At 39.9% G+C, this 72,089-nt stretch overlaps 1 protein-coding gene and 1 non-coding gene across 2 annotated transcripts; both read right to left on the bottom strand.

The window, feature by feature from the left end:
• Positions 1-36,467: 36,467 nt before the first annotated feature.
• Positions 36,468-51,141, bottom strand: CCDC160 (coiled-coil domain containing 160). The gene is made up of 3 exons (XM_037046047.1): positions 50,983-51,141; positions 49,832-49,889; positions 36,468-39,107 (listed from the first exon to the last, which is right to left on the bottom strand). Exons 2-3 carry the CDS (start codon positions 49,865-49,867, stop codon positions 38,112-38,114), a joined length of 1,032 nt encoding a protein of 343 aa, XP_036901942.1. The 5' UTR covers positions 49,868-49,889; positions 50,983-51,141; the 3' UTR covers positions 36,468-38,111.
• Positions 51,142-69,026: 17,885 nt separating this feature from the next.
• LOC118987013 (small nucleolar RNA SNORA48) lies at positions 69,027-69,162 on the bottom strand. The gene has a single exon (XR_005066498.1). It is a non-coding gene; the product is annotated as a small nucleolar RNA SNORA48 (small nucleolar RNA).
• Positions 69,163-72,089: the final 2,927 nt, after the last annotated feature.

Raw genomic sequence — 72,089 nt, 5'->3', positions numbered from 1 at the left:
ATTTCTCTGATGAGTAGTGATATTTAACATCTTTTTAAAAGATTTTATTTATTAATTTTTAGAGGGGAAAGGAAGGAGAGAAGGAGAGAAGAAGAGAAATATCAATGTACGGTTGCTTCTCATGAGTCCCCTGCTGGGAACTGGCCTGCAACCCAGGAATGTGTCCTGACCGGGAATCGAACCGCGATCGTGTGGTTCAAAGGCCCACGCTCAATCCACTGAGCTACACCAGCCAGAGCTTAACATCTCTTCATATGTCTATCAACCATCTGCATGTCCTCTTTGGAAAAGTTTCTATTGAGGTTGTGTGCCCATTTTTTAATTGGATTGGGGGGTTGGTATTGAGTTTTATATGTTCTTTATAAATTTTGGATATTAACACCTTATCAGATGTATCATTGGTGAATATGTTGTCTCATTCAGTGGGTTGTCCTATTAGTTTGATATAGTCACATTTGTTTATTTTTTCTTTTGTTTTCCTTGCCTGAAGAGATATATCAGAAAAAAATATTGCTATGAGAAATTGAGAAATGTCCCAGATTTTACTGTTTCCTTCTAGGATTTTTCTGGTTTCTTATATGACATATAAGTCTTTAATTCATTTTGAGCTTATTCTTGTATGTGGTGTAAGAAAGTGGTATAGTTTCATTTTTTTGCACATATCTGTCTCATTTTCTCAATAACACTTACTGAATAGACTATCTGTAACCCATTGTATGTTTTACCTTCTTTATCGAGTATTTTTATAATATATTTTATTGATTATGCCATTACACATACTTCATTTCCCATTTCCCATCCTTTATTCCCCTCCACCCTGCACACCCCTCCCCCCACATTCTCCCCCTTTAGTTCATGTCCATGTGTCATAAGTTCTTTAGCTTCTACATTTCCCATACTATTCTTGCCTCCCCCTGTCTATTTTCTACTTACCATTTATGCTACTTATTCTCAGTACGTTTTTCCCCTCTCTCCTCCTCCCACTCCCCTGTTGCTAACCTTCCATGTGATTTCCATTTCTGTGATTCTGTTCCTTTTCTAGTTGTTTCCTTAGTTTTGGGTTTTGGTTTTGACTTTTAGGTTCACTTGTTGATAGTTGTGAGTTTCTTGTCATTTTTCTGTTCATATTTTTATTTTCTTTTTCTTAGATAAGTCCCTTTAACTTTTCATATAGTAAGGGCTTGGTGATGATGAACTCCTTGAACTTGGCCTTATCTGAGAAGCACTTTATCAGTCCTTCCATTCTAAATGAAAGCTTTGCTGGATAGAGCAATCTTGGATGTAGGTCCTTGCTTTTATGACTTGGAATACTTCTTTCCAGCCCCTTCTTGCCTGTAAGTTTTCTTTTGAGAAATCAGCTGACAGTCTGATGGGAACTCCTTTGAAGGTAACTGTCCAATTATCTTTTGCTGCTTCTAGAATTCTCTCCTTCATTTTAATCTTGGCTAATGTAATGATGATGTGCCTTGGTGTATTCCTCTTTGGGTCCACCTTCTTTGGGACTCTCTGAGCTTCCTGGACTTCCTGGAAGTCTATTTCTTTTGCCAGACTGAGGAAGTTCTCCTTTATTATTTGTTCTAATAAGTTTTCCACTTGTTGCTCTTCCTCTTCCCCTTCTGGTACCCCTATAATTTGGATGTTGGAAAATTTAAAGATGTCTTGGAGGTTCCTAAGCCTCTCCTCATTTTTTTGAATTCTTGTTTCTTCATTCTTTTCTGTTTGGTTGTTTCTTTCTTCCTTCTGGTCCACTCCATTGATTTGAGTCCCAGTTTTCTTTCCATCACTGTTGGTTCCCTGTGCATTTTTCTTCATTTCACTTCATGTAGCCTTCATTTTTTCATCTAATTTGTGACCAAAATCAACCAGTTCTGTGAGTATCCTGATCACCAGTATTTTGAACTGTGCATCTGATAGGTTAGTTATCTCTTTGTCGCTTAAAAGTATTGGCTCTGGGGCTTTGATGTGTTCTTCTGTTACAGCCATATTTTTTGTCAGGTCACACCTGTTATGCATGAGGGGCGGAGCCTTAGTTGTTCAGAGTGGGGCAGTCCTCATTGCTGGGTTGTGACGCTGTATGTGGGGGTGGGGTCATAGAGGGAATAATGGCACTTGTTCTACTCTGCCTCAGATTTCAGTCCCCTCTGCCACTTCCCAGGAGAAAATTGGGCCTTTCTGATACTGGTTCCTAGGTTGGTGGGCTTGTGTACATTCTACAACCCTGTCGGTCTCTCCAAAAAATTCTCCTGTGAGTCTGGGAGTCTCTCCTGACACCTCAACCCCCACAAGTTTTTCCAATCGGTGCTTTTAGGCTTTATTTCCTGTTGCTGGGGCCTTGGGTTTTGCTGTCTGTCTCACTGCCCATTTTTGCCTGTTTTATCTGTGCCCGAATGTGTGACTGCAGTCAGCCAGCCATCTTGCAAGCACTGTTCTGCTAGTTTCCTTTCTGCACCTGGGGTCTGCTAGCCCCACGCTGCCTGTGTGCCTGGGCCTGCCAGCCACCACCTTTTCATGATGTGACCCCTCTCCACAAGCCACCGACTCCACCCCTCTTACCTGTCTGGATGAATGGTTGTTGGATTTCCATACAGTTCAATTTTCTGTCTGTTCTGGTTGCACTTTTGTTTCTAAATCTTTGTTGTCATTAATTTTGGTTGAATGAGTAAGCACAGTATTTCCACCTATGCCTCTGTCTTGGCCTCTCTATTAAGTATTAATTGACTATAAAGGCGTGGATTTGTTTCTGGTCTCTCAATTCTGTTCCATTGATCTATATGTCTGTTTTTATGTCAGTATCTTGATGTTTTGATTATTGTGGCCTTGTTGTACAGTTTGATATTAGGTAATGAGATTCCTCTAACGTTCTTTTTCTTTCTCAACACTGCTGTGGCTCTTCAGGGTCTTTTGTGGTTCCATATAAATTTTGGAAAATTTGTTCTAGTTCTGTGAAATATACACTAGTATGTTGATAGGAATTTAATTGAATCTATAGATTGCTTTGGATAGTATTTTTACTGGACAGGGACCAGTTTAGGAGTGGGTCTGCCTCATGTCAGCCTGTAGCGTGTGAGTTCTTGACTTCATCCAGGAAAGCTTTCACAACACGAGTCCAGATGATTTTGAGAGTACATTTATTAATGTTGGGTACAATGAAACAAAGGAAGGATTTAGGATAGAAGATGTAACAGGAAAGAGCCTAGGCATGCTCTCTTTTGGCTCCCTAGAAAGTTATAGGAAAGGAGTGAGCCAAGGTGTGGCTGTTGTTAGCTCACTGGGAGGTGAAGGTCACAGAGACAGAAATGAGCCAAGGCAGGGCTGCTTTTAGCTCACTAGGAAGTCAGAGAAAAAGGCAGCCTTGGAGACAGGATTAGGAAGTGAGCCCAGGTCAAGCTGCTGCTGTCTGATGCTTCCCTGACTGCAGGTCTCATGCAGACCCTTAGAGTCTAGGAGGAAGCAAAAAGTTCATGCCTGAGAAAGGGCATAGGTGAGCTCTAGAGCAAGCAGCACTGAGTCTTTCTCCTGAGGGCTTCTAATCTTTTTGTTTGTTTGTTTTTGGTGGGTGAGAATCTGAGGGGAAATTTTCAGCAAACTATTCATCAGCTTTCCAGGTGCATTTTTAATATGTTGATGTGTCATATGAGTACTTGCGGTGTGGGGCAGGGGTTGGGAATATTCTTTGGTCTGCTATACTGTTTTACTTTTATCTTGGGTCTGTTTGACTTTTAATGGGTTGGGGTTTTTTTGTTGTTGTTATTTGTTCCCCTGACTTCATTTGTCCATGGGTTTAGCTGGCACAAATGGCATAAACTGGGTCTCTGTTCTCTATTTTCCCAGACGAGGGAGATTTATCCTATGTATTTTCTGGTTAGAAAAGAAAGGTATGAACCATTTGCTCTCAAGTGTCCTTGGTTAGGGTAGATAAGGTCTTGGAGTTCACCAGCTGGCTGTAAGTTGCTCAAACTGTTTGGCCTTGTTTAATTTTCTTGTCTCAGTTTCCCCATTCTGCTTGCCCAGGAATTTTACTAGTTTCTTACTATCCTGTCATGATATAGACATTTTAATGATGTTAATCTTGTCCATGTACACAATATATGTGTCCACTTACTTCTACCTCTTTTCATTTCTTTCTTCATAGTCTTAAACTTTGCTGAGTACATGTCTTTTACATCTTTGGTTGCATTTATTTAATGCAATTGTACATGAGATTGTTTTCTTAGTTTCTATTAGTTTATTATTGATATATAAAATATAATTGATTTCTGGATATTTATTTTGTATTCTGCTACTTTGCTGGATTCATTTATTAGTTCTAGTAGTTTTTGGGTGGAATCTTCAAGATTCTCTCTGTACTGTATCATGTCATCTGCAAATAGTTACAGTTTTACCTACTTGTTTCCAATTTATATGCCTTTTATTTTTTCTCTGATTGCTGTGGCTAGGACTTCCAGTAATATGTTGAATATGAGAGGTGAAAGTTGACATTCCTGTCTTGTTCTCAGTCATTTTTTTCTTCTTTCTGGTCCACTCCCTTGATTTGAGCCCCAGTTTCCTTTCCATCACTATTGGTTTCCTCTGCATTTCCCTTCATTTCAATTAGGTTAGCCTTCATTTTTTCATCTTACTTGTGACTAAAATCAACCAGTTCTGTGAGCATCCTGATCACCAGTGTTTTGAACTGTGCATCTGATAGGTTGGCTATTTCTTGGTCACTTAGAGTTATTGGCTCTGGGGCTTTGAGTTCTTCTCAAGCCATAATATTTTGGTCTGTTCATGCCTGTAACATGTGAGGGGCAGAGCCCTAGGTGTTCACCAGGGCGGGGCAACTCAGTTGCTGGGTTGTGATGCTGTATGTGGGGGCGGGGGTCAAAGAGGGGCAATGGCGGTCCCCTCTGCTGCTTCCCGCCACTGGGGCCTGCACTGTCCTTCTCACTGCTTGCTCCTTCACCTGGTTTATCTGCATGCGAGTGTGTGACGGTGGTCAGCCTGCCGCCTTGCGCCCTCACTGGGTCTGCCCATTGCAACCCCATGCCTGGGATCTGCCAACCACCGCCTGCGCGCCTGGGTCCGTGGGTCGGTCTGGCTAAGTTTCCCTGCACGACCTGGCTCCAACCCTGATCCACCAGCCACTGACTCCACCCCTCTTACCAGTCTGGCTGAATGGTACCTTGTTGTCGGACTTCTGTACAGTTCAATTTTCTGTGTTTTGGTTGCATTTTTGTTACTAAAACTTTGTTGTCTTTAAACATGGTTGTGCGAGGAGGCACAGTGTTTCCACTTACGCCTCCATCTTGGCCAGAAGTCTAAACCATATTTCTAATAGTCTTCTTGATAATCAGAAGAACTTTTGCCTGACTTTTTTGTTATAACTGAGTAGAGTGTCTCACTCTTCTCTTTGAAATAGAGAGATAAGAGAGCTTATACTGGGAGAACAAGAAATATCTGTTTTGCCATTTTCTTTGTTTATGTTTGTTTGCATTATTAGCATTCAATCCACAGATTCTCTGCAAAGATCTGAAACCATTTGTCCCTTATATTAAAGCTGGTTTATCTAAAATTAGAAAATATTATGTATAAATGCATTTAACTCTCCACTGGTAAGGTGTAAAACTAAAAATCCAAGGAATGTGGAAGAGCACCACTGGCAAGCCATTTGCTTTGTGAAACTCCCCCTCTTACCCAAGAATCCTCCTTTTATGTGACCATCTGATACACATATGGATTCAGGAAAGTGGTTGAAGTCAATTTGAATATTAAACATTAGTGAAGTGTACTTTTACATTTTTGTTTGGATTTTAAAAAAAACTATAGATACCCTGGGTGGTGTAGCTCAGTGGACTGAGTGCTGGCCTGCAAACCAAAGGGTTGCTGGTTCAATTCCCAGTCAGGGCACTTGCACCTGGGTTGTTGGCTGGGTCACCAGTGGGAGGTGCTTTAGAGGCAACCACACATTGATGTTTCTCTCCCTCTCTTTCTTTCTCCCTTTCTCTCTCTCTAAAAATAAATATATAAAATCTTTTTAAAAACTAGAAATTTTTAGTATTTATTACTGCATGTTTGGGGGATCATTACTATCCACTGTACTATAATGATGACCCATAAATATAGGAGAGTAACCTCGACATGGACAGTCAGACAAAGTATAAGTCTGCATTCTTCTTCTTCCTTCCAAAGAGGGAGCAAAAGACATATAAGTTGACAAGTCTTCCTTATCCTGAGAGAAGAGAGCTTTAAATAAAATCAAAGCCTGAAACTTAGATATCAGCATGAATGTATCTTAATTACTAAAATGAAACTGTGTTGCTCATTGAAGGGGACTGGAAACTTTTGAGATCGGACCAAGATGTCCCTGAGACTAGTGAAAAGTGGGAAAGGGAAGTGTAACACAGTAGAATGGTAACCACATTAGAAAACCAAAATCATAGGGAAATATATTTCAGAACTTGAGAGGCATCCAGTTGTGTGCAAGTACAAAAAGCAGAGAATGAAGAAACAAGAGAGAAAACTGGGCCAGGTTAATAGCGGGAAGCATGGCAGCAGTATCACTGTGGTGTGTAACAGAGACTTTCCAGATGAATGGTATGGACAGGTTTGCTAAGAACCATGACTGACCTTGCATCAGTGGTGGGGGTCACCTAACATCCCGAGCACAACTTCAAAGTCAGGGGTATATTGGTTTAGATCTGGGCTCTGTCATTTGTACTTTAAGGATGTTGCTTAACCTCCTTAAACCTGTTTCCCCAACTGTAAAATGGAAACAATCATAGTGCTGGTTTTGTACGTTTGCTATTAGGGGTAAATAAAGGTAAATAGGCACATTATAAGAGCTCCAATAAATGGTACAGTTACCATCATTATGACCATGATTCTCTTTATCATCAGATGTTTGCAGTTACTTATGCTTCTGTTAAAAGTGAAACATTTGGTAAACTCTTTACTTCCTCTGGGGAAACTGTTTCATCTTAAAAGAAGATATTAGCTGCCTTTCACTGAATTCCTATATCATAATGGGTATTGTACTAAAAGCATTTCTTTACATTGTATTTTATTGATTATGCTATTACAGTTGTCCTGATTTTTCCCCCTTTGCCTCCTCTACCCAGTGCCCCCTACTCCCTCAGGCAATCCCCCCACCAATGTTCATGTCCATGGAGCATGTGTGTAAGTTCTTTGGCTACTGCATTTCTTATACTGTACTTACATCCTTGTGGTTGTTCTATAACTACCTATTTGTACTTCTTAATCCCCTTATCTCTTCACCCATTCTCCCCTCCCGCCTCCCATCTGGCAACCTTCCAGTAACTAACTTCTTTTTGCTTGCTTTTAAAAGTATCTCTTTATCTTTAACTTTTGGCCTTTTAATTATGGTGTGTCTTGGAGTGGGCCTCTTTGCAGTCATCATAATTGGGACTCTCTGCATTTCTTGGACTTGCATGTCTATTTCCTTCACCAAATTAGGGAAATTTTTTTCACTTTTTTTTTCAAATAGATTTCCAATTTCTTGCTCTTTCTCTTCTCCTTCTGGCGCCCCTATGAGACAAATGTTGGACCTCTTGAAGTTGTCCCAGAGGCTGTTTATATTGTCCTCTTTGGGTTTTTTTTATTCTTTATTCTTTTTGTTGTTCAGATTGGTTGTTTTTTGCTTCCTTATGTTCCAAATCCTTGATCTATAATCCTTGTAAATTGTTCTTTATTTCATTTAGTGTAGCCTTTGTTTCTGACTGGATCTTTTTTATGTTGCTGAGGTCCTCACTAAATTCCTTGAGCATCCACATAACCAGTGTTTTGAACTTTGCATCTGATAGATGGCTTTTCTCCCTTTTGTTTAGCTCTTTTTCTGGAGTTGTGTTCTGTTCTTTCATTTTAGCCCTGTTTCTTTGTCTCCTCATTTTGGCAGCCTCCCTGTATTTGTTTCTATGTATTAGGTAGGGCTGCTGTGACTCTGTGCCTTGGTAAAGTGGGATAATGTAGTAGGTGTCCTATAGTGTCCAGTGGCATAGATTACCCTATCATCCAAGCTGGGTATTCAAGGTATGCTCTTCTTGTGTGGTGAGTATACCCTCCTCTTGTACTTGAATCTTGGTTGCTGTTGGCAGATCAATGGGAGGGACTTACCCAGGCCAGTCAGCTGCAAGGACCAGTTGTGACCACTTACTGACAACCCCTGCCCTCTGTGGAGGATCAGCTGTGCAGGGGCAGGGTGCTGGTGCTCTGACGTGGTCCACTGGGTACATTGGCTTTGGGCTTTCCCAGGTAGCCTGTGTTTTGCCCAGGGCCACCCTATGTGAGCTCTAAAGTGATCTGAGATGGTTGCTACTTCTGCTGGGCTTGGAGATTGCCAGGTAGAGTTGAGCTGAGACTCTAATCTGGCTGGTGCTAGGGCTCACCAAAACCAGCTGTTGCTTGGTTTGATAAGATTTAGGAGCCAAGACCAGCCATTCTTATAGAAAAGCAGCTTGGGTGGACCCGTAATTTGGGTGAGGTAGAGCGTGTGGATCTCCAAGGTGGGTCACACAGTGTTAGCCAGGTTGATGGAGTCTGAGATATGGCACCAGCCTGCTGGCTCTGTGAGAGGGAGGGCTGAGCAAAGAGACAATGGTCTCTGCTTGCCCCAATGCCAGACCCTTCAGTCTCTCCCTGTATACCACTTGTGCCCTTCAAGCTGCTACCCCAGTGCTGAAGCTCTGAGGGAGTGAGTCTGAATAGTTGAGTCCATGTGTGGTTCTTTAAGAGGAACTGTTCGGAGCTCCAGCAGTCTCCTCCACTGACTCAATCCCTGCTGGTTTTTGCATAAATCCCCAAAGCTGTGGGGATTTATCTTCCTGGCACTGGAATCCTGGTCTGGGGGGCCTGGTGTGGGTCTGGGACTCCTCACTCTCAAGATATCCCTCCTGAATTTTTATCCATGTGGGTGTGAGACCAGCCCATTCTGTGTCTGTGCCCTTCCTACCAGTCTGAATGGATGTGGTTTCTTCCATTCCATAGTTGTCAGATTTCTCTTCAACTTGATTTTGTAGTTTCAGACTTCCATTCAACTCGATTTCTGATGCTCTTGAGTGATGGTTGTTCTATATTTTAGTTGTAATTTTGATGTGGTTGTGAGAAGAAGTGAGCCATGTTTACCTATTTTGCCATGTTGGCTAGATCATACAGTAGTTCCATTAGTTTTTTGAGGAACCTCCATACTGTTTTGCACAGTGGCCATACCAATGCTGCAGAATCTTACCACAGGTGCCCTCATGGCTTTGAAGGCCAATGTTGGGAGGAGGGCCAGGGGCTTGCAGGTGCACAACTGGAGGGGTTAGCCTTGAGTTCAAGTATAGTGGAGGAGATCAGCTTCAGGAGTCTAAGTTGGAGTCCTGCACTCACATTTGGCAGAGACCAGAGGTGCCTGCTGGGATCTTAGGCTCTAGTAAGGGGTTACAGGGAGCAGAGGAGGACTCAGGTGGCTGGCATCTGCAAACATAAAAACCTGTGGGCAAAAAGCCATGAAAACATCAGGGGGTCCTCAGTGGCTGTGCTGGCCATTGGTTTTCAGTGGCGAAACCAACTGGGTTTCTCTGCAGATCAGGTCACAGGGAACCTCTGTTGTTCTTGCTGTGAGGCTGAAACTGGTAGCTCCTGCCCTTTTTTCTTATTCTCAGCTGTACCTACACATCTCAGTTTTGCTGGTCCATGGGTAGGGTGAAACCAAAGTGGGTCCTTCATGCAGTGCCCCAAAAAGCTGGTGCATCTGGTCACTTACCCTGATGTCCCTTTCTTGGTAATGAGAACTCTTTCCCTTTTGGCACTGAATAGAATGGGATAATGGAGGCACAGTGGAAGCTCTCTTCCTTACTTTTTTTGTGTAATTATTGTCAGTTTTCTTGTCTCATTCTGTTGCTGAACTTTCTTAAGTGCACTTCTGAGCTCTCCCAGATCTGTTTTGGTTTGTGGATGGCTGTCTAATTGTTGATCTTTGTGTATGAATGGAGCCTGGGTTTTCCTACTTCACCATATTGGTGACTTTATTCCCCCATGCTTTATTACAAAATACAATATGGTAGAATTCTCCATCTTATCATCTATTTTCTCCAACACATTAATCAACACTATTTTAAAGTCCTTGTCTGTTCATTCAAATTTGTGGATCTTCTGCGGATCTGTTTCTACAGTCTTTTTTTCCTCTCATAGCACACTCAGTAATTTTTGTTAAACATTGGACATTGTATATTAAAAATTGTAGAGATGCTGAGTTCTGCTTATTTTTTTCCCTTCAGAAAGTGTTTGTCCTTTTCTCTGCTAGGCAGATATAATGGGTAATCAATCATTTTAACTATCAGAGGCTGAGCTGAATAAGATTGCTGTGCACTTTGGTAATGCTTAGACTGCTTTGTTTCTCCCTCGTTGCTAGAGCGTAGCCCTCTAGGGCCTGCAACATTTACTTGGGCCCTCCCCCTGGAGAGTCTTTAGTACTAATCTTTGCCTCTGTAGAACCAGGAGACTCTTTGATTTTGACGAGTTCTTCTCTTAAGTTTCTAACTTCCCACATCACATAGTATCCTTTTTACTTCACTGGTCTTCACAGTTCAATTCTTTGTTCTCCCACCCAATTTATTCTCCACCCTGCTTCTAGATTGATTATAAAATAAATAAACATTTATGTCATCATGCAATTCCCCTTCTTTTTTTAAAGTTTTTTTTAAAGATTTTATTTATTTATCTTTAGAGGGGAAGGAAAGGAGAGAAGGAGAGAAATATCAATGTATGGTTGCCTCTCATGAGTCCCCTGCTGGGGACTGGCCTGCAACCCAGGCATGTGCCCTGACTGGGAATCGAACCACGATTGTGCGGTTCGCAGGCCTGTGCTCAATCCACTGAGCTACACCAGCCAGGGAGCATTTTCCCTTCTTGAAATCAATCAAATACTTCCTAAAACAAGCAAGCAAGCAAAATATAAGCAGAGACATTGAAATAAAGAACAAACTGACAGTAACCAGAAGGGAGGGGGGAGAGGGATAATGGGGGAAAAGGGTGAAGGGTCATCAATGAACATGTAGAAAGAATAAATGGACAAAGACAAATGGAAGGTAGGATAGATGGTGGGAGGTGGAGATGGGTGGGGGGATAGTGATGGGGAGAAAATGGAGACAACTGTACTTGAACAACAATAAAAATAATAAATTCACATATAATATTGAAAAAGATACTTCCTATAGAAGACCAATCACATTAACATGGTTTACATAGTCCTTCATGATTGTGATACAGATTATTTTTCCACCTCCAGAAAAGGTATTCCTCTGGTTTCATCCTATAGTCCAGCAATACCACATTATTTATACCTCCTGAAATAATCCAGCTCTCTTTTTCTTTTTTAAAGATTTTATTTATTTTTAGAGACGGGAATGAAGAGAGGAAGAGAAACATTGATCAGTTGTCTCTCTTATATGCCCTGACTGGGGACCAAACCCCCAACCCAGGTATGTGCCCCAATGGAGAACCGAACCCATGACCTTTCAGTTTTTGGAATGATGCCCAACCAACTGAGTCACACTGGTCAGGGCTCCGGTTCTCGTTTCTTCCTGGCTTTAGGACATGCTGGTCTCTCTGTAGTGAATGCCTTTCCCTGCCCTTTTCACCATGCCTATTACTCCACCTTTAGAGTTTAGTTGGTAAGTCATTTCCAAGAAGATTCCCATGGCCCTGCCTTCCCTCCCTCTGCTTGCCACACTGTACATCCTTAATTGGGTTAAGGTTATGTTTCTCTGAGCTTTCACAGAACTCAGTGGTTTTCCTTTATCACAGTAGCACTTTTTTTTACAGTAGCACTTTTCACACTGCAATATAAATATCTTCTCAACTATGTTTCTCATTAGACTATAAACTCCACGAGGACAAGAACTATGTCCATCATGTTTACCACAATCCTCTCAGTGCTTAACTCATATGGTACTCATTTAATGTTTACTGATTGAATAAATGAATGACTAAATGAAAACAGGAATGGAAGGACATATATGCAGGGAAAAACACATAAGAGGGTGTCACGGCTAATTATGAATAGTGACAAGGAACTCTAAATATTCTGAGATTTGCAATAAATGCTGAAAACAGAAAAAATACTCTTAGAAAATTTATATTTAGAAAAGAAGGTGGAGGAAGAATAAGAAACTTAGATACCTGGTGCTTATGACTGATGATTCAATTAGATGGATGACATAGCAAAAGAATAACTCTTCAGCTCATATTGTGCTTCTTTCTTCTCTGATTAAGAAATTGCTGAAGAAAAAAGATGTTCTCCAGGAGTGGAACTAGGCAAACGAGCTTGGAGGAATAAAGATGGACATTAGAACTAGAAAACGTTGTGCTGATTTCTGGCTGTGACATTTACTGTTGTGTGGCCTTGGTTAGGTCACATAAATAATTCTCAGAGCCTCAGTTCTTCCCATATGTAAAATAAAGGCATACCTAATCTTCAAGGTAAGTATTTGGTAATAAATGTTATATGTGTGGTGTTTAATATACTATATAGTTTTCCCCCAAAAGAGAAGAAGGAAGATCCTTTTGAAATAACTTGATATGTCATGGCTGGTATGGCTCAGTGGATTGAGTGCTGGCCTGTGAACAAAGGGGTTGCTGGTTTGATTCCCAGTCAGGGCACATGCCTGGGTTGTGGGCCAGGTCCTCAGTAGGGGGCACACAAGAGGCAACATTGATGTTTGTCTCCCTCTCTTTCATCCTCCCTTCCCCTCTCTCTAAAAATAAATAAATAAATAAAATCTTTAAAAAATAAATAAAATAATGATATTAATACAATGATTAATTCTAGCAAGGCTCATTAAAGGAAAATGTTTTTGAATATTTGGATAAAGAAGGACCCACTGGAATACATGCTTATCTATATATCTATGTAGATATATAGACATCAAACTAACTTTACTTCTTTCTTTGGTAAGGTAATCTAGGCAGTTTGGATTAGATTACCAAAGTGGTTCATTATAAAATGTAGACAGGGGGCCTTAGAACTTAAGCAAGTCTTTGGACAAGGGCTCCTTGACAAGTGGAGAATTAGGGATTGATTTTTTAAAAAAAATTATTATTGTGGCAAAATATACCATGATGTGATTAAAAATGATAAATAAATAAATAAATAAATACTTCTTATACTTAGATGCTAATGAATGTTATCAATAATTCTGGTGCCAGGAAAAACTATACATGCTGATAAGGCAAAACATATTTGTATTTTCAAGTAAATTGCTTTCCAGCTGGCCAACAGAAATCTTAGTAGATTTTGTTTGTGGGACGTTTTTTTCTCATAGTAATTATTTTCTTACCAAAAAATAATTCATTTTCAACAGGCTGCTCGGGGAAAGGTTACACAAAGGACACATACCATAACAGGTGGCAAAAGCACTCTACAGTTCAAGAACTAAATGGATACCTCTCATAATCTATTTTTGAATATCTACTGAGAATTCCATTGGCATTCAGTAAGTAACAAAATCATAGCTTATAAAACCAAGTCAAAGTACACTGAAACCATTTTCCTTTGTTGTCTTTGAGGTTTGTGCTACAAAATATGTAATACCATCTGATATCCTTGTGTAACACCTCAGTATTGACAAAAGTGTGTTCATGTCCTTTCTCAATTGATCCTCGTTACAGTCCTATGAATGGACAATATTATCCAGATCTTACAGATGAGGAAAGTGATATTGAAAGTATTTAAGTTATTTGCCCAAGGTACAACAATGAGAAAAGGCAGTTAGTTCCAGGACTCAAAAACAAGATGGCTCACTCTGGGCCATTTACTGCCCCAGAGCTGTCACCCTTTATCTCCTGAAGGAGATGGCTAACCTCAATAGATTTTTTTTCCTTCTAAGATTTTATTTATTTATTTATCTTTAGAGGGGAAGGAGGGAGGGAGAGAAACATCAATGTATGGTTGCCTTTCGTGCGTCCCCTTCTGGGAACTGGCCTGCAGGGAACCGGCCTGCAACCCAGGCATGTGCCCTGACTGGGAATCAAACCTCGATCCTCTGGTTCACAGGCTCGTGCTCAATCCACTGAGCTACACCAGCCAGGGCCTAACCCCAATAGATTAATAGTTAATCTATTGCTCTGTTAGTAACAAAACCATTCTGACTTAAAGTCCAAAATATAAAAAAAATGGTTATGTTGAATTCCTCGTCAGTGGAAAGAGTTATAGCAAGTATTATAATTTTAAAATTATTTTACATCTTAGTTATGACTTCTCAGAATGTGTATCAATATGTAACATGAAAACAGAAAAGTTATGTGATGTTCTGATCTGGATCCCTGAATTTAGGCATTAAGTCCTATTTATTTTCTTACATGTGGAAGAAGCAATACATCATAAATATATGATGGTGTCACTCAATAATAATAATTGCATTTAATAACAAGAACACCAATTTGATATTGAGCATCTGCAGTATGCTGGGCACACTACGTACATTTCCTCATTGAATCCTCTGTGACTTATATAAATATGTATCCCTCTGAGTGATATAACTATTATTCAAATTTTATAGATCGCATATCCCAGGTTCAAAGAGTTTAAATAATTACACTGAGAGCACACAGTTAATAAATGAAAATATGGAATTTAAACACAAACTATCTGACATCAAAACTCATTCTAGCCCTGGCTGGTTTGGCTCAATGGATTGAGCACTGGCCTGTAAACCAAAGGGTCACTGGTTTGATCCCCAGTTAAGACATGTGCCTGGGTTATGAGTCATGTCCCCAGTAGGCGGGTGTGTGAGAAGCAACCACACATTGATGTTTTTCCCTCTCTCTTTCTCCCTCCCTTCCCATCTCTCTACAAATATAGCAATAAAATCTTTGAAAAAGAATAATTCTAGTTAAATAGAATCTATGTATGTATGTATATAATATTTGTATAGACATATCTATATACATGTGTATTTAATACTTTTTAGTCCATGTACAAGTTTTTCCTTAATTTTGTAAAAATTTTCAGTACATACCGATACTCCAATTCTAAAACAACACTACAAGGTATTTTCTGCTTTCACCTATTTAATAATTTATCTCCTTACTTCCAGTGAGAAGCCTGGTTTCCAACAACATTAATTCATTTACATCAGTATACACAAAATAGTTTCAGAAATCCTGCACTCATACTACTATATAAAACAAACCTATTTAAAAAGGTTGAACATTTGTATGCAGCTTATTTTATCCCTAATTTGAGGATATGTAGATCAAGTACTGTGTTCAAAAGTGACTTAGATTTGTTATTTTCAACGCGGTTATGTTATTCACTTGAAATGCAGTTGGGTTCATCTGTTTCTATTTGCTTTCAGTTTTAGGTTTCTCCTCCAATCCTGTTGATTCAATTTTATCTTTGAAAATGTAGAACATTGGCAGGATTTCAGAAGTCAAAGCTACAAAAATGTATCTTCAGAGCAGTGTGACTTCCTCTGCCATCTTTTCTAACGTGCTGCCTCCTCTCTGAAAAAGATTCTTAGTACAATGATTGTGGCCTTCCAAAATTCAGCCCTATCTGATAAGAACTTATTCTTCATGGTGGGTAATTTCTTGATGGAGGGTAATTTATTCTTGATGGAGGGTAATTTCTAAAAAAATCTAAAAAGTCTCCTTAAGGGGACGCAATAATAAAAAAAAGGTTCAGAAACACTGCACTAATCTGTTTTCTATCTTTATAATTTTGTCATTTTGAAAATGTTAAATACATTGAATCATACAGTATAACCTTTTGAGATTGGCTTCTTTTCACTCAACATAATGTCCTTGTGATTCATCCAACTTGTGTATATGAAAAGCTCTTACCTTTATATTGCTGGGAATTATTCGATGGTATGAATATACCACTTTGCTTAACCACTCACCCCCTGAAGGTCTTCTGGGTTCTTTCCAGTTTTTAGAGATTATGTACATTCCTGTACAGGTTTTTGTGTGAAGAGAAATTTTCATTTCTCTGGGGTACATGCCAGGAATACAATTGCTGGGTTACAGGGTAAGTGTATATTTAATTTGATAAGAAACTGACAAATTAGCCCTGGCTGGTGTAGCTCAGTGGACTGAGCACAGGCTATGAACCAAAGGATCACCAGTTTGATTCCCAGTCAGGGCACATGCCTGGTTTGTGGGCCAGGTCCCCAGTAGGGGGCATGTGAGAGGCAGCCACGCATTAATGTTTCTCTCCCTGTCTTTCTCCCTCCCTTCCCCTCTCTCTAAAAATAAATAAATAAAATCTTTGAAAAAGAAACTGAGAAACTATTTCCCGGAATGTCTGTACCATTTTAGATTCACACCAGCAATGTGTGAGAGATCCAGTTTCTTCACATCCTCACCAGCATTTTCTTTTATCAGTATTTTTCATCTTAGGCATTCTGATAGATGTATAATAATATCTCATTGTTGTTTCAACTTGCATTTCTCTAATGGGTATTAATGTTGAACATCTTTTAATGTGCTTATTTGTAGTTTATAGACATAGATCTTGTACATGTTTTGTTAGAATTGTACCTAATTATTTCATTTTATTTAATGGTGGGAAAGGGTACTGTGTTTTTAATATTTTGTTTTCAATTGCTCATTGCTAGTACTATATATAAAGACACAATTAGTCCTAGCTGGTGTGGCTAAGTGAATTGAGTGCCGGACTGCAAAGCAAAGGGTTTATGGTTCAATTCCTAGTTAGGGCACATGCCTGGGTTGTGGGCCAAGTCCCCAGTAGGGGGTGCATGAGAGGTAACCACACATTGCTGTTTCTCTCCCTCTCTTTCTCCCTCCCTTTCCCTCTGTAAAAAAATAAATAAATAAAATCTTTAAAAGAAAGAAAAATAAAATCACAGTGTTGCAATATAACAAGTCTATCAGAAAATCCAAAATTTAAAAGCCTGATAATAGCAAGTGTTGTCAACTATGTGGAGTAACTCTTATTTATATTGTGTTTATTGTAAAAAAAATTGGTACAACTATTTTGGAAAACTATTTAGCAGTATCTCCCAGGATTAACACATGTGTATCCTTTGACCTTGCAATATCAGTCCTAAATACTCGTATATACCCAAGAGAAGTAAAAACATATCCACCGAAACTCACGTACAAGAATGTTCATAGCAGCACTATTCAGAAGAGCTCCAAACTGGAAATCACCCAAATGTCCATCAACTATAAAATATGTGAGTATATTGTAGTATATTTATACAAAATAATTATATATACTTATATATATATATATATGTATATATATTTATATTTTTAAGTTGTGATGCAAGAAACAATATTGGATTTATTTCACAGATATAATGTTGAAACAAAGGGCCCACATAAAGGAATATACTCTATGGTTTCATTTATATAAACAGGAAAATTAATAATAATAGAAGTCTGAGTCATAATTATTGAAAGTCTGTTTTTCACTGGAAGTGGACATAAGGCAGGCTTCTGGGATGTTGGTCATGTTCTTTATTTTGATTGCAGTGGTGATCGATGGGTATGTTCACTTCGTGGAAATTCACTGAACTGTGAATGTAATATTTGTATACTTTATACAGCATGTAGGTTTTACTTCAAAAGCAAATTTGCAAAAAAGTTGCTTTTGAAAATTCTACTAAAGATAGGTGGTATCAAAGACAGAATAGGGAGAGAAGGGAAACCATGTTTTATTATTTTTGTTATTTGGATTAGTATAAAAATACATTTTCCTAGAAATACTACACAGATATTATTTTAGGTGAGATATGTTTTCTGTCTGTCTTTATAGTTGGAGTTGAGAGTTGATCAGAGCCACAAGGAAGGATAGCAAAAGTAAATAAAATTTTATTCTAAGGGTCAAATTACATCATTTGCCCCCTATCCAATCTACCTCTTTCTGACCATAGCACAGAAAGCCCATGCTTTTCTAAAATGAATCAGGCAGTGTGCTGTGGTTAAAGGAACACAGGCCCTGGAGACAGAAGGAACTAGGTTTTTTCTTCTTTTTAACAACTTTATTATTGATTTTTAGAGAGAGAGGAAGGAAGGGAGAAGGAGAGGGAGAGAAACATTGATTAGCTGCCCCTCACGTGCCATGTCCAGACTGAACTCGAAACCCAGGCGTGTGCCCTGACTGGGAATTTAACCTGTGACCTTTTGCTTTGTGGGTTGATGCTCAACCAACCGAGTCACACCAGTCAGGGCTAGACAGAACTAGTTTTGAATCCCTACTCTGCCACAAACTTGCTGTGTGATCCTGCACAAGTATTGTATTCTCTTTTTTTAAGTTTGATCCAAGGACTTGCTTACTTATTTTAGGCAGAGGAGGAAGGGGGAAAGAGAGAGGGAGAGAGAAACATCAATCAAGTGGCCTCTCACATGCGCCCCGACTGGGGACCAAAACCACAACCTACGCATGTGCCAGGAATCGAACCCACAACCTTTCAGTTTACAGGACAGTGCTTCAACCAACTGAGCCACACCAGCCAAAGTAAGTACTGTATTCTTTTGAGATTCATATCTTTCAACATTAAAATCACACTAATACCTACCTCATAGGGCTGTACGTCAAGTGCCTAGCCCCTAGTACTCATTCACTAAATGGTAGTTATTATTATTTTTATCGTTACTATTAGGTGTAGTGGCTTTATTAGTTGTAAGTATGGAGATAACTGTTCTATAGAGACAGAGGGAGGAAAGGTGTTGAGAGTATTTGTATAATCCCCTAATCTCTTTCTTTCTTGAATAGTTCCTATGTTGATAGTTGTATGCCAGCCAGCAGGGAAATGATGTGACCCCAGTGCTCAGAACCCACTTTGGGTAGAAACAAGACATACACACAGAAAGGTTTGATAAGAAATGGGCTTAGAAGTGAATGGGCTTTGAATCCATGCACAGATTCAAATTCAGGTGAGAAATTTAGAAACCAGGATGACTCTGCAGTAAGAAAAGAATCTGAACTTGACATACAGTCTGTTTGGTTGGCCCAGTAATTCCCTGAGGAATTACCAGGAACAGGCATTGGTGTCCAAGTAGGGGTGGTGTTCAGGTTAGAGTTTACAGACTTTTCAATACATTCTCAAAGAAAGGAAAAGAAATAGGGCTGACATATTGTCTAGCAAACAGGGCAAGACAAAATAGTTGGGGCAAGGGCCCCGGTGGGCTGAGTACTATCATCAGCAAGCAAGCAATCAAAGCAACTTCAAAAGCTTGACACAGATCCTGACCTAATTTATTGACTGCTACAGTTGCTAAAACTCTTTGACCTCTGATTATTTCATCTCCCTATAACAAAACTGTTCTATCAGTTTATCAGGAGATGTATGCTGTATTTCCTTTGTCCATCCACAAGGGGCAATAGAGTGCAATAACTTTTAGCCTAGCCTCAACAAACTCTGTCTTGAGGGTTCCTTGAGACTATACTCTGGGCCAGTATAAGGACTTCATTCAGGAATTCAAGTTAAGGGAGGTCTATTGTTTGGAGGAGGAACTAAAGAGAATGAGTACAGGAAGATGCCTTCTCTTGGGGCCTAACCCTTATTCTTGCCTGTCTTTTTTCTGGACTCCTAGGAACCATGCTCTTGGTTGAGAAGAAAGATAATCCATGCTCATAAAAGGTCCCATCATGCAATTGTCTGTTTCCTGGCACCTGACTTCTCATTTAAATGATGGTGAACCTAATTTCTTAGTGGTTGAATCATAATATGAAGTATTTATTTATGATTTGTACCTCCCATGAAAAATAAACAAGAAAAGCACATCATTCATTCATTTATTCAGTACGTATTTGTTCAGAATCTACTATTGTAGAAATCTCTCGGGTGACAAGATGGCAATGTGGATTAATTGCTACCAAGTTGGCCAGAAGCCCAACAGCATTAAAAACAAACAAGTGGCGCTGGCTGGTGTAGCTCGGTGGATTGAGCGCGGACCTGCGAACCAGACGATCGCGGTTCGATTCCCAGTCGGGGCACATGCCTGGGTTGCAGGCCAGTTCCCTGCAGGCCAACTCCCAGCAGGGGATGCACGAAAGGCAACCATACATTAATGTTTCTCTCCCTCTCTCCTTCCCTTCCCCTCTAAAGATAAATAAATAAAATATTAAAAAAAAACAAGTGAAGGAAGAACTTTTCACGAGCAAACTGGTTGGCAAAATCATTACACACAAACTTACCTATTTATATTATCCCTTTTGGGTGCAAAAACAAATGCCATAATCACAAACCTATGGGATTTAAATTACAAATCAGAACATGTCACTTCATGACACAACATTAATCTTCTCTTTAAAAAAGTATTATTTTAAGAAAAGTATTTTAAGTATATATTATTGGTTATCCTATTACAGTTGTCCCATTTTTTCTGTCCCTTTATCACCCTGTGCACTGCACCCGCCCCTCTTCCCTTCAGCATTCCCCACTCTTAGTTCATGTCCATGGGTCATACATATAAGTTCTTTGGCTTCTCCATCTCCTACACTTTTCCTTTTTCTTATTTTTGTTTTGTCTACCTATAGTATTCTTAACATTAATCCTCTTTCATAGGCTAACAACATGTATGAGATTCTGCTTCTCATCAATGACATTATGAGCTCAGGAGCATGTCTATAGTACTGCTTCAGCAGAAAACTTTCTAGAACAACCTATACATATAACTTTTGGACAAAACATGGAACAGGAAACACCGTTCTGCTTTTAACAGAAATTGTTGGGGAGAGCAAGACATACTGCACACATTTCTGCAGAAGTTACTACAGTAACTATTAAAAGAGTGTTATTAAAATTTCTTCTGCAGGTTCCTGGAGTACAGCCATTTCTAATTAGATGTTGGCTTTAACAGGATCCTACTCTTTCCCTTCATAGAGAAAATAATTGGCATCTTAGGAGGATCTGCAACAATATCAGCAACTTCATCTGCTTGTTAGTGGTACTTTTCCCCCCTCCTCCTTTTCTTCCTGTTATTTTCCGAGATACAATCCACATGCCACATATTTTAAAGAGTAAAATTTGGTGCTTTTTAGTATATTTACAAGGTCAGGTGACCATGACCTCTAAATTACTTTCTGTCTCTATGGATTTGCCTATTCTGGGCATTCAAATGAATGAAATTATCAATATGTATGTGGCCTTAGTGTCTGGCTTCTTTGACTTAATACCATGTTTTTCAAGGTTTGTCTATGTTGTGGCATGTATCAGTACTTCATTCCTCTTTGGATGATTAACACTACATCGTATGGAAATACCACATTGTGTTCCTTACTCTATCGATAAACACTTTGATTGTTTTCACATTTTAGCTATTACATATAATGTTGCTGTAAACATTCACATACAAGGTTTTGTGAGAATGTATATTTCATTTCTCTTGGGTGTATACTTAGAAGTGGACTTTCTAGGTCATATGGTAACTATGTTTCAAGTTTTGAGGAACTATCAAAGTGTTTTCCAAACCAGCACCATTTTGCATTATGCCAGCATGTGTGAGGGTTCAATTTTCTTCATATCTTCACAAATATTTGTTACTATCCTTTTTTTATTATAGCCATCTTAGTGGGTATGAAGTGGCATCTCATTGTGGTGGTTTTTAAAATATATTTTATTGATTATGCTATTATAGTTGTCCAATTCCCCCCCTTTGCCCTCTTCCACATGGCACCCCCCATTCCCTCCAGCAATCACCCCCTTAGTTTTTGTCCATGGGTCATCCATATAAGTTCTTTGGCTTTTCCATATCCTACACTGTTTTTTTTTTATTGTTGTTCAAGTACAGTTGTCTTGAACGATAAGAAGTTGCCCTGCAACCCAGGCATGTGCCCTGACTGGGAATCCTACTGATGACCCTTTGGTTCAAGGCCAGTGCTCAATCCACTGAACTACACCAGCCAGGGACAAAATTAAATCTTTTAAAAAATGTCCATTTTACTGAAAGCAATCTACAGATTTAATGCAATCTCTATCAAAGTTCCAATGGCATTTTAAAAAAAATGGAAACAATTCTAAAATTTGTATGGAACTGCAAAAGACTCTGAATAGCCAAAGCCACACCAGCCAGGGAGAATTTGGCTTTTTAAGATTATATATAAGGGAGATCATACCGTATTTGTGTTTCTTTACCTGCATGGCTTCTTTAACGTAACATAATGTCCTCCAAATTCATCCATTTTGTCAAAAAGTACAGGATTTCCTTATATTTTTATAATTAAATAATATTCCATTACACATACATGCACACACACTTATTCATATTCTTTATCCACTTATCTACTGATGAATATTAAGGTTGTTTCCATATTTTGGCTATTGTGAATAGTTCTGCATTGAACATGAGAGTGTAGATATCTCTTTAAGATAACAATTTTATTTCTTTGGATATATATCCAGATGTCAGATTGCTGAATCTTAAGACAGTTCTACCTTTAACTTCTTGAGGGCCCTCTGTACTGTTTTCCATAGTGACTGCGCTAGTTTACATTCCCAGTGAGAGTGCACAAGAGTCCCTTTTTCTCAACACCTTCACCAATACTTGTTACCTCTTGTGTTTTTAGTAATAGTCATACTAACAATGGTGATGTGATAGCTCACTGTGGTTTTGATTTACATTTCTCTGATGATTAGTGGTGTTAGACATCTCTTTATATATCTGTTGGCCATATATATCTTGTATGTCTTCTTTGGAAAAAAAAGTCTATTCGGGTCCCCTGCCCACTTTTTGATTGGGTTATTTGTTTTTTGTAATTGAGTTGTATGAGTTCCTTATATTTTTGGATATTAATCCCTTTTCAGATACATGATTTGCAAATATTTTCTCCCATTCTGTAGGCTGCTTTTTCATTTTGTTGATTGTTTCCTTTGCTGTTAAAAAAGAAAAGCTTTTCAGTTTGAAGTAATCCCACTAGATCATTTTTGCTTCTGTTGCCTGTACTTTGGAAAAAGTCAGAAAATTATTGCTAAGACTAATAACAAGGAGATTTGTCCCCTGTGTTTTCTTCCAGGAGTTTTACAGTTTCATGTCTTACATTTAAATGTTTAATCTATTTTAGTTAATTTTTGTGTGTAGGGTAAGATAAGGGTCTAATTTCATTCTTTTGCATGTAAGTATCCAGTTTTTTCAACACCATTTTGTATTTTTTTATATTTCATTTATTTATCCCCAGAGAGAAAGGGGAGGAGAGAAGGAGAGAAACACCAATGCATGGTTGCCTCTCGTGAGTCCCCTGCCAGGAACTGGCCTGCAACCCAGGCATGTGCCCTGACTGGGAATCGAACCGCGATCCTGTGGTTCGCAGGCCCACACTCAATCCACTGAGCCACACCAGCCAGGGCCCATTTTGTATTTTTGACACTCTTGAAAAAAATTAGTTGACCTAGTCCGGCCAAGATAGAGGCATAGGTGGAAACACCGTGCCTCTTTGCACAACCAAGTTTAAAGACAACAAAGTTTTAGAAACAAAAATGCAACCAAAACACAAAAAATTGAACTGTATGGAAGTCTGACAACAACGAACCATTCAGCCTGACTGGTAAGAGGGGCAGAGTCAGTGGGTGGTGGAGCAGGGTTGGGCAGGAAAAAGAGGCAGGATCACCCAGGAGCTCAGGCAGTGGTTGGCAGGTCCCAGGCATGGGGTGGCAATGGGCGCACCCAGTGAGGGTGTAGGGTGGCTGGCTGACCATGGTCACACATTCACACTCAGTAAACCAGGCTAAAGAGAGAGCAGTGAGACAGACCACATAGGCTAGGGCCTCAGCGACGGAAATTAAAGCCTAAAAGCACCAACTGGAAAAACTTTTGGGGTTGAGGTGCCAGGAGAAGCTCCCAGGCTCACAGAGAGTTTGTTGGAGAGGCCCATAGGGACCTAAAAGGTACACAGGCCCACACACCTGGGAGCTGGTACCAGGGGGCCCAGTTTGCTTGTGGGAAGAGCAGAGGGGACCTAGGTATGAGAGAGAGTGGAACAAACACCATTGCCCCTCTCTGACCCTGCCCTCACATACAGCATCACAACCCAGCCACGGGGTTGCCAGCCCTGGTGAACACCTAAGGCTCCGTCCCTCATATGTAACAGGTGCCAACAGACCAAAACATTATGGCTCAAGAACAGCTCAAAGCCCCAGAGCCAATACTTCTAAGTGACCAAAAGACAGCCAGCCTTTCAGATGCACAGTTCAAAACACTGGTGATCAGGATGTTCGCAGAACTGGTTGATTTTAGTCACAAATTAGAGGAACAAATGAAGGCTAAACTAACGGAAATGCACAGGAAACCAATAGTGATGGAAAGGAAACAGGGACTCAAATCAACAAAGTGGACCAGAAGGAAGAAAGAAACAACCAAACAGAAAAGGAAGAAGAAACAGGAATTCAAAAAAATGAGGAGAGGCTTAGGAACCTCCAGGACATCTTTAAATGTTCCAACATCTGAATTATAGGGGTACCAGAATGGGAAGAGGAAGAGCAACAAGTGGAAAACTTATTTGAACAAATAATAAAGGAGAACTTCCCTAATCTGGCAAAGGAAATAGACTTCCAGAAAATTCAGGAAGCTCAGAGAGTGCCAAAGAAGTTGGACCCAAGAAGGAACACACCAAGGCACATCATAATTACATTAGCCAAGATTAAAATGAAGGAGAGAATCCTAGAAGCAGCAAGATATAAGGGGACAGTCACCTACAAAGGAGTTCCCATCAGACTGTTAGCTGATTTCTCAAAAGAGTCCTTCCAGGCAAGAAGGGGCTGGAAAGAAGTATTCCAAGTCATGAAATCCAAAGACCTACAGCCAAGATTGCTTCATCCAGCAAAGCTTTCATTTAGAATGGAAGGACAGATAAAGTGCTTCTCAGATAAGGTCAAGTTCAAGGAGTTCATCATCACCAAGCCCTTATTATATGAAATGTTAAAGGGACTTATCTAAGAAAAAGAAGATACAAAATATGAACATCGAAAGGACAGCAAACTCAGTTATTAACAACCACACCTAAAACAAGGCAAACTAAGAGGACAGCCAGATCAGGAGCGGAACTATAGAAATGGAGATCACATGGAGGGTTAGCAACAGGGGAATGGGAGGAGAAGAGGGGAGAAGGTACAGAGAATAAGTAGCATAGACGGTGGGTAGAAAATAGACAGGGGGAGGGCAAGAATAGTATGGGAAATACAGAATCTAAAGAACTTGTGATACATGGACATAAACTAAAGGGGGGGAATGGTGGAGGAGGGATTGTGCAGGATAGAGGGGAATGAAGCGGGGGGTGGGGAATGGGACAACTGTAGTGATATAATCAATATAACATATTTTAAAAAAATAGTTGACCTATATGTGTGGACTTATTTCTGGGTGCTCTATTCTGTTCTATTGATATCTGTGTCTGTTTTCATACCAGTATCATACTGTTTTGATTGCTTTATAACATAGTTTGACATCAGAAAGTGTGGTGCCTCCAGCATTTCTCTTCTTTCTCAAGATTGCTTTGGCTATTCAGTCTTCTGTGGTTCCATACAAATTTTACAATGGTTTCTTTCTATTTTTAAAAAAATGCCATTTGAAATTTGATAGAGATTGCATTAAATCTGTAGATTGCTTTCAGTAATATGGACATTTTTTAAAGATTTTATTTATTTTGACCCTGGCTGGTGTGGCTCAGTGGATTGAACACCGGCCTGTGAACCAAAGGGTTGCTGGTTTGATTCCCAGTCAGGGCACATGCCTGGGTTTAAGCCAGGTCCCCAGTAGGGGGCATGAGGGGCAACCACACATTGATGTTTCTCTTCATCCCTTTTTCAGTCCCTCCCCTTCTCTCTAAATAACATCTTTTGAAAAGAGCCAAATTCTTAGAAACAGAGTGTAGAATGGTGGTTGCCAGTGGCTAGGGAGTGGGGGAACTAGGGACAGTGGAGAGAGGTTGGTTAAAGGGTACAACATTTTCAGTAATAGATGAACAAGTTCTGGGCATCTAATATACCAGCATGGTGACTATAATTAATAATACTGTGTCTTATATGTGAAATTTGCTAAGAAGATAGATCTTAAGTATCTCACCACAGACTCACACACACACACACACACACACACACACACACACACACGGTAACTACATGAGGTCATTGATGTGTTAATTGATTGTGGTAATTATTTCACAGCACATACACATATTCAATCATTACATTGTATACCCTGAAATTAATAAATTCAAAATAAAATAATATCCATATTCTATTCAAATAATAAAAAAGAAACATAGGACAGAATATTAACTAAATGGCTAACAAGATCAAATAACTATAGGTTTAATGAACTCATAGGTAGACAGGAAATTGAGAGCCAGGTAATGAAAGCCAAGAAGTCCTCTTTCGTTAAATCCACAAAAGCTCTCATCTCCTACATGGGGAGGGCTTAGAACTCTGAGAATTAAATGCAGGACTTATATAGAGTAGCTGAACTTCAACTACGGTTAAACACGCAAACAAGACAAGGCCCTTGGTTGGGAAAATCTGGCACCCTGATGCGTGGATGGAGTTTTCTAAGTGAGAGTCAAAGATTTGGACTCTCCAGATTTCCCTGAACCTTCTGAGTTAGTAGACATGAAGCACTGCAGCCCTATTAAGAGCCAGTACCCTCCCCCCTGATGCTGGAAGACCATGGAGCAGCCTGTCTTCACAAGGAAACATGTGCTCCCTCTCAGGACTCACTCCCACCTCCTTTCCTGGATATCAGTCTGATAGTTGAGGGAAGTCTAAGGATGACTCAGTTGGGGATTTGCTAGCCCTGATAGGAGAGGAAATGGACTATACTCCAAAGAAGCTGTAAGAAGTAGCCAGTTTATACCAACAGGAGAAAAAGGAATATAGGGGGAGCATGGGGCGGGGGGCGGGCAGGGTTGGGAATATAAGACAGAAAGCTGAACTTGAACAATAATTAAATAAAAAAATTATTTAAAAAAGAAAAAAAAGAAAAAGGAATATAGGTAAAACTGGATTGCATGCTTTCAAGGTGGAGACAGATACAGCCAATAAGAAGTTATTCAGTTTATTGAGTGCTTTCCTAAGAGACAGGATTTAACACTCTGTTAAAGGACCCCAGGAAAGGGTTCTACTAGGGTGGTTCCTAGAAGAAAAATGAGATAGCTATGCTGACTGGAGTTGAAATGTCATAATTGCTGTGGCAAATAGTTGAGGATGAGATTAGAAGGCTCAGGGAAGTGGATGGGCATGCTGGAATGGATATCCCCATGTACAGCCACAGACTCACCAGAAGACTGCACTCCATGGTGGGAAGATGCAGAGGGCACACTATTTAACAAGGTCATAAGGAATGCACTGGTAGGAGGGTACAAGCATCACTCAAAAGTTCAGCACTGACCTCCTCTGCAGTCTAGGACTGACAGTAGAGAAAGCTATTATAAACTTAACTCAGTGACAGCAGTGTAGATGATAAGACCCAAAACAACAGAGGTCAAAAGGTGGAGCTTCATTGCCAGAAGCTGAAAGCTTGAAATTATTATAAGACAAAATGTATGTGGTAGTCAAAGGGCCTGACCCACAGCATTATGGAGATGGTTAGTATAACATGGTACCCTACCCCCTAGGGGCAAACTTTATGGACAACTGAAAAGGGTACCACTCATCTTGTAATAGCAGACAAAATCTGGGAGGCTGAGGGAAATTGTTTCAATAAAAAATTATTATCCAGCCCTGGCTGGTGTAGCTCAGTGGATTGAGTGCAGGCCTATAAACCACACGATCGTGGTTCGATTCCCAGTCAGGGCACAAGCCTGGGTTGCAGGCCAGTTCCCAGCAGGGGACTCATGAGAGGCAACCATACATTGATGTTTCTCTCCTTCTCTCCTTCCCTTCCCCTCTAAAGATAAATAAATAAAATTTAAAAAATTATTATCCACTGTCCAATTTCCAGAACTTAGCCATTTTAAACCCATAATTCACTGATAGACGAAGCAGCTGGGTCCCTAGGAGAAAGAACCCTGCAATTATACAAGTATACACTAGTGATTCTTCTCTTCCCTTCTACAAATGGACCTCTGGCCATTTCTTTGTATAACTGTGCATTGGTGACGGGGTATACAGGTATACACAGATATTTTGACAACTATTGAATATAGATTCTGAGTTGACATAGGTAACTGGAGAAACATCATCATGACAATGGGGACATATGAGGACTACATAATTTAATGGCCTTCTAGCCAAGATCCAGCTCACAGGAGGTTCACTGGATGCAAGAACTCTGATGTCATCATCTATGGGGAACTGTTCCTCATGGCATGGGGAATGTAGCCCAGACCCCACTTGGAAAGGCGAGGGGAGCGAGGTCCTGTACACAGAACCCATGCTGTTAGATAGGTTTTCCTGTGGGGAATTAGGCCTGCACTGTACTAGACTGCTTTGAGGCTTGTTTTTGCTGAAACTACCTCACCCTGAATTGAGGCAGGAAATGTTTACTGCATATCTTTATAGTAACTTCCTAAAATCTATGGGAAAACTCCCAAGGACCAGTGTAACCAGTTCAACCACTTTTCCCTTTGCTTTTGCAAGTATCCTTCTTCTGTGATGTGATTAGCAACATCCTCTCCTTTGTTTTCTGTAAAAGGTAACCACCTACAGCGAACCTGTGCATTGTAAACGAGGACCATCCTTAATATAATGTGCTCAGAAAAGCAATAAAAGTTTGTCCAGGCAAGGGTCAGGGCCCTCTCACTCAAGAGAGTGGCCATGCTGTCCCCTTTTCTCCACAGGACTTCTTTAGTGTGTGAATTTGTCGGTTGCAGCCACAACACATGGACCCTGCTGGCCAGGGTCCACATCAATCATACATCTCCAAGTGTACAATTGGGAAGTTGAGACAGCCACTGTTTTGTGTCTTTGGCCAGTGAGATAAGAGTTATCACAGTAGGGAAAGCCAAGTTGAAACATCTGATACTAAACCACCACCACCACCACCACCACCACCACCACCTCCCCTGGCCAAGATAGTATATCATCAGATGGGGGCAAGGGTGGAGATTAGTGCCACCCTTAAGGATTTAAATGACGGTGGTAATTCTTATCGTAGCTCCACTTAATTTACCAGTCTTGTGCCAGATGGGAGATAGCTATAGACTATCTCAACCAAGTCATAGCTCCAATCACAGCTGCTGTGCTAGATGTAATATCTTTGTGGGAGCAGATTAACGTAACCTCAAATACATGTTTATGGCTGTTGATTTGGCAAATACTTTATTTTCTGTCTCAGAGAAGAGAAGCAGAAAGAGTTGGCATTCAAATGGAATAGGAAATAGTATACATTTCTAGTTTTGCCCCAAGGCTATATTAGCTCCCCTATGCTCTGTCATAATTTAGTCTGAAGAGATCAGAATTATGTGGACATCCTGCAGAACAGCACATGAACTTATTACATGGGTGGCATTTTATGGATTGGACCAAAAGAGCAAGAGGTAGCGAGTGTGCCACCTTTTGGTAAGACACACGCATTCCCCGTGATGGGAGATAAAAATCCCCACAAAGATTCAGAGGCTCACCAGATCCATACAACTTTTAGAGGTCCAGTGGTCAAGAGTATGGTGGGACATTTTCTTTAAACTAAAAGACTACTTTTTGCACATTCCACCTCTTGCTACAAAGAAGGAATCATAATACCTAGTGGGCTTCATTGGGCACTAGAGGCAGCATATCCCACCCACACTTAGGGGCACTACTCCATGTCTTAGATGAGGTGACAAGGAAGGCTGCCAGCTATGACTGGGTCCCAGAGAATCAAAGGGCTCTGCAAGAGGTTCAGGCTGTCATGTAAGCTGACCTGCCACCTGGCCCATACAATATGGCAGATCAGATTAAATCAGAAATGTCAATGGTGGAAAAAGATGTAGTTTGGAATCTGGGGCAAAATCCTGGGGCAGAATCACAATGCAGGCTCATGGGATTCTAGAGTAAGGCCATGACGATGCAGAAGAGAATCATATGCCTTTCGAAAACCAACTTCTGTTATGCAACTGGGCCCTGGTGACCATGGGGCATCAAGTAACCATGCAATTAGAACAGCCTATCATGAACTGGGCCCTATCAGATCTACTAAATCATAAGGTCAGGGGGACCCAGCAACAATCTAGCAAGATGAAATAGAGAACATCCAGGAATGGTCATAAACAGGACTAAATGGCACAATAAAACTTCAAGATCAGGTTGCTCAGATGCCCATGGCACACACCACTGTAGTACAAGTGTGCCTTCCTCAGTTTGTGCCTACAGCTTTATGGGGACCCCATCAAATCCACTCAAGGTGGAGGAATGGTCTCTAAAGGGGGCATGCCTTTTGAGGGGACAGAGCAAGAGCTACAGCTTCTGCCTAGGCACTTTAGGCTCCTTGTGTCCAGGGACCAACAGGCCAGAAGAGGGGCTAGTGACTTGGCAGGGATAATTGACTCTGATTATTAGGAGGAGGCAAATAGGCAATACTCTGTTACACAATGGGATATGGAGAAATATGCATGGAAAGATGCTGCCACCTGGGCATATGTTAATACTCCCTTGCTCAATGGTGACTTTATGGAGACAGGTACAGCAGCCCCAGCCTGGGAAGGGCATCATGACCAGGAGCTCAGTCCCTTCAAAATGAGGGTCTAGGTCAGGCCAACCAGTAAGCTACTGAGGCCACCAGAGGGCAGTAGCTAAGGGTGACATTGGCCTAGCCAGAATGGATAGTGAAGGAAGGAGGTGCTGCCAATTGCAGTCCAAGACTAGCTGCAGAGGTGGGGGCTGTAGTTAGTCCCACTAACAATACTCTTCTAAGGCCTCTGGAAGAGGTGCTGGAAGGAATCCAGAAGGAGAGGTGCAAGGGATGGACAGTGGTAGACACAAAGATGCACCGAACAGGTCTCCCTCAAGGAAGGACTTACTGCCCAACAACAACAACAAAAAAAACATGAGGTCAGCAGAGTTTCCAGCTGGTAGTTCTTTCAGGGTCTGCCTTATCTGCAGAGAGCCACTCTGTCCCAGATTGTACTCTTCCAGTGGTAACCCATGTCTGGTGACTGACTAAGATAGGGCATAAAGGCCCAGCCATTTCCACCCACTGTGGGTCACTGATAATACTCCAGAACTCCCTGCCTGGTTGACGAGGATGTGTTAGGTTTGCATGGCAATTTGACTTCACTCTCTGTTCAATCCTACTTTGTCTCCCTTTCCTTCAGAGGTGTTGATCCCTAATAAACTTCTGGCACTCCATCTCAGTATCTTCTTTTTAAAAAATAACTTTTCCCATTGTGTGATGTAAAAGGACTTATTTATTTATTTATTTATTTTTAGAGAAAGGAAGGGAAAAAGAAAGAGAGGGAGAGAAACATCAATGTGAAGTTGACTTTCATGCACCCCCTACCAGGGACCTGGCCCACAACCCAGGCATGTGCCCTGACTGGGAATCAAACCAGCGACCCTTTGGTTTACAGGCTGGTGGTCAATCCACTGAGTCACACCCACCAGGGCTCCATCTCAGTATCTTTTATCGGTGAATCCAATTGGGCACAAGCCACATCTCACTTTTTCTGATACATCTTTTGCCCTGGCACAAACATAAGAACTGAAGCCTTTTGCTCTCAGTGGTTTCTTTATAGACATAGCTTGATACATGCCTACAAATAAAAGATTTCAGATAATTTATATTTTATGGGGTAAAGTCTTTATGCTACATGCATATGTTGTTTTTTGTTTTGGACTCATTAAAACTACAGAAAAGCCGTGACTGGTGTGGCTCAGTTGGTTGGCTATTGTCTCACCTACCCAAAGGTCATGAGTTTGATTTCCCATCAAGGTACATCACTAGATTGTGGGTTTGGTCCCCAGTCAGGGCGCATACAGAAGGGAAACGATTAGTGTTTCTGTCTCATATCGATGTTTCTCTTCCTCTCTTTCTCCCTTTCTTTCCTCCTCTCTCTAAAAATAAATTAACTAACTAAAACCACCTAAAAGTATATTATGCATTTTAAAAATTTGATTACCTCAAAACCAGAAATATCCTCCAGGCTGTTTGTTGATATAACCCATATATATGAATGCCAAAAGCAGCTCTGTAGCTTTTCTTCTACCTTATTATATAAAAAGGAATTGTTATTTGGTAAAATCTTGATTAAATTTGTAAACTTAAAGAAAACATTTTGTCTTGTTATTGAAAATATTCTCTTTCATAAAGAGGTCCTGAAATAGCATTTTTCAAGAATCATTGTTATGGGTGAACAGAATATTATTTCTGTATTGTAACTCTGAGAAAGTTACCAGGGTGTCAAGAAAACAACATGAGTGAAATGTACAGAGCAAGGCAAAAGTAGGTTTACAGTTGTGAGTATGTGAAACACAATTTATTTTCATATTATTAGTTATTTTATTATTTTCCATATGAAAAACTGTAAATCTACTTTTGCAGTGATATAATCAACTAGCATATTTAATACTTTCAAAGCATCAAAGAGGCTCACAGCATTTTTTTCTTAAAAAAAGTAGTCAGCTTTCAATAAAGACACTTTAGGAGACAAATATTCAAAGGGGAAATATTATATTAAATATGATAAATAACTTTGAATTATTAAGGAAAAAAACAGATCCCCCAAAGCTACAATGAGTGTTGATTAAAGAATCCTGGGTGTTTATTAACTTGGTTTTATCAATGCTGGAGCTTGCTTTAAAGACTGTCAATTGGGCTTCGTATTTCAATTGTTTTTGTTTATATTATTATTATAGTCAAATATATTGTTATAGGAAGAGTCCTTCATGTAAACCTTATATACCATCATCAGAAAATATGAACACTTTATGGTCTCTCCAATAATGAGACCCATCTTCACCCTTCATCTCAGCTATTTAAGAGATGGCTGACTCAAGTAGAGTCCAGATTGCAGTAATAAACCAGTGTATCTTTAGGAAATTTAACTAACCTTAATCCTGATTGAACATCTGGCTCATTAATTTCAGCACAAAATGTAGTCTGATATAATGGAACAAGTATCATATGTGAAGTGGGACAGTCTGGGTTTGAACCTCAGATTTACCATTTACTGGTATTTTTGTACAGATTATATAAGATGTCATACATGGAGTAACACATAATAAACTTTTTTAACTAGGCTTTAACCACAATTCAAATTCAGGCTAGGATACTAGTGACATAAGGAGAATTTCTCAGATATGTCTTTTATTATGGTTTGGATTATAGTACATGACAACAGTCAACAGGCATAAACTGACAAGCAAAAGAAATGCTTCAAGGATGTCCCAGAACACATTCTCAGAGAACCAGGCATGAATTCGGTCTCCTGGGAAATGGCAACCTGAGCCCCCTGAAATGTAGCAAATGCCCAAAAGCTGGGCATGATCAACAGTGAGAGAGGTAGCGGGGGAGAGACTGTGAAAAGTAGCTCTGGCCACTCTGAACAGGGGAGACACCACCTTGATACTCAGTATGAAAGGAGGGTGCACCTACAATTCACAGAGAACTACAGCTTCAGTGTCTTATGAGTACAAAGAACAAGACAATGACTTATTCTTATTTTATCTGAGCACTAAAGTAGCAGGTCCCCAGTTGCATGGCTCCCTGTGCCAAGGGGAAATAAAAATGCTATAATAGCCCCTCTTGTCTCCATTCCCTTTTCCTAGATAAGCTTTTCCTTCCTAGAAGCACTAGAGCAGGGCTTTCTATCCCCTTCTGGAATTCTGCCTGCCAGGGCCAGGGCCAGCCCTACACCAGTCCAATTGGAGGGGGGCTGGGTAGGCTCTGACCCAAGAAAATTCCCTTTACAGGGTCTGCCTTGAGGCCAGAAAGACCATTGTAACAAATTCATGACTTTGGCTTAGGGCTTCATATGCTAATAAAATAAAAATGTCCTCCCTGCCACTTCTTCCAACTTTCCAAATGTATCACACATCACTGAAACTCCTACTATGGGTGAGTTTAGCACGCCCTCTCCAGAGAACACAATTTGAGGAATACACAGTGTGAGTATGCAAACACAGCATTTCTTCTTGTCTTATTATTTATTAATTATTGTATTATTTTCCACATGAACTGTAAACCTATTTTTGCTTACCCTGTATGTGTAGACTTTGGTGACAGTGATAGTTTGGAAGACAATAGCTGGACTTGGTCTATTTCCCCTTGTTGGTTGTGTAATAATAATAATAATGAGATGTTGACAACAATAGTGACATTTATTCACTGTATGTGATCTCATTTTATTCTCCCAAAAACACTCTTTATTAACCCTGTCCTACAAAATGAGGGAACTGAGCTACTGGTAATTATGCAACTTTCTCAAGCTCACACGGCTAGTAAGTGGATAATCAAAGTTTGTGTACTTAATCTCTGCTATACTGTGCTTTCACAGAGAGAGGGGCAACTGTGGTGTTTCTCTTTCATACATGTCTTTGAAACCGGGCTGCTCACAGTGGACTTAGCTGGATATTATGAGCAAAATCTCTTAGGTCTTTTGTTTCCAAAACAAAAATGATGGCAACCAAAGGTACAGTGACACCAGCAAAAAAAAAAAAATCTTTTATTATGGTTATCTGGAACCTGGTCTTTATATCATAACTGTATTCTCTAGTCTACCTGCAAATGAGCAAAATTTGGAATCACAGTAGCTTTCAGAGTAGAACCTCAGATGGGACTTTAAAAGTCAGCTAAATGTAACAGCCTAATGTTTTAATTCATTGCTGTTACCAATCCTCTTTGAAGCCAAATAGACCTTCTACATTCACATTCCAGAAATGCCCCCGCCCCCATGCTTGGCTTGGAAAAAATCCTTCTTATCCTTCAAGGCTCAGCTCAAATGTCACCTCCTTGATGAAGTCCTTCCCAGCCCCACAGGCAGAATTAATTGATCCTCCTCTGTGCTCCCACAGCACTTTGTATTAGCATTGCGAGTATAGCATTTACCACGTTCTTTCTGTTAGTCACATAAGGAAGGTCACTGAGGTCAGAGACCTGTCTTATTCATAAACCCTTTTATCCCCACATCCCCAGCCTACCACATACCACATTCCATCAAATCTAAAATCCCACTGAACCATTATTTTATGGGCCATTAAGGAAGGTTTAAAAAAAACCCAAACACTATTACACTATGACATGCCATTGATTTCAAGATGTGTCACAAATTCAGGAATGTAAAAATATTTTTAAGTGTGACTTTGAAGTGATTAACTCTGGTAAGAAGTGATGGGGAAATGCTTCTAGAACTGGATTGTAAACTGAATGTGGAGGAGATATTCCTGGAGCCCTATGACACCCCACGCTTCTTAGTAAGAAACTGGAATTTGGTAGGGAACAGTGTGCAACTGCATTGCTGATTTCAAGTATTTTACTGAACAGATCAAAGGGATGAGTAGCATGATGTACCATTACTGTTAAAACAAAACAAAACAATAAACCTTTAGCCCTGGCTGGTTTGGGTCAGTGAATTGAGCACTGGCCTGCGAACCAAAAGGTCATCAGTTCGATTCCAAGTCAGGGCACATGCCTGGGTTGTGGGCCAGGTCCCCAGTGCGGGGCATGGAAAAGACAACTGATCTCTGTACCTCTCACACCCTTACCCTCTCTCTAAAAAAAAGAAATAAAATCTTGAAAAAAAAAAAAAAAACCCTGTACATCTCCAATTCAATATGCCAAAAGGGACAATGACAATATATTCTGATAAAATTGGGAGCCACCTATGCAACAAGAGAATGTGATTACAGAGACAATGGAACAGAATATTAGTATCTGCCTTGATTCTGGTTCTTTAAGCCACTTCAGCCCACTGCTATTCCCATCTGCCCAGGAAGAGGAATTGCTTAGCTTTCTCCAAGGTTATTGCAGCCCTGTTTTTAAAAATAAAAGTGTCAAAATATGAGAACCCTTCCTAGCTCCAAACTGTTGGCTCTGTTACCTTGGCTTCCATTTCTTTTTAGCCCTCTCAACCTCGTGATCGTCTATTGTATCCCTGGTTAGTGAGTGGACCTAGGCTTCCCATAGGCTGGGGCTTGCTAGAGCTCAGCATCCCGGCCCTGTCTCAATAAGTATTTGTTTTCCAGGTCCTTCCCAGAAATACAAACACCCTACCCTAGAGCTGAGCCAAGCCATGCAGTTTTTTTCTGGAGCTCCCCCCAGCACACTCTTTCCCTGCCCCTCAAACATGCATAAGCGCGCACACACACGCAGGAAAGACCAACCATGTTTTTTTAAGGTTTTATTTTAAGGGAGGGGAAGGAAGAGGGAAGCATCAGTGTGTGGCTGCCTCTTGAGCACCCCCTATAGGGCATGTGTCCTGACTGGGTATTGAACCACCCACCCTGTGGTTCAGTCTGGTGCTCAATCCAGTGAGCCACAGCAGCCAGGGCCCAAGTTTTCACTTAAGATTTTACACAGGTGGTTGGTTGACAGAAATTCTCCGGAAGTAAAGTCCTCTCTAAAAATTAAAATATACTACAAGGATTGCACCTAGTAGCTTAATTAATACAATTTGTGAAATATTTTAATATGTCAATTGTTCTACACACTAGCAGTCAAGGACCGAGAGTCTTTCTGGGGCAGAGACAAAGGGGTAGTTTTTGAGGGGGGTGGTGAGGAAGGCAGTCAAATAGGGCAGAGTTCCTAGTTTGCTTTTGTACCTAGCCCCTTTTTGAGAAGCCAGTGACCACCAAAAACCTGGAAGTCATCTTTCCCTTTTAGGCTGCCAGTGCCTGGGTTATCAGGGCTAAATCAGAGATGATCATCTTCCAATTGAGTCCAACCTTCCCAGGCTAGACCAGCCCTGCTCAGCCTTTGGCTCAGCTTAGTTGGTCTCCATCATGCCTTCTCCAACCTTAAGAAGTAAAAATATAACAAGAGAAAGGAGAAGGAAGAACCTCATTTACTTCCTCTCTTGATTAGTAATGACACAGTATTTGGAAATGTTCAAACTATAAAGAGACTTTGTGTATTTCTTTGAAGGGGGATGTCTGAAACGTAGGTCCCTCAAATACTAGAACTGAGTGCATCTGATGCCATAGGAGTTTTACTTCTTCACAGGTACAGTTACATCTGTAAATAAAATCGCTGTGGTGACATCACAGAACATTAGAAGCAAAGAAAATCTGGATGACAGTTCTATTTCCTCATTATGCAGATAAACATTTTTAGGACTTTTATTGAGCTGGTTAATTGCAAAGCAGGTCCTAGAACCCAAATGTTCAGACTGCCAGTCTGGGGATTTCCCGTATGAGAACATACCTAAACCCTTACAATTGTATCCCACCCTCATGCCTGTAATTACATTTGGCTCATTGGACTTAAAAATAGCAAACCAATGGAGCTCCAATGATGAAAATCTTGATGATTGATACAAATGGAAAGAATCAACTGGCCTATAGTTTCTATCAGAGGATTGAGGCAGTACATTTTTTATTCTCTGAAAGTATGAAATAAATTATCATTGCCCAGGCTGCTTACAGAACTGGGTTCCTGTCTAAATCAAGCCAGCTCACTAACAGGTTACCTAGCTGACACCCAGTACTAAATCAGGGCTTTAGCAAAGGTCACAGCCATGTCTATAAGTCATCATCTAGTCCATGGGAACCATGGCCAGGTCAAGGGAGAAAACATGGGTAAGACAACAGGGAGGATAAAAATCTGCATTTTTTCTGGAGATGTTTATATGTGCCTAATTAAGGTTACATATCAAAGAAAGGAGACACATTTTTATATTCCACTGAGTCTGAAGAGGCAGCTATAAGAGCCATAGACATATGTTATGCTTATGCACATAAACATGATTTTTATTGTTGACATCAATTAACACAGATGGAAGAATATTCATGAGCCAAGGGCGTAATGCTCACAAGATCACAACATGGCTGTTGACTTGTATTCACAAATGATTTGGTGAATCACTACAGGTCTAATTAAAGTGATATTTTTTAAAAAAGATTTCTGAAGCTTCATTTCCATTTGGACCTCTAATAACTTCACTAGAAAGAGAAAGCAGACACTTTGCAGTTAAAATATATACATTGTACAGATGTCTTGATTCACCAAAAATGAAAATTACATCCCGGTAAACACATTTGAATTAGCACACCAAAAAAGCACCAGAAACACTGATTTGGCTCAAAGATTTGCCTAATTAAAGGCTTTTAATTATTCAAGTGTGAGAAAACATCCCTTGTAAAGCTGTCAAGGGTACTTGATGTTACAGTAGAGAAGTGTTTTCTCAGCAACTCCAGGGCTCTGTTATTTCTTGCTTGCAGGGTCTTCTCAACTCTCAGTTCATCCTTGAGAGCATCGAGCTCTCTACGCATCTTTTCCATTTCTAGTTCATAATAAATTTTTATTTTTTCTTTTATGAGTGCATTTCCAACCTCACTCTGATACTTTAACTTCCTCACAGATTCTTTTAAATGTTCGTTCTCTAGGGTCAACTTGTGGATGACTTCTTTGGCTTCCTGGAGCTCTTCAGTTAACTTTCTGACATTTGTTGCTTTTTCAAATAGGTCATTTCTTAAAGCTTGAAGTTCCCGGTGTTTCTTCCAAGTTTCATGAAAATTTAGGGATTTTGCAGAGACTTCCTTTTTGGCTTTCATGAGTTCTTTTTCAGCATTTTCATATTCCTCTTGTATTTTTTTGCATTTCATATTAAGTTCTTCCAGTTCTTCATTCATAATATTCAGGCTAAGTTTTGGATACGTTCCTCCAGTATATTTTTTCTTCCTGTCTTGTCGCCTTGGAATTGTTAATCCCTTTGTATTCCAGATGTAATCATCTTCTCTGCTATCAAAGCTTTCTTCAGTTCCAACATCCAAATTAGATGATTCACAGGAGACAGAGTTTGCATCTGCTTCGTTCTTTAAAATGTTCATCTTTCTTTCTCTTAAATTTGGTTCTCGTTCTTTTTCATTTGGTTGGTAAATAAATTCTTTCCTCTTGAATATAGGCTCTTCTTGAAACTTTCTCTCAGACAAATGATAAAGTCCTTCCACTCTCTTGCTGTTACCTAAAGACATTAGTTCAGGAGAAGATTCAGGCTGTAAAACCTCATTTAGAACACCTTGAGCACTGGAAAAAGGAGTAAATGTATTCTCCTTCCAGTGCCTTCTCCTGTCATCCATTTCTTCAAGCATCTTGTCCAACTCCTGAAAAACAAAATTTAAAATCAAGGCACATTGTTTACACTGGCAGCTGTTGTAGAGAAAAGAACAAAGAATGCTGGCTCATGGGTGAAGGAACCTAAATATTTGAAGGCTGGCTCTCCCTGTAACACGTGAGGTGGCCTGGCCACAGTGCCCTCATTTGTAAATTTGGAAGGGCTAAACTAGCTAAGTTCTACAGATCCTTCCAGCCTTAAAGTCCTCTAATCCCATGAAATATAACCAATAAATAGGCACATTTGGCTATTTATTGTAGGCAAAAAATAATTCTATGAGAACAGACTGCTTCAAAAAGAGTAAACATGATTTAAAGTTAATAGGCTAATATTAATAATGGGCTAATACCTGTGCTTTCAATGTCCCAGATTTTTGTTTCGTTCTTTTGGGTTAGACTAGTGTTTATTCATTCCCTAAAGTGACTAAAACATCAGGGCTTAGTGCAATGTGAGCTGCTTTTGGTAAAGTATACCATGCAGACTTCCTCATGAGTAACTCAGCCAAATGCCCTTCTATCTTGACCTGTAAATTCCTGCTATTCCAGGCTTGGGCTTTGCTTTTAGGCAAGACTGCCAAGTGTACAGAATTCTATCTGTTTTGACAACAATTTCATGATGAGAACCGAATGTAAACAATTGAAAACATTAATGCCACCAAATGTGTTTTTCTCGAGATACTGACTCCAAGTGTAAGGTTTTTTTTTCTTATTTTATTAATTTATTTTCAGAGAGGGAAAGGGAGGGAGAAAGAGATGGAGAGAAACATTAATCAGATATCTGTCACACACCCCCAATCAGGGACAGGCCTGCAACCCAGGCATGTGCCCTGACTGGGAATTAAACTGGCAACCTTTTGGTTCACAGGCCAGTGCTCGATCCACTGAGCCACACCAGCCAGGGCTCCAAGTATAATTTTTAGGTGAAAACTTAGCATGCTAAATCACAACCAATTTTCTAATACATAAAAACTAGAGGATATTTATTTGTCCCCCCCCCCTTATTCAAAGGGAATCTTTAACATACAGCTCTCCTAAAGCATGGAAATATTTGATCAGCTCCTACTTCTGAGAGAAGGGAGAAAGAAGGAACCAGGGAACACACCGAAGGGCCACTGGCACCTGAAGTCAATAAACTGATAACTGCAGTTACTGCTAAAGGATGGGAAGAAGGAGGAAGAGGCCACTTCATTCATTTTACACATTAATTTAATAGATTTGTGGTAGTGTCACCACTGAGAAAAATCAAAGTATGCTTGCATCTATTTTTCCCATGCATACAAATATAATTTTATCATGGTAACAAAAATAGCAACTGTTGTATTTATTTTTAATTAACATTTTATTTAATATTACTAAAGGTTATGTTATATTATTTAACATATAATATATATATTCACATACTATTTCATATTATGTAAAGATAACAGTAGTATGTTATTTGTAGGATTTTGAAAAATGCAGAAAAGGAGTCTTCCTCATAATGCCATGACTCTAAGATAACCACTTTTTGTTATATTATCTCTTCAGTATTTTCTTTTTAGCAACAATAGTTTAAATTCTAACAGATTTCCTTGCTACAGACAATGACAGAATAAACTTGATATCTACACGTACTGAATATACCTCACACCCTTCCCCCCCAAAAAGAAGAAAGGGACTCACTAACCCCAAGGGTACACCCCCACTGGCAACTACTTGGCTTTGAGGAAAGGGGAAGCTGCAAATAGCCAATGAAGGTGTTAAAATGATGGGTTGGGAAGCCATGGGCCAAACTTCATTAAAGTTTAGTCAAACGGACCCAGTAATAAGCTGACCATTGAAATTCATGGTGTACACTTGCCATTGGATGCAGCATCTCCTTTCTCTTGAAATAGTTACTTCTGACTTTAATTATTCGACTGGGCACCATCCAGAAGCACCAATGATCTATCTGTTCTTAAAGGGGAAAGATAATCATAATTCTGCTTTCTTTCCTCTCTAGTATTACGAATGCAAATGAGTGGGGATTATTACAGCAACCACAAAGAGAAGAAACAGAAGAAGGGGAAAAGACAGTGATGGGGAAAAAGACAGTGAAGGGGAAAATTAGTGATGCTAATTGCCAGTCACATTTTTTAAGCAGATTTTTACTAAACAACTTTTACCAAACAATTCTGTTTACTAAACAATGCTTCTAATTAGGTAGCAATGGGTGAGAGATTGCTATTCTGGATGAAAGGCATCGGTGAGATTGATCAGGAAGGAGGTATGCAGAGGGGCAAGTAAGGTGAGGGCACTTTACACCTGGAGGTGGTAAAAATGGTAAGTCTGAGATAGAGGTGTGAGTCGAGATAAAGATTAAAATAGAACACTTTTTATAAATAATTTGCACCTTGACCTGGCTGGTGTAGCTCAGTGGATTGAGCACGGGCCTGAGAACCACAAGATCACAGTTCGACTCCCAGTCAGGGCACATGCCTGGGTTGCAGGCCAGTTCCCAGCAGGGGACTCACGAGAGGCAACGGTACATTGATATTTCTCCCCTTCTCTCTTTCCCTTCCTCTCTAAAGATAAATAAATAAAATCTATAAAAAGTAAAAGTAAGTTAGATGTGAAAAAAGAAGAAATTAAAAAAAATTTGCACCTTGAAAAAGCGACTTCTATTTCAAATCTTTCCTACATATACAAATTTCACTACCATTTTCCTTGAATTTCTGTACAACTTCCAGATACAGCAAACAATTTTCACAGAAATATGAAGAGTACACTTATTTGATTACTGAAGCTCAGAGAAGTTAAGTAACTTGACCAAGGCCACACAGCCCATAATGGTAAACCTGAAACCCTGTTTCCCAGGTCAGTGCTTGTTTTAAAATTCCTCTTTATTATTCTGCTAGATTTTACTCCAAAAATTGTAAGAAAACAACGCAGTATTTTCAGAGCTTAGGTATTTTTTTAAAGGGTCACAAAAGGACAGAGGAAAACTAAAGGGGGGCAGGGTAAGGAGAATTGCATGTCACATATCAAAGGACAGGAAAAAAAGGTTTGAAAAGCCTTTGGAATTCCCCTCCCAGAGAAGGGTCAGGGGTCTCAGCTTCCCCTCCCCTCCCCTCCCCTCCCCTCCCCTCCCCTCCCCTCCCCTTCCTCTCCTTTTCTCTCTCTCTCTCTCTCTCTGTCTCTGTCTCTCTCTCTCCGTTCTGTCCTTTCTTTCTTCCTGTCTTCTCTCTTCTCTTTCTTCTTTCATTGGCAAGATAGCCTTTAATGCTTTGTTCCCAAATCATTAGAACATAGCAAAGCCCACCTAGGGGTAAAAGCTACCAGTCTTGTCTTCTCTTTGTAAATTGCATTGTTTGTGTTTTTCTTTTCTATTGTATTTTTCCATTGCCATTTAGTCCCCTTACCCTGCCCCACCTCACAATGACCACACAGTTGTCTGTGTCCATGAGTCCTTTTTTCTTTTTGCTTTATCTCTCCATCCCTTCGCTTCCTCACCACTAGCTGTCATCCTGCTTTCCATCTATGACTCTGTACCCACTTCCCTGGTTAGTTCAGTTTGTTCATTAGATTCCACATACAAATGAAATCATATGGTATTTGTCTTTCTCTGACTGGCTTATTTCACTTAGCATAATGTTCTCCGGGTCCATCCATGCTGTCGCAAAGCAAAAATATTTTTCTTCTTTTTTACAGCTGAGTAATAGTGCATTGTTTGTTTTTTTATGGAGAATAAGTATAACATTAGTATTCTCTGGCAAAGATAAGGAATATGCTTTGAAACAACAACACTCCTCTACCCTGGTGTGGTAGCCATTCTGCCCTCAATAAAATTGATTAGGTAATTTTTTGCAGCATAAGGGAAATCAAACCAGAAACCCTTATTGAAAGTACAAGTATGCCTTTTTAGTAGATGAATTGTGAGCATTTGTTATATTTATTATTATTACCCAACACCATATTGGATACTGAAGGGCTAAAGGGTAGGGGAATGAGGTCTAAGAGAAATAAAAAAAAATTAAAGAACTAAGCCAGAACAAGGAAAATGATATAAAGTCATATTACAAAAATAACATTAGTGGTCCTCTAAGACAGTGATCTCCCAGAAGTCCTTGGGACTGAAGTCTCAATGCCTGGGTGTCCATAATATAGCTATATCTATTCATTTGTGTCTGATATGAATAAATAATGGACTCCTGCCTGAAAACATCACCACTGATCCTCTGGTGACTTTCTTCTTTTTACAGTGGCAAAGTAGAAGGGCATTTTGGTGGAGTAAGGGATCTCTTGACTGATGAAATCAGTCAAGATTCACCTTGGTTTATATTCACCTAAGGAATTTGGAAAGCACTGATAAAAGCTACTGAAAATGGATTTACAATGTAATGTGATATAATTGTTGAGAGCTGAGCAAAGAGTGATAATTTAGTATGGGTTTTTGGGTAAATCATTCCATAAAAGTGCAAGGTGAAAGTATACCTATCCTCAAATAGTTCCAGAAAACAATACACTGCTGTTTATTGTGAAAGGAGAAACCCAAAAAACCATCTGAGTTTCATTTTGAAGGAATGAGTCCCTGAGGAATATACTCATAGTAAGATGGACGAGTGATCATATGAGTAAAATCTATTTTTCTAAAATATTCATATTTTAAATCACCTGCTTTAAGGAAATTTGAAGACCTAAAAATCAAAGAGTTTTTTTGTTGCCTTATCTCATTTACATTAGAATTTGATTTTCAAAATTTAAGACCACCTCTTTTGCACAGCTCTAGATCTATGTCTGCCAAAAGAGATTATTCTCCAGGCAGGGGTATGCAGGTACGAGGAAACAGTTCTGGATTTTTCCCACTTCACAACTTTGTGAATTGGAAATGATGGTTGGAAAAGGTCATCTCCAATCTGTGATGGGCAAACTGTCACACCCTTAGCCCCTTTCAACTACAGCCCTGACTTTTAATCAAAGCCCAGGGGCAATAAGAGGAAGACAAAGGGCCCTTCTTAGCCCAAGGAGCTTGCCCCCATTATTCTCGGAAGTTTTCAGCTCTCACAATGCTTAGAAAAACTGCCTGGTGAAAATAGGAGCTGGTGCAGAGGGGTGGAGTCTGCTACAAAGAAAATCACTGACCTTTTTTGCTCAATTGTCCAACCTGTTCTCATTTAAAAGCAGTAGTTCTCAACATCTTTTCCTGCTTCCACTGTCCCCAGGCACAAAACAATGACAACATTACCCTCTCCCCTAATTCAAGAAGATTCTGAGCTGCCCCATCTAGGGGAGGGCTTGCCATTCACCACCCTATTGACAATTACTGGCTTACAGAAAACTATTAAATACCACAATTAGGACCCAAAGGAACTGTCTGAAATCAAGGTGGGTGAATATGTTTTACTATGCAGAATTGTGGGGAACAAAGGAAAGTTCTTGAGAAAGGAATTGAGCGTGGACTATGGTGGAAAAAAAGACTGAAGTAGTCAGTTATCTTGGCTTCCACACTTCAGAATTAAGTGAAAATTTATTTTTTGTGTACCTCAGTTTTTTCCGGTGTAAAAAGGGACAATATAAATTATTTCACAAGTGGTTAAGTAAATTAACAAGAGTGAAGTCAGAGATCTGTAGCGTAAGAGATCCCTTTTGTCTCCCCTCCCTGAAATGTCAACAAGTTGATCAGCTATAACCAAACAAAGGATTCCCTGCTCAACATACAGGGACATCTGAGAGGTCTGCACATTGAAGCATTTAAAGGTGGTCAAAGAGGAACAGAGAGGAGGCCAGAAGGGAAGAGAGCTCACATGGGCCATGGATGTGGCCCTGTAGCCTGCAGTCTGCAGTGGGTTCAGCTCAGAGAGGGGAGGAAGCTGGCTCCAGCCAGCTCTTCCTTAGGCCAGCCAGGAAGAGCAGAGAATCTCAATGGGTACTACTGCAAGAGTGAGTGGTGCAAACTGGCTGAACCAGCTGACAGGCCTAGGCAAGGACACAGCACAGGGGTTCTGCTGTGACTGTGAGCTGTCAGGTGGTCAGTGTTCCAAACAAAGAAATGGAGCCACAGAGACCTGATGTCTTTTAAAAAACAAAAACTCACCTCCTGTGGTCCTTGGTACTGGGTTTCAGAGCACATTACCCTCACACTTTTACATCAGAATCGCTGTTTCCCTCTGTGACCGATTCCTGGTTGGGGCACGTGGAGGGAGACCTCCACAAAAGTCTGCAGTCAACATCACCGAGAGGGCAAAACAAATCCTACCTGCATATTTTGCAGCTATATGCAGTTATACTGATGACAGCTGCAGAGGCCAGCTTTGGGATTTCACAGAGCTTAAAAATCTGTGATTTAGCATCACCTACTGGAAAATAGTAGAAAAACTTCTTCATAGAAATCTGCCAGTGACCATCAGAGAGATGCAAATTAAAACCACAATGAGATAGCACTTCACACCAGTCAGAATGGCTATCATAAACAAATCAACAGATAACAAGTGCTGGTGAGGCTGTGGAGAAAACAACTACAAAAGACAAATGGACAAAACCAAGTAGGGGTGGAAGCAAGGGAGGGGGGTGGGTTTGGCTGGGGTAGGCAGGAGTTGTGGGGGGTAAATGCAGACAACTGTAATTGAAAAACAATGAGATAATTAACAAGAAAAGAAAAAGGAAACACTAGTGCACTGTTGGTAGGAATGCAGACTGGTGCAACCACTGTGGAAAATAGTATGGCATTTTCCTCAAAAGACTACAAATGGAACTGCTTTTTGACCCAGTGATTCCACTGCTGGCACTATACCCTAAGAACCCTGAAACACCAATTCAAAAGAACCTGTGCACCCCAATGTTCATAGCAGCATTATTTACAATAGCCAATGCTGCAAAAAGTCTAAGTGCCTATCAGTAAATGAGTGAATCAAACAACCATGGCACAGCCCTGGCTGGTGTGGCTCAGTGGACTGAGTGGTGGCTTGCGAACCAAAGGGTTGCTGGTTCAGTTCCCAGTCAGGGCACATGCCTGGGTTGCAGGCCAGATCCCCAGTGGGGGTCACGTGAGAAGCAACCACACACTGATAGATATTTCTCTCCCTCTCTTTCTCCCTCCCTTCCCCTCTCTGAAAATAACTAAATAAAATCTTTAAAAAAAAAACACGGTACATTTACACAATGGAATACAGCACAACAGAAAGAACTCCTACCCTTTATGACAGGATGAATGGATCTGGAGAGCATTATGCTAAGTGAAATAATCCAGTCAGTGAAGGACAAGTATCATATGATCTGGTCTATAAGTGGAACCTAATCAACAAAAGAAACAAATAAGCAAAACAGAACCAGAGCCCTGGCTGGTGTGGCTCAGTAGACTGATTGCTAGCCTGTGAAAATAGGGTCTCCGGTTAGATAATCTGGTCATGCCACATGCCTGGGTGGCAGGCCAGGTCCCTAGTAGGGGGCGCATGAGAGGCAACCACACATGGATGTTTCTCTCCCTCTCTTTCTCCCTCCCTTTACCTCCGTCTAAAAATAAATACATAAAATTAAAAAAAATTAATGCAGCTGAGAGCTGGTTCTTTGAAAAAATTAATAAAATTTAAAAAACCCTGGCTAGACTCACTAAGGAAAATAAAGACTCATATAAACAAAATCAGAAATGAAAGAGAAATTACCACAGATGTCACAGATACACAAGGGATCATATTAGAATACTATGAAAGACAATGTGCTACCAAATTCAATAACCTAGAAGAAATGGATGGATTCCTAGAAATGTATAACTTTCTAAGACTGAATCATGAAGAACTAGAAAATCTCAATAGGGCAATCAGCAGTGAGGAAATTAAAACATCCATCAAAAACCTCCCAGAAAATGAAAGTACAGGGTCAGACAGTTTCACCAGTTTATCAAACATTCAAAGAAGATTGAAAACCTACCCTTTTCAAATTCTTTCAAAAATCTGAAGAAGAAGCAATAGTTCCTAACACATTTTATGAGGCCAACATAACCCTGATACCCAAACCTGGCAAGGATAATACACACAAAAAAAACTACAGATCAATATCTCTGATGAATACAGATGAAAAAATCTTAAACAAAAAAACTAGCAAATCAAATATAACAATACATTTTTTAAAGATTTTTATTTATTTATCTTTAGAGGGGAAGGGAAGGAGAGAGGGAGAGAAATATCAATGTATGGTTGCCTCTCGTGTGTCCCCTGACAGGAGCTGGCCTGCAACCCAGGCATGTGGCCTGACTAGGAATCAAACCACAATCCTTAGGTTCGCAGGACCATGCTCAATCCACTGAGCTACACCAGCCAGGGCAATACATTTTTTTAAATATTTTATTTCTTTATTCTTTAGAGGTGAGGGAAGGGAAGGAGAAAGAGAGAGAAACATCCATCAGCTGCATCTCACATACCCCAAATCTGGGACCTGGCCTGCAACCCAGATATATGCCCTGACTGAGAATCGAACTGGTGACCTGGGTCACAGGTCAGTGCTCAATCCACTGAGCCACACCAGCCAGGGCAAATACAACAAGACATTTAAAAAATAATGTATCATGATCAAGTGCAGTTCATTGCAGGGTCACAGGGATGGTTTAACATACACAAATCAATCAATGTAATAGACTGCATTAACAAAAGAAAGGATAAAAATCATATGATCTTATCGATAGATGCAGAAAAAACATTTGTTAAGATACAACATCCATTTATGATTAAACAATAAATAAAACAGGAATACAAGGAAAGTACCTCAATATAATAAAGCCCACATATGACAAACCCTCAGCCAATGTCATACTCAATGACTAAAAATTGAAAGCTTTTCGTTTAAAATCAAGAACAAGACAGGATTTGAAACCTACCCTTTTATTCTTTCCACTCTAATTCAACATAATTCTGGAAGGCCAAGCCAGAGCAATATGGCAAGAGAAAAAAAAGGTACATTGAAAAATGGGCAGAAGACCTGAACAGACACATCTCCCAAGAAGACATACAAATGGCGAACAGATATATGAAAAGATGTTCAATATCACTAGGTATTAGGGAGATGCAAATCAAAACTGCAATGAAATGCCACCTCACACCTTTCAGGATGGCTATTATCAACAAGACAGGTAATAACAAGTGTGGGAGAGTTTGTGGTGAAAAGGGAACCCTCATTCACTGGTGGTGGGAATGTAGACTTGTACAGCCACTATAGAAAAAAGTATAGAAGTTCCTCAAAAAATTAATAGAGTTACCATATGAGCCAGCAATCCCTCTCCTGGGTATGTACCCGAAAAACTGAAAAACATGTATTTGCAGTTATATGCACCCCTACGTTCACTGCAGCATTACTCATGGTGGCCTAGACATGGAGACAACCATAGTGTCCTTCAATAGAGGATCAGGTAAAGAAGATGAGGTTCATTATGTACAATGAAATACTGCTCGGCCATAAGAAAAGATGAAGTACTGGCATTTGCAACAACATGGATGGACCTTGAGAATATCACACTAAGCAAAATAAGTCACACAGAAAAAGCCAAGAACCGCATGGTTTCACTCATGTGGGATATGAAACTGAAACTTGTGAAAACATACAGTAATGTGGGGGTTGCCAGAGGGAAGGGCATGTGGGGTGGAAGTGAAGGGGGCCTCATATATGGTGACAGAAGCTAGTCTGACTTTAGGTGGTACAATATACAGATCTAGTGTCATAGAAATGAACACTTTAAACCGATATGATCCTATTAACCAATGCTGCCCCAATACATTTTTCAAAAAATGTTAAAAAGAAAAATGGAAATAATTTCAAAGCATACTCTGTAAACAATGGGTCTTGTTTATTTTTTAGGTTTTCCTTATCCAACTTTGGAACATAAACCAGCCAGTTAAATAACTCAACTCTTCTCCAAACATGGGTGCTTCAAAGTTGCTAGGCTGAAGTCATCAGAAAAGGGTGATTTGCAAAAACAAAAACAAAAACACGTAGGTGGTATTACAGTAACCAGAGGGGAACCTAAACTCAAAATCTTACATTAATTTAGCATGTATCCTCAGGGAAGAATTAGCCCTAAATTCTGCAAGCTGTCTATACCCCCAAATTTCTGAAGCTAAATGGATTCTTTGTAAGCAGAAAAGTGGTAGTGTTTTTTTAACAACCAAAGACATTTTCATTTTTATCAGCAACTGCTTTACCAAGAACTTTCCAAATGCCCCAGTGTTTTTCAGAGCCACCAATAAGTTCTTTGAAATAGTATAACTGGAGTATCAGTTTGGAGTTCAGCAAGGATGACGCTGCACTCTGAGTTTTTCCTGTCCTTCAACAGCATGTCATATAAACTTTTATTCTAACAAACACACTGTGATGTCCAAGCATCTTCTTCCTCTTTGTATCCCTAGCTATTATTTGACACATAGTAGCCCTCAATAAATAGTGTTGAACAAGTAATCCTTAATATTCTTCCTGAAAATTCTATAATGCTTTGATTCTATTTGAGTTTTTGGAAGTACTTATAATTTGTCTTGTGGCTTATGAAGTGTTTTGTGTGATATTTTAGGGAAAGAACTTTTATTTTTCCCTCAAAGTTTATTTGGTTCAGCTAAAATATCGAGGACACTCTTATTTTGCATTTTTTATGAGGCTTTCTTGATAGCATATTAACAATGCAGATTAATGATCCAGTTACAAGGCTGAAGATGTATTTTGGGTGAGGCTCTGTGCTCCTAAATGCCCATAACAAGACATCAGCCAGCACAAGTGTACTTACACTTCGTGATGTCCAAGGTCTTCTATTGGATGCCATTATTCTATTTCTCCAGTTTGAACTGAAAAATAATCCCCCCAGCAAAATTAGAAAATATAATCAACCAGAATATTTCTATCTGAGATGCACCTTAAAATCACAAGTGATATACTTAGAATTTCATTTGGCCCATCTGAAATATGTTGCCAGACACTTGGAAGAAAATTTTCTTTTTAACTTGTCAATATACTTTCCCAACTTTGATGCCACTAAGCATTCCTTTCCCAAGCAATGCAAATATCTAATGGGACAAGAATGATGGTGGCATTGTAGTTAAATACAGTAGTTTCGCCTGCCTTCAGCATCTATTGAACAAGAGCCACTGCTGGTGGCTGCAGCAAGCAGCATTATACTTGTTATTAATGAGAATGCCAAGAGCCACATTAGCAAAGGGCTGGAGCCTAAGCCTCGCCTCCTCCTTCGGAGCACAGTTAATTTAAAAAAAAAAAAAAAACCAAAATATTTAAAAGGGCAGTTATTCCAATCTGTGTCTTAATCTTTCAGGGTCCTAACACATAAGCCAAGTGTCCACTTCACGGGACAAATTGTCTTCTCTGTTTGGCACATATTCAGAGCAAAGCAAAGTGCCATTTAAAACGGGGTCCTGTGAACAATTCTTTGTTATCAGTGTGAAATGATTCCTTCTAGAACAGATGGAGTTCCCTTAATTCTGAAGGCTGAGTACTTTATTAACATGGAAGTCACATTCTTGCTACAAAGCTGTATCTGTGCACGCTTAGTTTTGGGGTTTTCTCTGTAAATGGTTAAATGAAACTCCTGCCATCCACTGCTTCTAGTAGAGAGAAAGCGGCTCCGGTCAGGGCACTGCCCAACCCCCACCGCAGGTGACACTGTGCTCATCCTCAGTCCTGGCCGTTTGGCTGGCAGGCGCCGTGGGTGGGAGGGGCAGCCGGCGAGGCCCGACCCCACTCCTTTCTTTCCCCGACTCCCATTCCCTGTTCTCTTCCCTTCCAGGCTCTCCTCACCTCCTGGGCTAAAGAGAGAGGAAACCCGCGGTGTGGCAGAGGTGGGGAACGTCCCAAACAGCGAGGCGGGCTCGGGGGAAAAAGAGGGACGGACCGCGACAAGCCTGGCTTTCCCGCGCGCAGTCGTACCTCTTGGTGTAGGTGGGGTCGGTATCCGGTATCCTCTTCCCTGAAGCTGGCCACCACCGGCTGGAGGAAGCCCTTATATCGGGAGCTGGCCAGATGGAGGTGGCCACCGCGCCCAGGCCGGACCGGCGCCTAGCGAAGCCTCTGCAGTGCGCCAGCGCGGCCCTCTCTGTTGCCTAGCAACCGGCCAGCCTGATTTAAAAGGACGCGGGCGCTGCTGAATGGCGGCCGCAGCCTGGCTAAGCTCTGCGCATGCCTGGTGAGGCGGTTCTTCCAAGGGTTACTGGCTTCAGGAAAGGAGAGCTCAAATCTCGAGAGCCAGTCAGGATGGGAAGGGGCAAGAAACTGCGAGGCAGCCCCATCCACAGTGGGTTGATTAGGGAGGCTCTGGGTGACCCACAAAGACCCCTGGACATTGTGGTTGCTAGGGAAAGAGGGACTGGCACAGACTTAATCTCTAGGTCTGAAGAATGTCCAGTAACAGGACTGTTGAGGAGGGTTATCTCTGGAAGATCGCCTGGATTTGGTTCAGGGTCGCAAACAATGTACAGTTGCATCTCACCACTCACCCACAGGTACACCTCTGTCCCTCAGCACTGTGGTCAGGCCAGAATTTCTGCCCCTGGCCAAGGCTCCAAGGACTTGGGTCAGGAGAACATTATCCCCTGTTGTGCCCCTGTGGAAGACTGACTTTGTAACTCAGCTAGCCCATGGGTTCCTCATTTATGACTCAGGGATTTCTCTAAACCTCTCTTGCACCAATTTGAATTTAAAACCTGTTGGGAAGGCCCTAGCTGGTGTAGCTCAGTAGATTGAGCACGGGCCTACAAACCAGAAGATCGCGGTGGATTCCCAGTCAGAGCACATGCTTGGGTTGCAGGCCAGTTCCCAGCAGGGGATGCACAAGAGGCAACCATACATTGATATTTCTCTCCCTCTATCCTCCCATTCCCCTCTAAAGCTAAGTAAATAAAATCTAAAAAAAATAATAAAACCTGTTGAGAGCAACTAGTTTACACTACTAGCACTATAAAATGATTTCCTTTTGTCAGCTCCAAAACTACTCTCTCAGAGCTTCACAAGTTGTTCACAACTTCCAGGATTTGACTGGGGAACAAACCCATATTCTTCACTATGCTATACATTTCAGTCGTGGTATTTTGTTATAATGATCATAATTAATGATCTTCTCAGACTTTTCATCTTGGCTTGGTTGCCCAGGACTGATTCGTCCATTAGCTTTAAGAACTGGATCAACAACTCGATCACATACACTGTTTATAGTCTGATTTGGACCCAGCCAAGGCCAGACTGAAAGATGGAGCTGGCAGAGGTTGTGGGGCCTGAAACAGTGGAACTGGGGTGTCTAAAATAGTAATAATAGTGACTTCTAAGAAACTTAGTTTTTCTAAGAAGCATGAAGTTGAAAGGGAATATTAGCTCTAGAATCTCAAGTGAAAACAGACTGAAACACATTTAAAAGTGAACGTTTAGCCCTGCATGGGTTACTCAGTTGGTTGGAGCATCATCCCAAATACCAAAAGATTGCTGGTTTGATCCCTGATCAGGGCACATACCTAGGTTCCATCCTAGTTGGGGCGCCTATGAGAGGCAACAGTCTCTCTCTCTCGAATCAATAAAACATATTCTTGTGTAAGCATTTTTATAGATCAAAACAAAAAAAAAAGTGACAGTCTACTTTATCAAGGCCAAGCAAGGGAGTGACTTAGAAACAATACCATAATACATTTCAACACTTCAAAACTTCTTGGTAATGGAATCTAACACGTGTTTGGGAGCTGGCAAGGTTTCATTCTAGGGGCCTGAAGCCCACTTCTTATTTTCCTTTACCCTCTTTAGAGAACCAATGTCAACAAGGATTGGAGACAGGGATAGGCCTAATTATATATGTATGTATGTGTATATATATATATATATATATATATATATATATATATATATATATTATGGGCACCATCAGAATTAGTTTGTGGGATCCTGGCAAAACTTTTTTCCTTGATAGTAAGTCTGCAAATTGCCTTGTATTTACCATTTCTGTTTTAAGTATTTTTATTTTGTTGTTTTGCTTTCTACTACCCACTTTTTAAAAATTTATTTATTTTAATTGTTGTTCAAGTACAGTTTTGTGTCTTTTACTCCCATCCCAGCTCACCCACCCATGTTTTAATTATTTTTAAAAGGTCCCACTTTTCTGCTTGACATAAGGTTCCTTATTAGTGTAATAAAATAAACGTTATTAATTGCTCTATGCCTCAATTTTCTCATTTGTGCAATGGGGATAGTCATTGTACCTGGCTCATAGGAGTATTGTGAGGAGTGAGTGAATAAATATTTTTAAAAACCCTCAGAGCAATACTGTACATATAGCAAATCCTATATAAATGTTTGCTACTTTATTGTTACCTCATCTTATAAATTCATCACCCTTCTAAAATATGAATATAAACACTCTGATGGTGATAACTCAGGCTGTGCCCTGGGAAGTGGAATCTGAAGTCTTGAGACCCAGAATTCCAAATGTTTATTTCAGGCTCCCATTAGGCAAACCCATCTCACTCCCATATCCCTGAAAAAAAATGCACAAAGTGTTACTTTGGTATTGCTGTAATTCTATTTTAAGTATGGTGGATCCCCCTTTCAATGCACTCAAAGTATCAAATGGTGGAGAATCAACAAGAATGAGGACAGAGTTTTATTAATCAAAGCCACTGTGGACTTGGAGAAAGGTTTTCAAACATGAAAGTCAGAAAATAGTTTACTATCATCTAAAAGGCACTTGATAATAATAGAATCATACAGTCATACAGTGGAGCCCAACCTTCTTGTTTTACCAAGAAGGATATTGAGACCCAGTGAAGTAATGTGATTTACCTTTTGATCATACAGCAAAATAAGGTTCTTTTGATTTTCCTGGCAAATTATCCTTGTTTGATTAGTCTCAAACCTAGGACACTGGGGGCAATGAAAATACACATTAATAGGTATACGTTATATATCGATACACATTTAAATTATTCACAGAGATAATAATATCTAACATTTGCCACACCTCATATCCTATACATCAGCAGATTCTATTGGCTCTGCCTTCATAATGTATCTAGAATCTGATGGCTTCTCACCATTTCCACTTTACATTTACAGGATTGACACCCTGATCCTGACCCCCATCATCCCTTGACTGGACTAGACTATTGCAATAACCTTCTAACTGCTTATACCCTTGCCCACTGTGGTAGGTTCCTAGGGGTGCCACATCAAAGTATCATAAATGGATGGCTTTAAACAACAGACACATTTATCACAGTTCTAGTGGCCAAAAGTCTCAAATCAAAAATTCAGCAGGGTTGATTCTTTCTGAGGACTCTGAAAGACAGTTTGTCTCTCCTAAACTCTGCTGGTTGCCAGCAATCTATGGCCTTCCTTGGCTTATAGATACATCATGCCAGTTTCTGTCTGCATTCACAAGGTGTTCTCCTTATGTGTGTGTGTGTGTGTGTGTGTGTGTGTCTTCACATAGATGTCTTCCCTTTGTGTGTGTTTATGTGCCCAAATTCCCCTCCTCTAATAAGAACATCAATTAGTGGATTGGGGCCCAATTTAATTGAATATGACCTCATCTTGTTTTTTTAATCCTCACCTGAGGACGTGTTTCATTGCCTTTTTAAAAAGAGAAACATAGCCCTGGCTGGTGTAGCTCAGTGGATTGAGCACGGGCCTGCGAACCAGACGATCGCGGTTCGATTCCCAGTCAGGGCACATGCCTGGGTTGCAGGCCGGTTCCTTGCAGGCCAACTACCAGCAGGGGATGCACAAAAGGCAACCATACATTGATGTTTCTCTCCCTCTCTCCTTCCCCTCTAAAGATAAATAAATAAATAAAATTAAATTAAAAAAAAAAGAGAGAAACATTGATGTGAGAGAGAAACATCGATTATTTGCCTCCAGTATATGCCCAGACCCTCCAGTATATGCCCAGACTGGGGATCATATGCACCTAGACCTGGGATCGAACCCACAACCTAGGTGTATGCTCTGACCAAGAATCAAACCCTTGACCCTTGACCCTGTGGTTACCGACAACACTCCAACGAACTGAGCCACAAGGGCCAGAAACCATTTGGCTTCATCTTTTTTTTCAAGATTTTATTTATTTATCTTTAGAGGGGAAGGGAAGGAGAGAGGGAGAGAAATATCAATGTATGGTTGCCTCTTGTGAATCCCCTGCTGGGAACTGGCCTGCAACCCAGGCATGTACCCTGATTGGGAATGAAACTGTGGTTGTTTAGTTTGCAGGCCCGTCTTCTCAATCTACTGAGTTACACCAGCCAGGGCTGGCCTCATCTTAACTTGAGTACATCTGCTAAGACCCTATTTCCAATAAGGGCATATTCATAGATTTAGGGGTAAGGAATTAAACGTATCCTTTGTAGGGACACAATTCAATCCACAATACCCACCCATTATCTATTCTCAACACAGATCCAGAAAGATCATTATAAAATATGAAATCTGATCATGTTATAATTCTGCTGAAAAGCCCACGACATCTCTCAGTGTGGCTTTCAGTAAAAACCACAATCCTAATAACAACCTACAAGGCCATTCCCCTCCCCCAACCACATACAATACCTCTCGGACCTCCTCTCCTGCCACTTTGTGCCTTGATGGTCCCAGCCCAGCAGTACTAGCTGCCTCGTTCCGAGAATACCCAAGCACACTCCCACCATTAGGGGCTTTGTTCAACTTGATCCCTCTGCTTTGAATGCTCTCCAAAAGGTACACAATACCCATATATCTTAGTTCCTTACCTTCTTCCAGTCTTTGTTCAAATCTTAGCTTCTCTGTGAGGTTTACCCTTCCCCTTCTATTTAATACTGTCAGCTTTCAACCTCTGCAGCACTTCTACTGCTCCTGACTCTACTTTTAAAAAATACAGTATTTATTTTCTAACACACTATATTAAAACTTTTACTGTGTTCTCTCCATCCCCCACCCCTTCTGGGCTGTTCCAAGAGGGCAGGGACCATGGATTTTTTTTTTCCCACTCACACATCCTGAGCACCAAGAGCAGTGCCTGGCACATGGTAAGCACTGAAAAAAATATTTGTTGAGTGGACTGATGGATGAATGAAGCTCGTACCACATTCTGGAAGTGTTTCCTTGAACCTTCACAACAATCTTAGCATGTAGGTGCTATTATTACCTATGTTTCACAGATGAGAAAACTGAGGCACACAAGGGTTAAGTAAGTTCCTAAGGTCACATGTTTAATAAACAGTGGAGCTTGCTTTTGAATTCAGGCAGGTTTATCTTCAACAACTATGTAGCCCTGGAATATAAAGGGCACCTGACCCTATTGCCTGGAAACCCTCTCTCAAGCTATCCCTTGTTTTGACATTCACATTTTTCCAAAGGCAGGCAATGAACCATAATACTTTTAAAACCACAGGTTTATCATATTTTGCATTGCATTGCACAAACGCTGGAGACTTGCTATCTAGGTTCCAATACCAGCTCTGCCACTTACCTGTTACGTGCCTTTGAGCAATTGCTTACCGTTTTTGTATCCCAGGCTCTTCATTGGAAAACTGGAAGCAATGATAGTCTCTACTTCACAGTGAGGCTCTGAGGATAAATTAATCAGTAAGTCTCAGTAAGTCTCAGCCATTGGTAGCTGTAGTCATGCGTGATCAGACTATCAAATTTTGATTCAGACTTGACTAAAATGTGAAAGTTGTTATACAGGTAAAACTTATCTCTCATGTTAGAATCATGGTTACCATAGGGGAGATAGTGACTAGGAAAGGGCACCTGGCAAACCTCTGGAAGTTTGGTAATATTCTATTTCTTCATCTGGACACTGGCTACATGAATGCATTTTCTTTGTGGAAAATCATGAAGTCGTATGCTTAAGATATGCATATATTTTCTGTTTGTGTGCCTCAATATGTTTTTATTTGAAAATAACTTGATCTAGCTTCATATCACTTTATCACAATTTTAAAATTCCTTTTCTTAAACTTTCCCCAACTTCAATTTATTCAAGTAATAATTGCTAAGCACCTCAAAATGCCTGGAATTGAGCTAAGTGCTAGGAGTCTTCAGGTAGACAAATGTGATAAATGATATGATGGAACTATTTACAAAATAAAAGTGGTCTCAAATGAAGAAGTGGTCAGTCAGATGGGAAAGGTATTTGAGTCAAAAGGCCTTAAGCTCCTTGGAATCTGAATCAACTGAGCTGGGTCCTGAAAGATTAATAGTAGTTCTCCAGGCAGACAGAGGAGGTAAAAGCAGGAAGAATAGCATGTGCAAAGGCACAGAAGCATGAAACATCATAACAGGTTTGAACACTTAAAATAAATCAGGTATAGTGTATCTTAAAGCACAAGGCAGTAGATGGGAAAAGCTGGAGGGAGAGTAAGGCCCAGAGAAAAAAGATAATACTTGTTGGTGAAAGTGACTTTGTTTAACTAATTGAAATACTTTAAAATCCAAATAAATGCAGTCATACAGTTGATATACTTTACCAACTCATTCAATTTGATTCAGGAAATATTTACAGATATATGTGAAACATGTCAGGTAAGTGTGCTAAGTAGTGAGCACTCAAAAATTAGATCAGTGAACCCTGAGCACAGGAAACATGGGAAAAACTAAGGCACATGTACGAAGGCATGTGATTATGAAATTACTTAAAACCAGTGATAGAGAAAATCTTAAAAGCAGCCAGAGGGAAAAAAGGCACATTACATACAGAGGGCGGGAGATTTCTCACCAGAAAAATGCAAGTCAGAAGAAGTGCAGTATCTCAAAAGCAGTGAAAGAAAAGAGAAGTCAACCTAAACTTTTTGCCCAGTAAATGTATCTTTCAAAACAGAGGCAAAATAAAGACTTATTCCACTATTAAAAAGCTGAAAGAATTAATCACCAGAAGACCTGAACTCCAAGAAATGTTAAAAGAAGTCCTTCAGTCCTGCTACAGGATGAAAATCCAGATTTGCACAAAGGAATGCAGAGCACTGGAAACATGTGGGTAGGTATAATGACTTTTTTCTTACTTAAATCTCTTTGTTTAAGTTTTTTATTTATTTATCTTTAGAGTGGAAGGGAAGGAGAGAGGGAAAGAAACATCAATGTATAGTTGCCTCTTGTGCTTCCCCTGCTGGGAACTGGCCTGATACCCAGGCATGTGCCCTGACTGGGAATTGAACCCCGATTGTCTGGTTCACAGGCCTGTGTTAAATCTCTTTAAAGACAGTCAACAGTCTAAAGCAAAAATGACCAATATTTTGTGGATTTGTAACATGTAAAAGTAAAGCATGACAAAAATAGCATAAATTTGGAAGGGAAGAAATAGAAACATGATATTGCAAGGTTCCTATACTATGTGTGAGTGTTGTGTATCACTTGCAAGTAGAATCTAATAAGTAAAGCATGTGTACAGATTGTTCTCACTTTGCTTGGTTGCAATATGCAAACTTCAGTTACCACTCTTAAGGTGAACAGCACCAGTTAGTGCATAAAGTAGACTTTGCTGCTAGCTCTTCAGTGCACAAATAACTATATAAGTAACAGATGTGCATCATGATCAGTTACCAATCACAACAATTCTTTCACAGTTTGTTGGCAATCGGTCACTTCACAGCTGTTGCTGAGTTCATGCACAGACAGCAAAGTATGTACTTGTTGTTGATTCCATGAAACCCAATAATAAATCTGAGAGATATTTTTTAAAAATGAGTAAGAAAAAGAGAGACTTGGCCAACCACTATTTTGCACATGAGCATCCAGCTGTCCCAAAATTTTTTGTTAAAGAGATTATTTTTTCCTCTTTGAATGTCTTGCACCCTTATAAAAAATCAATTGACTGTCAATTTGAGGATTTTTTTTTTCTGTGCGCTTTCATTGCTCTCTATGTATTTATTTCACTGATTTCTTTCTTTCTTTTTAGATTTTATTTATCTTTAGAGAGGAAGGGAAGGAGAGAAGTATCAATGTACGGTTTCCTCTCATGAGTCCCCTGCTGGGAACTGGCCTGCAACCCAGGCATGTGCCCCGACTCGGAATTGAACCTCGATCCTCCAGTTCACAGGCCCGCGCTCAATCCACCGAGCTACACCAGCCAGTGCTATTTCACTGATTTCTATGTCTATTTTTGTGCCAGTACCACAGTCTTTGGTTCCCAGACCAGCGCTCAACCACTTGAGCCACAGCACTCGGGGACTTGTACCACAGTCTTGATTACTATAGGTCTGTAGTAAGTTTTGAAGTTAAAATATGCGAGTCCTTCAACTTTGTTCTTCAAGGTTTTTGGTTGTTTTGATCACCTTGAATTTTCATATTAATTTTAAGGTGAACTTATCAATTTCTACAAGGAAGCTAGCTGAGATTGTTTTATCCTCATCTGAGGACATTATTTCATTGCTTTTAGAGCAAGAAGGGTGAGAGATAGGGAAAGAAAGAAATATCGATGCTAGATAGAGACATGGATTGCTTGCCTCTTGTATGTGCCAGAACCAGGGATCATATATGCCCAGACCAGAGATCAAAATCACAACTGAGTATGTGCCCTGACTGGGAATTGAACCCACAAAGTTTCAGTTATGAGACAACACTCCAACCACCTGAGTCACACCAAGCAGGGCATTAGCTGAGATTTTTATAGGAATTATCTTGAATCTACAGATCAAGTTGGGTTGTGTACTATTTTATGGTATATAGTTTCTCCAGGTTTTTCCTTTCAACTTCTTGCTTCATTATGTTTTTAATATTTCTCAGTAAATAACTTAACGGGTTGTACTTTTCTGACAATCTTTGTTCATTTTACCTTCTTAAATATTTGCATTAAATCTGCCACTTTATTTTTGTATTATAAGTCCCTCTTTTCCAAGTTTCTTTCCCTTCTCTTTCACCTTTTCTTATTCCACACTTTCTTGTTCTTCTTTTTAAAAATATTTTATTTCTTTATTTTTAGAGAGAGGGGAATGGGAGGATAAAGAGTGGGAGAGAAACATCAGTGTGTGGTTGCCTCTCATGTGTCCCCTACTGGGGACCCGGCCTGCAACCCAGGCATGTGCCCTGACTGGGAATCGAACCAGCGACCCTTTGCTTCACAGGCCCATGCTCAATCCACTGAGCTATACCAGCCAGGGCTTATTCTTCTGATTTCTAGTTTATGTCCTCTGATTTTATTTTTAAGTGGTTATCCCTCAGACCACAATATGAAAACACAAAAATTTGAAACTAATCAATACTCTCTTTTTAGACAACATAAGCAACTTAAATACTAGATTCATTTACTGCTCCTCTCAATATGTGCTAACATTGTATTTTAATTCTATATATTTATATACTTTAACCCTGTAAGACTTATTTACTTTTTTGTACAGTTAATAGTTATGTCGGTTTATCCATATATTTTTCATATGCTTTGCTCTTCTCTCCTACCTGCATCCCTGGCATCTGAGATAATTTTTTAAACTTTATTTTTAGAGAGAGGGGAAAGGAGGGAGAAAGAGAGGGAAAGAAACATCAATGTGTGGTTGCCTCTCACCTACCCCGACCCAGGGACCTAGCCTACAACCCAGGCATGTGCCCCAACTGGGAATTGAACCAGCAGCCTCCTACTTCGCAGACTGGCACTCAACCCACTGAGCCACATCAGCCAGGAACGAGATAATTTTTATTCTACCATTAGAATCTCCTTTACTGAGGTTCTACTGATAGTATGTTCTCTCATTATATAGCTCACCCTTTTTCATGAAAGATACTTTTGCAAGCCATAAAATTATAGATTGGTAGTTATTTTCTGGTGGCATATTAAAGCTATCATTTGACTGTCTTTTGGCTCCAATGTTCCTATTGGGAATTAGCTGTCAGCTGTCTAGTGTGTCTCTCTTTTCTATGAAAGTAATCTCTTTCTCTTTGGATGCTCTACCTGGTGTTTCTTCTCAGTTCTGAAAGCTCTCAACTATTGCTTCTGTCTTCTTTCCTTCTGGAAATCTGATTTGCACCTGAGTCTGTCACTCTAAGCTCCAAGTTTATTTCCTGTTTGCTTTTTTCTATCTTTTTTCAGAAAAAATCTTTATCTGCTGGATGTTATATTATATAACTTGATTTGAAACTTACCAAACAATAACAAAACCTAGCTAGAAAATAATTTTGTACCCTCTCTTTCATATACACTAGTTCTCCACTTACCAACAGTTTCACTTCTGCAGTTTCAGTTACCCATGGTTAACCACGGTCCAAAAATATTAAATGGAAAATTCTAGAAACAAACAATTCATAAATTTTAAATTGTCTGCTGTTCTGAGTAACACGATGAAGCCTCTCACCATTCTACCCCATCCCACCTGAATGTCGATCGTGCTTTTATCCAGCTTACCCATGATGTATATGCTACCCACCCATTAGTCACTTAGTAGCTGCCTTGTCTATCAGATTGACTATTTCTGTTCAAGTAATGCACATTTTACTTAATAATGGCTCCAAGTGCAAGTGTGATGATGCTGGCAATTTGAATACACCAAAGAGAAGCCATAAGTACTTCCTTTAAGTGAAAAGGTGAAAGTTTACAGTAAGGCAAGAAAAAACCAAGCTTTGGTTGCTAAGAGCTAGGGTAAGGACGAATCTTCTACCTGTGAAATTGCATAATTTATACATTAAACTTGATCATAGGTATGTATGCATAGGAAAAATATAGTACATATCGGGTTCAGTACCGCTGTTTCAGGCATTTACTGGGGATCTTAGAACTTATGCTCCAGGGAAAAGGGGGGACTACTTTATTCTACCTCTTTGCCTTTCTGTACTGATGTTTATATTTTTCAACTTTCCTATAAGTTTTATTTCATCTTTATTGCATTTTTCCATTACCATTTAGTCCTTTTATACCCCCCGCCTCCCATCAATCACCACAATGTTATCCGTGTCTATGAGTCTTTTTTCCTTTTTTGCTCAATTCCTCCACCCAATAACCTCCCCTCCCCACTAGCTGTCACCCATTCTCCATCTATGAGTCTGTCCCCATTTTCCTTGTTAGTTCAGTTTGTTCATTAAATCCCACGGATGAGTGAAATCATATAGTATTTGTCTTTCTCTGACTGGGTTATTTCACTTAATGTTCTCCAGGTCCATTCATACTGTCACAAAAGCTAGAATTTTCTTCTTTTTTATAGCCAAGTAGTATTCTATTGTGTAAATGTCCCATAGTTGTTTTATCCACTCATCCATTGATGGACACTTGGGCTGCTTCCATATCTTGGCAATTGTAAATAACTCTGAAATGAACATAGGGGTGCTTATGTTCTTTTAAATCCATGTTTTGGGTTCCTTCAGGTACATTTCTAGAAATGGGATCACTGAGTCAAAAGGCATTTCCATTTCAATTTTTCATGGTATCTCTGTACTGCTTTCCACAGTGGCTGCACCAATTTGCATTCTCACCAATAGTGCAAAAGGGTTCACCTACTTTACATCCTGGTCAGGAATTGTTTGTTGATTTACTGATGATAGCCATTCTGACAGCTGTGAGATAGCGTCCCATTGTGGTTTTAATAGGCATTTCTCTGATGATTACTGGCATTGAGAATCTTTTCATATGTCTATTGCCCATCTGTATGTCTTCTTTGGAGAAGTGTCTGTTCATGTCCTTTGCCCATTTTTTAATTGCCTTGGTTTTTTGTTGCCGTTGAATTTTATAAGTACTTTATCAATTTTGGATATTAACCCCCTATCAGGTGTATTAGCAAATATGTCCTCCCATTCTGTGGGTTGTCTTTTTATTTTGTTGGTGATTCTTTTTCTGTGCAAAAACTTTTTAGTTAAATGCAGTCCCATTTGTTTATTTTTTCTTTTGTGTCCCTTGCCTGGGGAGATATAACCAATAAAAAGTGGCTACAAGCAATGACTGAGATTTTGCTGCTTATGTTTTCTTCTAGGATTTTTATGGTTTCAGGTCTAATATTTAAGTCTTTGATCCATTTTGAATGTATTCTTTTTTTAAACTTTCTTTTCTAAAGATTTTATTTGTTTATTTGTTTATTTAGAGAGGGCAAGGGAGGGAGAAGGAGGGGGAAAACATCAATGTGCGGGTTGCTTCTCACACACCTGAAACTGGAGACCTGGCCAGCAACCCAGGCACATGTCCTGACTGACAATCAAACCAGCAACTCTATGATTCCCAGGCCAGCACTCAACCACTGAGCCACACCAGCTAGGGCTTGGATTTATTCTTGTGTGTGGTATAAGAAAGTGGTCCAGTTTCATTTTTTTACACCTATCTGTCCAGTTTTCCCAACACCATTTATGGAATAAAACTATCTTTAGCCCACTGTATGTGCTTGTTTCCTCGGTTGAAGACTAAAAGACTATAAAGGTGTGGGTTTATTTCTGGGCTGCCTGTTCAGTTCCATTGATCTATGTGTCTGTCTTTATGCCAGTACCATGCTATTTTGATTACTATGGCCTTATAATAGTTTTGTATTAAGTAGTGTGATTCCTCTAACTTTGTTCTTCTTTCTCAGGATCACTGTTGCAATATGGGGCCTCTTGTGGTTCCATATAAATTTTTGAAATATTTGTTGCAGTTCTGTGAAATATATCATTGGAATTTTTATAGGAATTTTGTTGAATCTATAGAATGCTTTGGATAGTATGGGCATTTTAATGATGTTAATTCTTCCTGTCCATAAACACAGTATGTGCTTCCACTTATTTGTTTCTTCTTCAATTACTTTCTTCAGTGTCTTACATTTTTCTGTCTACAGGTCTTTTACATCCTTGGTTAGGTTTATTCCTAGATATTTTACTCTTTTTGAACCAATTATAAATGAAATTATTTCTTAATTTTCCTTTCTGTTAGTTTGTTATTGGCATATAGAAATGCACCTGATTTCTGGATATTAATTTTTATCCTTCTACTTTGCTAAATTCATTTATAAATTCTAGCAGTTTCTTGGTGAAATCATTGGGGTTCTATATGTACAGTATCATGTCATCTGTAAATAAAGATGGTTTTACTTCTTCCTTTCCAATTTGGATGCCTTTTTTTCTTGTTCTTGTGTGATTGCTGTGGCTAGGATTTCTGGTACTGAGTTGAATAAGAAAAATGAATGCGAATATCCCTGTCTTGTTCCCGATCTTAAGGGGAACCCTTGTACTTTTTGCCCATTGTGTATGATGCTCGCAGTGGGTTTGTCATATATGGCCTTTACTATGTTTAGGTTTGTTACCTCTATTCCCTCTTTGCTGAGAGTTTTTATCATTAAATGGGTGCTGGATTTTATCAAATGCTTTTTCTGCATCTCTTGATATGATCATGTGGTTTTTATCCATCATTTTGTTTATGTGGTAAATCATTTGTTAATTTGTGAATGTTGTACCGAACTTGCATTCCTGGAATAAATCTCTTTTGATCATAGTGTATAATGTTTTTCATGCATTGCTGTATTCAGTTTGCTGTTATTTTCTTGAAGGTTTTAGCATCTATGTTCTCAGGAACACTGACCTATAATTTTCTTTCTCTGTAGTGTCTTTATCTGATTTTGGAATGCTGGCCTCATGAAATGAGTTTGGGAGGTTTCCTTCCTGTTGAATTTTATGAAATAGATTGAAAAAGAGAGGTTTTATTTCTTCTCAGAATGTTTTGTAAAATTCAAAGCCCTGGCTGATGTAGCTCAGTGAATTGAGTGCAGGCCTGTGAACCAAAGGGTCGCTGGTTTGATTCCCCATCAGGGCACATCCCTGGGTTGTGGGCCAGGTTCCCAGTAGGGGGCTCGTGAGAGGCATTGACACATTGATATTTCTCTCCTCTTTCTCTTTCCCTTCACCTCTCAAAATAAATTTTTAAAAATATTTGACAAAATTGACCTTTGAAACCATTTGGTCCAGGGTTTTTGTTTGTTGGGAGTTTTTTGATTGCTGCTTCAATATCACTAGATGTGACCTGTCTATTTAGATTCTCTGATTCCTCCTGATTTAGTTTTGAAAGAGTGTTTGTTTTTAGGAACTTATCAATTTAGTCCAGGTTGTCCAGTTTGTTGGCATGTCATTTTTTATATTATTTTCTTACAATCCTTTGTATTTCTTTGGTGTCAGTTGTTATTTCTTTTTTTTTCAATATTTTATTTATTTATCTTTAGAGGGGAAGGGAAGGAGAGAGGGAGAGAAATATCAATGTATGGTTGCCTCTCATGCATCCGCTGCCAGGAACTGGGAACTGGGAACTGGCCTGCAACCCAAGCATGTGCCCTGACTGGGAATGGAACCGCGATCGTCTGGTTCGCAGGCCCGCGCTCAATCCACTGAGCTACACCAGCCAGGGCCCAGTTGTTATTTCTTGTCTTTCATTTCTGATTCTACTTATTTGGATACTTTCTCTTTTTTCCTTGATGAGTCTGGTGAAAGGTTTATCGATCTTGTTTATCTTTCAAAGAACTAGGTCCTGGATTCATTGATCTTCTGTATTATTCTTTTAGATTCCATTTCATTTACTTCTGTTCCAATCTTTCTTATTTCCTTCCTTCTACTCCCTTTGGGTTTCATTTATTGTTCTTTTTCAAGTTCCTTTAAGTGTGAAGGTAGATTCTTTATTTGAGCTTTTCGGCTTTTGTTTGTTTGTTTGTTTGATGGTTTGAGATAGGCCTGTAATGCTATGAATTTCCCTGTTAGGATTGTTTCCCAGTGTCCCACAGATTTTGGATTGTTGTGTCTTCACTTTAATTTGTTCCAAGGTATCTTTTGATTTCTTCCTTGATGTAATTGTTGACCCATTCATTATTTAATAACATGTTATTTAGCTGCCATATCTTCATATGTTTTCTAATGTTCTTCTTGCGATTGATTTCTGTATTCACAGAATTGTAGTCAAAAAAGTGCTTGATATAATTTCAATCTTCTTAAGTTGATTGACACTCATTTTGTGTCTTAATATGTGGTCTATCCTAAGAAACATTCCATGTGCACTTGAAAAGTATGTATATTCTACTGCTTTAGGGTGAAATACTCTGAAGATATCAATTAAATCCATTTGATCTAGTGTGTCACTTAAGGCTGCTGGCTTCTTATTGATTTTATGCCTGGAAGATCTATCTAGTGAATTCAATGGGGTGTTAAAATTCTTGACTATGACTGTATTTCTGTCAATCTCTCCTTTTATGTCCTTCAAGATTTCCTTCACATATTTAGGTGCCCCTATGTTGGGTGGGTAAATGTTTATTAGCATTTTATCCTCTTGTTGGATTGTCCCCTTTATTATTATGTAGTATTCTTCTTTGTGTCATGATGTAAAGAACAGATCATACTACAGCCTTGGTTTTAAAGTCTATTTTGTCAGATATAAGTACTGCTACCCCAACTTTTTTATTTTCCATTCACATGGAATATTTTTCTCCATTCCTTTACTTTTAGTCTGTGTGTATCTTTCTATCTGAGATGGGTTTCTTGGAGGCAGCATATACAAGGATCTTTTTTTCTTATCCATTAAGCTACCCTCTGTCTTTTGATTGCAGCTTTTAAGCCATTTACATTTAAGGTGATTATTGATAGATATGTATGTAGTGCCATTTTATTGTTAGACTGTTTTCCTTTGTTTTCTTTTTCTTTTCTTTTTTTTCTTCTTCTTAAAGCAAGCCCTTTAACATTTGTTGCTGTTTTGGTGTTAAGAAAGTCCTGACTTCTGGCCAAGATGGAAGCATAGATAGATACACTGTGCCTTCTAGCACAACCAAAATAAGGACAACAAAAATTTAGAAACAAAATAACAACCAAAACTGACAGAAAATTGAGCTGTATGGAAGTTAGACAGCCAAGGAGCTGAAATAGACACATTTCTCCAGATCAGTAGGTGGGGCAGAGTTGGGAGGCTGAGTGGAAAGGGGTCATGACACAGCAAGCGATGACCCGGGTGCGCAAGGCACTCCAGATGCACAAGAAAGCACCGGACAGACCCTGGGCGCCCAGGCAGCGGCTGGCAGAACCTGGATGTGCGGTGGCAAAGGGAAGACCCATCAATGCAGCAATTGAGAAGCGGGGCACCATGTGCAAGGCAGCTGGCTGACCAGGCAGGGGTCTCACATTTGTGAGCAGATAACCAGGGAGCGAGACAGATCAAGCAACCCAGGGCTCTAGCACTGGGAAACAAAGCCCCAAAACACTGATTGAAAATACCTGTGGGAGTTGACGTGCAGGGAGAGACTCCCAGCCTCACAGGAGAGTTCATTGGAGAGACCCACAGGGTCCTAGAACACACGCAAGCCCACCCACATGATAATCAGCACCATAAAGGCCCCGTTTGCTTGGGGTAAGTGGCGGAAGGGACTGAGGTCCAACAGAGAGTGGAGCAAGCACCATTGTTCCCATCAGACCCCACTCCCTCATACAGTGTCACAACCCAGTGAGTGGGTTGCTCTGCCCAGGTGAACACCTGAGGCTCTGCCCCTTACTACATAACAGGCGAGACAAGACAAGAAAAATGGCTGAAAAGGAAGAACAGATCAAAGCTCCAGAAATAATACAATTAAGCGACCAAGAGATAGCCAACCTATCTGATGCACAGTTCAAAATACTGCTGATCAGGATGCTTACAGAATTGGTTGAATTTGGTTGCAAATTAGATGAACAAATGACAGCTAAGTGAAATGAAGCAAAATGCACAGGGAACCAATAGTGATGAGAAGGAAACTGGGACTCAAATCAAGGGAATGGACCAGAAGGAAGAAAGAAACATTCAAACAGAACAGAATGAAGAAACAAGAATTTTTTTAAAAAATGAGGAGAGGCTTAGGAACCTCCAGGAAATCTTTAAACATTCCAATATCTGAATTATAGAGGTACCAGAAGGGGAAGAGGAAGAGCAACAAGTGTGAAAGTTATTTGAACAAATAATAAAGGAGAACTTCCCTAATCTGTCAAAGGGAATAGTCTTCCAGGAAATCCAGGAAGCTCAGAGAGTCCCAAAGAAGCTGGACGCAAGGAGGAACACACCAAGGCACATCATAATTACATTAGCCAAGCTAAAAAATGAAGGAGAGCCCTGGCTGGTGTAGCTCAGTGGATTGAGCATGGGCTGCGAACCAAAGGGTCGCCAGTTCGATTCCCAGTCGGGGCACATGCCTGGGTTGCAGGCCAGGTCCCAGGTGGGGGCCGTGTAGGAGGCAACCATACATTGGTGTTTCTCTGACTCTCTCCCTCTCTTTCCCTGTGTAAAAATAAATAAAAATGTTTTAAAAAATGAAGGAGAGAATCCTAGAAGCAGCAAGAGATAAAGAGACAGTTACTACAAAGGAGTTCCCATCAGACTGTCAGCTGATTTCTCAAAAGAGACCTTATAGGCAAGAAAGGGCTGGAAAGAAGTATTCCAAGTCATGAAATCCAAAGACCTACATCCAAGATTGCTCTATCCAGCAAAGCTTTCATTTAGAATGGAAGGGCAGATAGAGTGCTTTGCAGATAAGCACAGAGTTCAAGTTCGAAGAGTTCATTATCACCAAGCCCTTATTTTATGAAATGTTAAATGGACTTATCTAAGAAAAAGAAGATAAAAATATGAACAGTGAAAGGACAGCAAACTCACAGTTATTAACAACCACACCTAAAACAAAAGCAAACTAAGAGGACAGCTAGATCGGGAGTGGAACCATAGAAATGGAGATCACACAAAAAAAGAAAGAAATGGAGATCACATGGAGGGTTAGCAACAGGGGAGTGGGAGGAGAGAAGGAGGAAAGGTAGAGAATAGGTAGCATAGATGGTAGGTAGAAAATAGACAGGGGGAGGGCAAGAATAGTATAGGAAATGTAAAAGCTAAAGAACTTAAGACACATGGACATGAACTAAAGTTGGGGAATGGTGGGGGAGAGGGTGTGCAGGGTGGAGTGGAATGAAGGGGGGGAATGGGACAACTGTAATAACATAATCAATAAAATATATTTTAAAAAATAAAATAAAGTCCTTTAGCTTTTTCTTGTCTAGGACGCTTCTTATTTCTCCTTCAATTTTATGTATTTATATATAGTTTTTCATGTGTCTAAGGCATGAACCATGCATGGGCACAGACCAAAAAACAACCTGGGATAAACATGGAGTTACTTTGTCCCTGGTTGATATGAGACAAGCACCACCAAACCTGGTGCAACTCTACCCAGATCAGGGACATTCTCCTTCAATTTTAACTGATAGTCTTGCTGAGTAAAGTAGCCTTGCTTGTAGGTCCTTTCTTGTGATCATCTTGAGTATTTCACACCACTCCCTTCTGGCATAAAATATTTCTTATGAGTAATCAGATACCTGTCTAATTGGTGCTGTCTTGTAGGTAACTACATGTTTTTCTTTTGCAGCTTTTAGGATTTTCTCCTTGTCTTTAAGGCTTGTCACTTTAATTATGATGTGTCTCAGTGTAGACCTTTTTGGGTCCAACTTGTTTGGGACTCTCTGAGCTTTCTGGACTTGAGTGTCTTTATGCTTCACCAGATTAGGGAAGATTTGGGTCATTATTTCTTCAAATAGGTTCTCAGTCCCTTGCTCCCTCTCTCCTCCTTCTGGCATTCCCATAACACAGATGTTACTTTTCATGTTGTCCAAAATATTCCTTCAGCTCTCCTATTTTCTTAACTTCTTTTTTCTTTTTGCTGCTCTGTCTGGGTGGTTTTTCTACCTTGTATTCTAAATCACCAATTTGATCCTCTGCTTCATCTAACCTGTTTATTCCTTCCAGTGTATTATTTACTTCAGATATTGCATTCTTATTACTGACTGGTCCTTTTTTGTTATTTCTGACTTTTTTCATGCTGTTTGGTATCATTATAACATTATTCTAAATTCTCTATTTGCTAAATTACTTGTCTCCATTTCATCTAGTTCTTCTTCTGGAGAATTCTCTTGCTCCGCCCTGTCCTGCTTTGCACAACCAAGGAAATTCTTCCTTGTAGTCATGTGGGATAATAGTTGAGAAAGCAAGTTAACTTCTTCTCTGAGGGTTTAGTCATTTTGGGCATCAATCAAATGGGAAAAAGACTTCTATTAGAGTTTCCACTTTTATTGGTTCCAGACTTATGATGTTTATCCCATCCTTTGGGTGGTTTTTGCAAAGTTGAAATCTCAAACTTCAAATTCAGCAAATGTCTTCAGGACAAAGCTGATGTCCTTACTTCACTTCTTTATGTTCTCACAGTCCCTTAAGTTTTATCCTGATAATTCCTTACCTTACAAATCTTTAAAGCTTTAAATAGATGTTTTCTTATCTGTTAACCATTACTTTTTGTTTTCAGCAGAGATGACATGCCTGAAACAGAAAACCTATACTCCCTCTTTGGTCTACTTCAACATAGCTTCTGAATCCACTAAAACTTTTTTTACAGAGGTCAGAAAAGATCACTACATTGCCATACAGATTTGACATACTTTTCATTGTTATCTAATTCAACCTCCCCACAGTCTCTGACACACCTGATTATTTCTTTTCTCTTGGAACCAGTTTCTGGCTTTCACAGCACCTCACTTTTCTCTACAGTTCTTCAATGACTATTCCTTAGGGCTCAGTTCTGAGTCTTCTCATTTCTACATTTCTTTTGTCACCATTCTGCCTTAATTTACTAATATCTTTTTCTTACGTTATTTTAATAACCTCCTCATTGAGTGTCCTCTGCTGTTCTTCTCTCCAACAAATCCATTTTCTCCAAAGCAACAGAGTGTTTTTTTTAAAGATTTTATTTATTTGTCTTTAGAGAGGAAAGAGAGGAGAGAAGGAGAGAAATATCAATGTATGGTTGCCTCTTGTGAGTCCCCTGCTGGCAACTGGCCTGCAACTCAGGCATATGGCCTGACTGGGAATCGAACCGCGATTGTGAGGTTCGCAGGCCCGCGCTCAATCCACCGAGCTACACCAGCCAGGCCCAACAGAGTGTTTTTTTAAAAATGAAAATTAGATCATGTCATTTTGCCTGTGTCAAATCTTTCTCTTTTTAAATTTTTATTTATTTATTTATTTTTAGAGAGAGGAGAAGGGAGGGAGAAAGAGAGGGAGAGGAACATCAGTGTGTAGTGGCCTCTCATGTGGCTCACACTGGGGACCTGGCCTACAATCCTGGCATGTGCCCTGACTGGGAATTGAACTGGTGACCCTCTGGTTCACAGCCCACACTCAATCCACTGAGCTACACCAGGCAGTACCAAATCTGTCAAAGTATAGCATTTGAACCTTAGATAAATTGCAAACTATTTAACGTTGCCCACAAAACAGTACGATCTAACTCCTGTCTATACATCCATAATTGTTCTCTTATATATTACTACAGACAAACTGATCTTTTTTCAGTTCCTCACCATGTCATTCATTCCCACCTCAGATCCATGACAGTTGTTGTTCCCTCTTTTTGAAATATTGTTTCCATGCTTTTTGCATAATTTACTCCTGTTATTTTAGTTTACTATAACAGTCACTCTCTGAGACTTTCTCTGGCCAACATGATATCCGGTAACTTTCCTTTAGAAAATTTATCAAAATTTGTTATCACATGTTTATTATAAATTTATTTATTTAAGTTTCATCCCCACAATTATCAGTAAATGCCGGGAATGTGGAAACCCAATTTGCTCTCTTCCCATTCTATGCCCAGGTCTTCCTTAGTGCAGTGTTTGGCACATAGTGGCAGTCCAAGAAGCAAAGGCTAAATCACTGATTTCTTATCCCTTTAAGGACACCTACATGAAAAGTACAATTATAATTAGAAATTGTATGCTGATCACAGATTTTGAACCAAGGGGTATGAGTTACATGACAATAATACTCATAGAACCTCGATGGCGGTGGCTCAGTTGGTTGTGCATTGCACAAAGTGCAAGTTCGCTAGTTTGATTCCTGGTCAGGGCACATGCCTAAGTTGCAGTTTCTGTCCTTGGGTAGAGCATGTACAAGATGCAATCAATAGATGTTTCTATGTCACACTGATCTTTCTCTTTGTCCCTCCCTTCCCTTCTCTTTAAAATTAAATAAAAAATTCTAAAAGATATTGTCTTTAAAAATAACATTCATAGAGCCCTGGCTGGTGTAGCTCAGTGGATTGAGCACGGGCCTGTGAAGCAGA

Source organism: Sturnira hondurensis, unplaced genomic scaffold, assembly GCF_014824575.4.
Source record: "Sturnira hondurensis isolate 20B ecotype Veracruz unplaced genomic scaffold, ASM1482457v3 Scaffold0004786, whole genome shotgun sequence".
Lineage (NCBI taxonomy): Eukaryota > Metazoa > Chordata > Mammalia > Chiroptera > Phyllostomidae > Sturnira > Sturnira hondurensis.
Note: the sequence above shows the minus strand (reverse complement) of the source record. Positions and strands in the feature narration are given on the sequence as shown.

What these genes read in the sequence shown, in the direction of transcription:
- CCDC160 (XM_037046047.1), bottom strand. Translation starts at nt 49,867, where the DNA reads ATGGCATCCAATAGAAGACCTTGGACATCACGAAGT. An exon ending in GACCTTGGACATCACGAAGT is followed by an intron (nt 39,108 to 49,831) that starts GTAAGTACACTT and finishes TTTGTTTTTCAG; the next exon opens with GAGTTGGACAAGATGCTTGA.